General features: G+C 43.8%; 2 protein-coding genes across 11 annotated transcripts in view; both read left to right on the forward strand.

The window, feature by feature from the left end:
* The window catches only part of LOC117748848 (zinc finger protein 609-like), a 67,607-nt gene extending 59,497 nt beyond the window's left edge, over nucleotides 1-8,110 (forward strand). For 4 of the 8 annotated variants that reach the window (XM_034558970.1, XM_034558961.1, XM_034559003.1 and 1 more), the window contains 5 exons: nucleotides 1-1,141; nucleotides 1,273-1,642; nucleotides 2,776-3,156; nucleotides 3,399-3,477; nucleotides 4,611-5,128. The exon at nucleotides 1-1,141 is cut by the window's left edge and continues 1,335 nt beyond it. In XM_034558970.1, coding sequence (XP_034414861.1) covers nucleotides 1-1,141; nucleotides 1,273-1,642; nucleotides 2,776-3,156; nucleotides 3,399-3,472 — 1,966 coding nt within the window. In that variant the 3' untranslated portion in view covers nucleotides 3,473-3,477; nucleotides 4,611-5,128. Of the gene's footprint in view, nucleotides 1,142-1,272; nucleotides 1,643-2,775; nucleotides 3,157-3,398; nucleotides 3,478-4,610 lie in introns of all 8 variants that reach the window. The other 4 variants (XM_034558953.1, XM_034558980.1, XM_034558988.1 and 1 more) reach the window with 4 other exon arrangements.
* Nucleotides 8,111-12,839: 4,729 nt separating this feature from the next.
* Nucleotides 12,840-35,472, forward strand: gramd2aa (GRAM domain containing 2Aa). 3 transcript variants are annotated; one of them, XM_034526380.1, is made up of 12 exons: nucleotides 12,840-13,067; nucleotides 17,976-18,080; nucleotides 23,559-23,616; nucleotides 25,232-25,304; nucleotides 26,283-26,386; nucleotides 26,924-27,022; nucleotides 29,763-29,834; nucleotides 29,964-30,020; nucleotides 31,175-31,352; nucleotides 32,892-32,985; nucleotides 33,934-34,038; nucleotides 34,413-35,472. In XM_034526380.1, exons 2-12 carry the CDS (start codon nucleotides 17,986-17,988, stop codon nucleotides 34,414-34,416), a joined length of 939 nt encoding a protein of 312 aa, XP_034382271.1. In that variant the 5' UTR covers nucleotides 12,840-13,067; nucleotides 17,976-17,985; the 3' UTR covers nucleotides 34,417-35,472. The 3 variants fall into 3 exon arrangements, with proteins under 3 accessions (XP_034382271.1, XP_034382279.1, XP_034382289.1); XM_034526388.1 differs by lacking the exon at nucleotides 29,763-29,834 and having other exon boundaries at nucleotides 12,860-13,067; XM_034526398.1 differs by lacking the exons at nucleotides 29,763-29,834; nucleotides 29,964-30,020 and having other exon boundaries at nucleotides 12,860-13,067.
* The last annotated feature ends 36,617 nt before the right edge of the window (nucleotides 35,473-72,089 follow it).

Raw genomic sequence — 72,089 nt, forward strand, 5'->3', positions numbered from 1 at the left:
TCGGATAGATGGCAGTGGGATGCCACAGCCTCTCACGCCACTTCACGCAGTGAACCAGAATGGTGGAGACAACTCGTCAGTCAAAACCAATAGCCCAGCATATTCAGACATTTCAGATGCTGGTGAGGATGGTGAAGGAAGAGCTGATGGTGCCAAAGTCAGGACAGAGGACCAAGCTGTCAGGGAAAGTGTCAAAAAAGCGCTCTTTCCAACCCCGACACCCAGCAAAGAATCCCCATACTATCCCAGCTATGACACTTATTACTCACCCAATTACGTAAACCCCAGTCCTAGTGGGCCCAATCCAGGCACGCCAGGGGCTGAAGGTCAGATTAAGATCAAAAGGGAAGAGGACCAGGACCAAGGTGAGGAGAAAGTCAAAGTTGAGGTTCATGAAGACCGCAAACCTGACACCATTGCTCTTGGCCAGCAGCAACAGCAGCAGCAACAACAACAGCAGCAGCAGCAGCAGCAGCAGCAACAGCAACAACAACAACAACAGCAGCAACAGCAGCAGCAGCAACAACAACAGCAGCAGCAGCAGCAGCAGCAACAACAGCAGCAGCAACAGCAGCAGCAGCAACAACAGCAGCAACAGCAGCAGCAACAACAACAGCAGCAACCCTCAGTCATCCAACAGCGATCCAACATGTACATGCAACCTCTTTACTACAACCAGTATGCTTATGTCCCTCCATATGCATACCATCCTGATCAAGCCTACCATAACCACTTGATTAACACCAACCCAGCCTACCGGCAACAGTGTGAAGAACGACAGCGACAGATGGCTGAACAGCATCGTGCTGAGAAGAAGTCAGACGTAGCTTTAAAAGAACGAGAAGCCTCCATGAAGGAGGAGTGGAAACAAAAGAGCCCAATGCCGCCAAGCCTCTCCAAAGCCCCAAGTCAGTCGGACCTCGGAAAGACATCGCAGCCCCCAAGCAAATCCAGGGACTCGCCCTCTGAGCCCTCTTCAAAATCCCTAGGAAGCATAAAGGGGGAGGACTCAAAGTCCCAGCAAGCAGAGGGGCTAAAGATGAAGCTGACTGAAGCGGGCCACCATGGAAAGGAAGACGCCAAGCAAGCACTGGAGTCCAGAAGTCAGGCAGGGATGGAGCAAGCCATGTGGTACAGACAGGTAAACACCAGTCTACTATAACAGTGTTAGAATGTATGCTTGTGAACCTGTTGTGTGAGAATGTTTTAGAATTATTTGTCAATATGTGTATGCTGTTTTGTGCTGACTCTGACCTTCTTTACCGCCTTCAGCAGTATCCAGAGAGCCAGAAGCCCCAAGCAGAAGACGAACACCAGCAACAACAACCTCGATGGAAAGATGAAAGGGACAGAGAGCGGGAACGCGATCGTAAATTAAAGGACGACAGGCCCAGGCCCAAGGACAGTCCAAGTGGGCTTAAGGAGGACGGCAAAGAGGGTAGTGATCCCAGAATCACTTCAGAGGACCACCGGGTCATGAGCAAAGACTCTCGTTCTAATCCCCACATGCAGTTCTCATCACCACTTGCACAGCACCAAGGCTACATGCCCTACATGCATGGTTACCCCTATGGACAAGGCTATGACCCCAACCACCCTGGATACAGGGGCATGCCCTCGGTCATGATGCAGAATTACCCAGGTATGACGTTAGATTAACAATATACACTCATCTACAAGTCATCTTTCATCCTTTTTGTATTACTTTGAGCTGGTAACATTAGCAAGCTAACGTCATCAAGTTTGTAATATCTTTTGGCTAATGATCTTAGGCATTAATTTGGTGCCAAGTCATCAGTGGTTTCTTGGTCAAATACATGTCAGACTAACATGAGCATTGAGTAGAATGGTAATAAAGCTGTTGACCCGATTAAAGGGAATATGAAGGCACGGTCACAAAGCTTAAAGATGTAAATGTATCTTGCGTTTTGCAAGCGTTGCTTTTTGAGAATGCAATGGCTCTAAGGATTTGTCATTGCAGACTTGTCTATCATATCTGTATGTGCTGGTCTCAGCAGGATCTCTGGGGTTTTCTTCTTTTTTGCTGATTTCATAGCGAACAAACTGGATTTTCTGCATAAAACGCAGATTTAATTTGCAGCAATCTCTGTGTTGTTTTGCTTGAAATTGCAGTTGTGTTTTGAAAATGTTAAAGTAGCATGAAATAATTGATGATGATGACGATAATTTGGTGGAGCTTGATGGGGGCAAAACACAGCATGGGAGTAATCTGCAAGGAAGTAAGATAGGTCAAGTCAATCAAAGATTGATTTTGTGGTTCTGTGTAGTTCTAAACACAGGATTATTATATATGGAAAATTACATCCTTACAGAAAATATTGAGGGGGTTAGCCCAAATAATATAGTACACATGTATTCACAACCAGACCAGGTATGACAGGCATACTTCTGATAAAGTGCATCGAGAAAAATGCTTCTCCACTTTCCCCTTTAAATTAAATGGAAATGCCAAATTCTGCAGTTGCCATTTACCGTTTAAAAAAAAAAATTATTTTCATTTTCAAGATAGAAATAATCCCATCTAGAGAATATATGCTGGTACAAGGCTTTTTAACTGTCAGTACCTGGATATTTGGCAGATGTGACTTTGCGTCCAGAAGTCAAAATTGACTGATCGGGGACCTGAAATCAATTTTGTTGACAATTCAGCTTGATTAATGTGAGCATTAATGATTCATCGTCAATTATAAACTGGAACATTAGTATTCCACATAAACCTAATTTTGAACCATCAATATTCTTCATCACTCTTAGGTTCGTACCTTCCTGGAGGCTATCCGTTTTCTCCATATGGCACTAAAATAGCCGGGGGTGACGAGGGCGGAGACAAATCTCGCGCCAGCCCCACCGTCACCAAAACGGCGGCGGACTCCAAAGCCCTGGATATCCTGCATCAGCACGCCAGCCAATACAAGAGCAAATCCCCCACAGTAGGTGACAAGCCACCCCACGAGAGGGAGAGGGAGCAGGACAGGGGAGCTGGGGGAGACAGAGATCGGGAAAGGGAGCGAGAGAGGGAACGAGAAAGAGACGTGGACCGACCGCGCTCCTCGCCCTCGCAGCGCATCATGCCCTCGCACCACCACCTGGGGTACCCCTTGCTCTCAGGGCAATATGACCTGTCCTACGCCACAGGTCAGTCAGTCCTCAGCCGTCCCACCTCTGCTGCTTGGCAATTGATTCTCTGCACTAAATGTTATAAACATGCTTAATAAGGCACTATATATGCTAAGTAGATTAATGCCAGTTAGGTTAATACAAAGAGAAAAGGCCCACAGTCAGAATATTTACTGTAAGTAGATGCAGACTGTTTTGGCAGATGACCAATCAGCAATCTAAATTCAGAACCTAAATAGGAATTTTCCGACTCGCCATAGGTCTCTCCTCGTCAGCTATTGTTGCCAGCCAACAAGCAGCAACCCCCTCCCTCTACCCACCACCGCGGAGGTGAGAACGGTAAGACCCCCTTAGCTGGAGAGACAAAAAACACAAGCCTACTGAGACACAAACTCAAAGCAGTGTTTGCAGGTGGCAGACATCGTCACGCATCTCTAGATAGAAATATTAAGGTTACGAGTGCCCGCACAGATTATTGTTCCCTTTTTCCGGGGTTGATTTGATCTGAAGTGAAAGGAACACCCTGCTCCCTGCAACGTTTCAGTTGCAGACTCGGAGGCAGCAACCTGCAAAGAAAACAAATCCTGGCCAAACAAAGCCCTCGCTACTCTGCTGCAATCCAGTATAATATGCAGTGCAGCATTTAGCCCCTCAGCTCATCCATCCTAAGTAGGTCCTCTGAGGACAAGTGGATCATAGTGTTGATAATAGAGATGTGGAATGAGCCCGCCAAGACTCTGAACCAGAGCAGGCTGCGCTGACATCTAGTGGCAGCTTTTTGAAATGACAACTGTGTCCTTTGATGAATACATGTGTGGTGGGGAATCCACTTTATAGATTAATTACTGCCCCCAAAATAATCCCAAAGTTGAATCGACACCTCTCTAAAGCACTTTCAAGAAAACCTGAACATTACAACCTTCATGAAGGGGCAATATATTGCAGGACTATTGTATTAGAATACATCAAGTTTTAGCTCGGCTTACCCAATAAACAGTGTAAGGCTGCAGGTCTAGAAACTTACAATTAACAACCTACAGTTAGTCTTCAATTCATTTACTTAAAAATACCACAAAGATATACTGCATGACAAGTAAAAGTACAGTCGTATTATCAGGAAAATTTCCTTTTAAGAATCACAAATAAAAATATAATAAAAATTAATTTAATGTTTGGTCAATATCGTATTAAAAAAAGAACGGTAGTTCGGCTGAACCTCTATTTTGTAAGTACAATCTTAATCATTAAAAGTAGCTAAGTAAACATAGTTCCTAAATAATTTAGAAGTATTAAGTAGCCTAAAATGTACCTCAGAATTTGTATTCACGGACAGCACTGCCTGATTTTTAGTTTTTTTTATATACACACAAGTATATAAAGCTTTCATTAAACATGACACTGTTGTTTCTGTATTTAATGTCAATGATTACGTGACCCGGTAGTAAATAAGTCTCCTTTTGTGTGTTCCACAGGGAAACCTGACCGTCACACCTCAACCCTGCAAAGATTCATGTGACTGGCTCACATGAGAAGCAAATCTCCCGGGTGTTACCTTTTAGACATCAGTTGAATGGTGTTTCTATCTATATTTTTAGTCCTTCTGCCCCGAGGCGAAGCAGATTGTCTTTTTTTTGTTTTGTTTTAGTTTTTTGTCCTACCCTCCTAAATGAGCCCAGATTTTCCAAAACCTTGGACTATATAACAGGACTGATAATAAACCCAGGTTCAAAGCCATCACTCTGCCTCACCACGCAGAGGAATCACCAACCCGCTGATTATCTAGTCTTTGCACTGTCAACAAATACAATGCAAAAAGAGACTATTGGACTGCCAGAACAGCTTTTTTTGTTGTTGTTTTTTTGTTTTCTTTATTTCTTTGACTGCATTGTTTTTTTGTTTTTTTTGTCACACGCAGAAGGAAATTGGCAGGGGACTTTGATGAGTTGGGTGGCTGTCGGGGAAAAGGGGAGTCAAACTAAATAAAAGACTGAAAAGAAAAAAAGAGAATCATATTGAAATGATTTCAACTCTGTCTTTGGCTTATTGTATGCCGTGAAATAACAGTATATCCTTAACTTGACACATGTTTGGCTATATTTCGGGGGAGGGAAGGGGAGGGGAGGGAATATGGCGACCGCTGCTTTCTTCAGAGACTTGAGAGCCTGAGACTGAAGTTTTTTTTCCATTTTCCATCATCATCGTCAATTCCCATCCTCTTTGAACCCTCAGTTCTCGTTTCAGGGATGATGTGTTTTTTTTTTTTGCGAAGGGGACCGCACACACCTCAATGGAGAATAAACACTATTCATGTTTTCTTTTCCCGGTAACACTTCACCCCCTACTCCATATCATTGTGCTCATCCTTGAATGTGTCTGATGCTGGTATGAGTCCTGTTTTTTGTTGTTGTTTTCCCTCACAATGAAAAAGGGTCACATCCGTCGTTGCACTCGAAACGGTGAAGCCACATCAGCAAGCGACGAATTCACTGGGGCCCCCGAGGTCTTCTCCGCTTCATTCGGCTCGCCTCTTTTCAGTTGCTTTCTGTAAACAATGTGACATTTCGTTCAATTCGTGTATTTCTTCTGCTGTAATATAGACTTTTAGCCTACTTTTTCTGTGCATCAATGTTTTATATTTATCCCGGCACTGTTAAAATGGCTTCTCGGCCTTCGCGGTGTCTCACAATATGTGCTCCGGGAGCGTCGCTCCCCGGACGTCTGGCCGTGCGTCTTCTTTGCTTGTCCTAGCTGCACTTTTTCTTTCTTTTTTCTTTTATATTTTTTGCTCTCTACATCACAAGCTCACAATCTTTCTCAGCGTTTCAACGGCGTCTCAAACGGGGCTCAGATTTTCTCTCGGTGCTTCGCTTGCTCGTGTGGCTTCACCGTAACGCACATCCACCTCGGACGGGTTAGCGTGGGTTTCTTCTCGCTTTGGAGCCACTGGGCCAAAGAGTCTCGATACCTCAAGAGGAACATCCGTCTTTGTTCAGCTGCTGCCTGTGCTGTTAGATCATCGACGTGCTGGCACACCAAGCGTGCGCGAAACGACCCCGATGTTGGATGAAAATGAAAACGTTACACCGACCAATGCGATGCAGACTGTGAACTTTAAAGGACAAGTGTGTAGGATTTAGCGGCATCTCGCAACCAACTGAGTAAACCCCACCCCTCTCCAAAGCGTGCGGAAGAACCTACGGTGGCCTTCAGGTGCATTCGCGCCACCAAATTCAAAAAAACGTGAAAGGCCCTATTCTGGAGCCAGTGTTTGGTTTGTCCCCTCTGGGTTCCTGTAGAAACACGGCTCCCTAATGTAGATATGAAGGGCTCGTTCTAGGCTAACAGAAACACAATGGCTCTTAGTTTGCAGGTGTTTATACACTAATGAAAGCATACTCGTGAGTATTACATACCATTTCTGCGAAGATTGCCCCGAAATCATATGCACTGGTCCTTTTTTTAAATATGAAGAAGGGTGAGCTCACAGCTAAAGCAACACACAAGTGAAAGGTGACCTTGATCCCACAGGAGGCTCCACATTCAGCTGAGAAGAAGCACGTTGTTCCAGGCTTTTCTTTTTGGATCTCAAACCGGTGTTGCCACTTTGTAATTTCACTTTAAATCTATGGGGGGGGGGGAAGCGACAAGTCAACCCGGCCTGTTCCACCAGAGGACCCTCTTGGCTTTGAGTTACAGTCCTCTAGTCTCTCAGGGGTTGTAAGTGAAATTCTATCCAGATGCCATTTTGCATTGATTCGAGAGGGCTTCTGTTTATGGGTGAGAAGAAGTAAAGTTCTGCTCTTGAGCCGGGCGTGCTGCTGTTGCGGTTTCATTCATAAATGACAGATTGGCTCGGCACAGGGACTCGCTAAAGGTGTTAACGGTCTTCACGTTCCTCTGACGCATCGTAATGAGAGTAGAATATTGACCGCGTTGTCGTTAAATTTAATCCTTATTGATTTTTTTTCTTTTCTTTTCTTTTTTTTTCCACACTTGTAATGTTCCCATTGTTGTAGTTTTTTTTCCCCTCCTTGTTCTCATTAAATACTGTTTGTGCTCAAGTCCGTAAGCCACCAGTTCACCTCATGTTTAACGCCCTCTTGCTTTGGACGTTAGCCGTTTTGTGGATTATGAAGCTGCAGCAGTTCATTTCGAGGTTCTCGAACATTCCCGGTAAATAAGTTTCAGGGTTTTTTTACGTCTCACGGAAGTTTGCGAGGTGGTTTATCTTTTCTTTGCGCATTTTAAGGAAGAATGGTTGAATGTGGTGATGTTTGACTTGTACTTAATCTGTAAGGGTGATCTAGGCAGCTGTGATGTTGTCATTAAAGTCGGTGGGTTTTAGGACCAGCGGACTGCATACAGTACATATAGTTTTATCAGACAATGGTTGTGACAAGTGCATTTGTTCTCTCTCCGACTGAGAGTAGTAATGTTATCTCGGTAGTAAGCGAAGCCCAGCGGAAAATCATATATACTGAAGTGTATGAAAAGCCAGAAAAGTAATATTTGCTATCAACATATTGGAAAGTGCTTGGCTCTTGTATTTTGCAGGACTGTATTTGTTTCATGGTGAAGAGTATATTTATTGGCCAGCAGTTGTCTCAATTGGTGCCTAGTGGAACATTCTTCTGTGAGAACACAGAGACACTTGCTCGTTTGTCCTTTTTTTCAAACCCACCTACTCTCTCTCTCCTTTCCTCCCCCCCCCACTCCCCATATCCCCCCCTTCCCCCTATCACCACCACCACCACCCCAAAAAGTACCCGTTCTGGTGCTTGCAAGGATGTTTACAATGTTTACATTTTCTTTCTGTGCGAGCTATTCGGAACTCTTCACCCTCTCCTCCTTTCTTCTCCCTCCCTTCAGGAGTTTGTGTAAAGTGTACATTGCCATGGTTCTTTTTTATACAATTACTCTGTAACTTGCCTTTGTAAATTTGGGCTGGAAAAAAATAAATCTTTTTATGAGACAATCTGTCCTGGCAACTGCTCAATGGCTTCTGCTTCTGAGGATGCTGTGGGATTAAGGTCGTCGAACACTTAAATTATCCTAATTTCCTCCCGATTGTTCAGATGCTAATTTCGACCCAGCGTTGTGTGTTTTTTTTTTTTTTTTTCAAAGTAATATTTGTACGCTTGAAAGTCAAGAAAACAAAGTTACCATGGAACAATTATTTCACTGAAGAGACTATTTTATGTCAAATTGAGGGTTTTAATAAAGAATAAATAGTTTGCCGCGCAGGTTGATCTCCGAGTGAGTCGTTGACAATAAACTTCACCAGAACATAAGTTTACAACGTTGCTTATTAATAAATGTTCCTTTCCTTCGAGAAGTAGAATATGAAGAGGCTGTAAATGCACATTAGAAAATGGAAAGTGCACTGTTGCATTTGGCCACATGAGAGCAGTGTCTCTAAAGACGACCATACAGTCAATCTCAGCTGTGTCGAATGTCAGATTGAGTCTGTTTTTAGGGAGTTTTATTTCAACATGCAAGCCGTTTAGGCCTCTTCTTTTTGCATCTATGTGACAGTCAGATGTTTGTACGGTTTCCGTTTGAGTGTCTTGAAGCCAAAGAAAGAGACACTTCTGATCAATCAATCTGGTAAAGGTGCAAGATGCAAGTCTGGGAGCGATTCAATTGCCTCTCAACGGCTCTCAACATGGCGACGGGCGAGCCGGCGGCTCACTGCTGACTGTGCTAGCGGCTACCGGTGCTAATAGCGGTGCTAATAGCGGTGCTAATAGCGGTGCTAACGGCGGTGCACGTCCTGACGAAGCTAACGGTGTTGACCTTGGAGGACGGGTGCTACTCTTTATCAGCTGTAACAGCCACTGGAGAGCAGTGCGGAGCATTGACCGTTAGCTACCCAGTGAGGCGCGCTAACATACGCTAACATGCACTGAAAGCAGCGCGTAGCGACGATAACATTCAAGCGAGTTAATTCTCTCCTTGACATTACTCCACTTTCTCTTGAAATAAAAAGTTGTCTGCTATATGAATGCTCCCCTAAAGCATCAAATGTGCTTTTCTTATTGTTAACTGGTCTGTTTTCACAATCACCTGCGTGTTTTCTCACCAAAACTCATTGTTTTTGTATCCTCGAGCTCTAGCAAACGCGGCCGAGTCCGCTTTGAATCCTCATAAAACATTTGCGAAGTGTTTTTAATTCTGTATAGTTGACATGCTTCATCCCCAGCCTCTGTTGGTGCATTGCAGCATATCTCTGTGTGTTGCCGCCACCTGTTGATGAGTGAAAAACAATACCAACAATAGCACAACTGGAGGTCAGAAAACACAGCAGGAAACCAGTAAGTCCGGTTTAACACGTGTTCGTACCAGCAGGGTTCTGTGCCAGTTGTCGTTCATATTAGGGAGAAGCAATTGATGTGGTTTTAAGAGTTTGTAAGTAGTTTGAAGATAAAAATAATAATAATAATAATGTTTTATGAGTGTGTCAAAAGAGTATTTCTATATTGTCTATACAGGATCTTTTCGTCAATCATGCAGAAATGCTCAAATGTGAGGCTTTGTTTATAGTTTAAAGTTTAATATCTTTGTGTTTTGGATTGCTGATCAGACAAATTAAGCAATTTCTAGATTGCATTAAGATCTGGAAAACTGTGGAGAGCCTTTTCACAGATTAATGGCAATTTAAAGACCTGAACTAAATAAATAAAATGGTCATTAGTTGCATCAACCCGAGCAACTCTCTTCAGTGCATCACTTTAACTTCCATGCTGTTGCATTAAAACATTATTCTGCTACCAGTCAGTTTAGGATCATTTTAACTGCTCCTCACGCTCGTGAACTGAGAGCTCTCCGAGCATTAGCATAATGCAACATCGGTGACGGGGAGCGATTACGCTGGGGATGATTTTGTTGAGTGTAAATGTGAAATCTGATTATCCTCGATGCTCTCAGCTCGGCAGAGGGAGGAGGAGGAGGAGGGCCAGAGAGGGAGGGAGGGAGAGAGAGAGGCTGGCTGGATGGAGGAGAGATTCAGAGGGAAGGAGGGGTTAAGATAGCAAAGTGCTGAGCCAATGGCTTTTTGCACAGAGCAGCTGGCTGGCATCAGGGCAGGACAGGCCGCTCGGAGGAAGGATACCTTGAGGACAGCTCTTCTCTGCTCGCTGTAGGACACCGAGCGTGACGTCCAGGAGGCGTTCATGGGATGCACTATCTACGCAGCCAGCCCTAAGGCCCTGCCTGCCGACGAGGCCCCAGGCCAGGACAGATACTACCAGCTCCCCCACTACCGCCACCCTCATGGTAACTGCAGTCAGAGGATAGCAGCCGGCAGAGCCAGGTCAGTCAACACCACACAGGGAAGTGCACTAAGTGTCCGGCATGCTCGTCCTGAGTGACGCCGACGAGGGGGAATCCAGGTAAAAGCAATTTATTCAGTCGGCGGGCCCCCTCGTTCCATCTCGACCAATCACAGAGGAGATGTGGAGAATGAAAGGGACGCTTGAACTGAGGTACTGGATGGAGCCGTAACTCCCAACAGCAGGAAGACGTCCCTTGTGATTGGTTGTTCAGGGCATACGTTTAGAATAAAGACGTTCAAAAGAAGATGAAAAATATGTAAATTAAAATGTATAAATATGCTGAATTCAGCTAAATAGTTTCTCTGAAGGGAAATCTACAGATTTTTTAAATGTGTATTATTTTTTACATTAGGTTTGCAAGTTTTTGCTTCTGGGTATCGGATGGCTACGAGCATACGGGGAATACAAAATGAAAAACAAATGAAAAGCCTCTTCGCAGATTAAATCATAGCAACGGTGGGTCGTTTTGGTGTTCATGCCAGCCAGCTGAATCTGTGGGTGTTGGATCTTCTTTGTCAGCAATAACAAAAACAGACTAATACTATTTTTGTCTTACTAACATAATGTGGATCCTCTGGTTTTTCTTTTCTTCTGCTGTGTTCGAACAGTGTCTGCATTAGTTTTGTTGTTCACTAATTATCTTTATTTTACAGTTGTACTTTCTCGCAATAATAATGTTTTCACAAACCGATAAACAAACAATAAATACCACAAAGAATCAGAATCGGCTTTATTGGCCAGTTATGTGCACAAACACAAGCAATTGCAAGTGCTAAAAACAAGGACATCAAAGATGAAGAAGGTAATTATCAACATTTGATTATAATGTACAGATTTTCAATATATATATATATATATATATAAATATATTTTTAAAAATATATATATATATCAATATATATATATATATTGATATATATATAGAGAGAGAGAGAGAGAGAGATATGTATATATATATATTAGGATATAGGTGCATATGAACAGTATTTACAGTACATGCAGTAGAAGACCTACTTAAGATTTATATTTGACAGTGATTTCAATACAGAATTCAGAGCATATCTGGTGGCGACGGCGGTTTACCGCGCTAACGATGCTAACGGCGCTAACACCGGCAACAGTGCCGTCGGTCGGGATCCCGCTATTGGCTGTAACCGGTATGATGTGCTCAGAGAAGCTGGAATTACAACACATACTTCGTCACATAGACTCCATTCTCTGATCGAACATTACGCCACTCTATCTTTACGTAGCAGTCAGTAGTTCACTGCTCTATTAATGCTCCAAATATCATGTAGCGAACCTTTAAAAATCATAGTACTTAAATTGCCAATCCTTAAGATGTCAGTCCTTGTGTATTTAAACACAATATTGTGCTGAGTTTTGCATTACGCAGCTGTAAATCCATACTAACATGCTTTTTTTTTCAAAATATGTGTGCATAGTTCTATTTTGTGTGCGTATATAATGGAGAAAAACGTTCATAAAAATGTTTTTCTGTCACCACAAGCACCCAGTTGGTAATACTGCAAATGTGTAAATATTGCAATGCTTTCATCAGTGGGCCATTGACTTCAACCACCATTTACCTCTTTCTGTCCCAACAATAATAACAGATATATGCTGATAATTGACTTTGCAGCAGTGTTTCAATTGTAAATAAGTCTCCCGACAATTGATCCTCATTAAAGGGGATTCTTTTAACCCGAGAGCCTGAACTCTCTTTAACGTGACTGGTTGGAACGTGGCTCCACAGTTTGAAGGTCTGTAGCTGTTTTCCCGAGCAAAGCACCGGCTGTAAAGTAATTTAAACAAATCCAAACACTTATTCAATACTTATAATCCAATTAAATGATTTAAATTAGTCTTATATAGGCTACCTTTGAGACTTTAAGTATATTCTGATGTTATTACCCAGAAGTGGAACGTAAGTACATTTACTTTTGACATGAGTACTATGAGTATTTTAATTTTGTGCTACTTTATTCTTTTTATTTAGAGGGAAATGTACTTTTTACTCATTGCGCTTACTTTTGAGAAATACTATGCTGAGATAATATACTAGAGTAGTATATTAAGTATCTAACACTCAAATACAAGGACAATAACAACAATACTCTTTAAAAGGAGCCATTCTGCATAAGAATAAGTAGCTGTAGCTTCTACTTGAAAATGGGAGTAATTGTATGCTATAGTACTAAAAAAAAAAGAAAAAGCTGCATGACTTTACTTAAATAAATAAAATATATATATTTAAAAAAGCGAGCGTCTGCGGTCAGTGTGCAGCCACCGCCGTGTAATCCCCTGCAGTGTGTCAACAGCCCGCACTGGGCTGAAGGTAAGCTCAGCCCTCCTCACACAGGACACACTTCTGAGGAGGTCACGGCTCCGTCAACACCACGCGCTCCTCCTTCAGCGTCTCGCGTGGAGGGTTTTATTTGTGTATATATATATATATATATGTTGTTGTTCGTGGATTTAAAAACAACGTGAAAAATGACTTGAGCCGAGAAATGAAAGCGCTGACCGGGACGAGTTCCGCGGAGAGACGAGGCGACGACGACGAAAAAGTAGAGGTGACTTGTGGAGCTACAGGTAAGCGACAAGCGAGGTCGAAGGGAAAGCTGGCGAGCGGAAGAGCGAGGGGGTTGTTTTCAAAATAAAAGCACCAGCCTTCCGACTCGTCATAGGATAGCAGAATAGGCATGAAAATACCGTATTATTAACTATGTAGTGATGTTTTGTAGTATATTCAAACCAAAGTGTCGATTGGAGTTGAAACTGAAAGTCAGAATCGCAGCGGGTGCTGGCGAATATTTATTTAATAACACCTTGACAGCAGAGTTTACTCGTTTAATTCTGATAGGTGAATGAACATTATTAATTCATCATGATGTATTGTTGCTAAGTATGTAGATTTAATGCAAAAGTTAATAATTTGTTATGCTTTTATTGTGAAGAATTCTTTTTTTTCTCCACGCATCTTAACCTGGCTTCTCCTGATAAACTTTAGAGGCTTTTTTTGTGCTTGATAATAACAGTGGTCTAGATGCATATACACGTCAGGAACAACATGTATCTTTAGTAATAAAGTATTTATTTTTGTTAGTTGACCATAGCCTACAAGACCTATGGCTTACTTCAGTCTGCAATTAAACAGGGGTTCCTGCCACTTCCCAATAGAAGTGTTGTTATATTTAAACATCCCACAGATTACTTTTTGTTTGGTCTCTTAATGAGACGACACAAACACTTCACAACCAATTGTGTTTTTTGCAAAAAAACTATTCCTCCATGAAATCCCTTTTGAATTTCACATCTTTGGAGCCTTGTGCCGTCTTAAAAACACAAGTGTGTCATCAAAGGCTGTTTTGAGGTGCTTGCACAATGGGGAGGTTATTTCAGGAGGTCTCAAGCAGTGCAGAGTCCAAAGGCTGAGCCTCTGTTGCAGCTTCATAGGCCGTCTGTGAAATACCAGAAGACCAAATTAATTTAGTGTACAACAATAAGACATCTGGCACTAAAGGGGGGGAAGAAAATCATAATCGTGACAAATGATGTCACGAAGCTCTGTGAAAAAAAGCTTTTTTAAAAAGTGTCATTGTCATGTTTTCCCTTATTTGTTTTATTTATCAGCACACGCTTGTTTGTGTAAGTCTGAACTCGCACACATGAGAGAAACCAAGACGGCAGACGACTTTAATTTTCTCTAACAATAAGGCAAACGCCCTTTTCAGACTATCAGACTCTTTGTGACGGCACACCCACAACGAACAAAGAATAGCACATTGCTCAGCCGTGTGTCTGCTGTTAATGCCGATGACTTAACAATAATAATAATAATAATAATAATACACTTTATTTATAGCATTGTTTCAACACAAGGTGCTTTTAAAGCGCAAAAACAAAGTATTCAAGCATACAGCCAAAAAACATAGTAAAGACATGAGAATTACAATTTAAAGGATTATAACGAGTGGTGTGTGAAGGTGAAATATAAATATCCCAGGTATGCGAGGCTATAAGTGTGTTTTCAAGAAGACTTTCGATAGCTTTAGCCCTCCTGATATCCTCTGTAAGATTGTTTGGCCCTGATGTCTAACGCTCTGTCGCCTTAACGTGCAGAGAGGCGTTACAATCCTGTACATAATATTGATTCGTGGTTGTTGTTGTTTGTTTTTTTTAAACTAATTTATCCGCCGTGTTACTTTGCAAATCTTGGGGAAACCTCTTCGATTGCTCGGGGCAACGGGGACACGACGAGCGACCGGAGGCAGCAGTGATCCCTAAGCAACAATCCCAGTGGCAAGAAACCTTAACGAGATTACACTTTATTGGATTGGAGGACGTCTTGTGACGGGACAAAATGAGTGTCTCGTGAGACAAAAAAAGGAAAGGGTGGAGAAGTTAAGGCCTTTCAGTTAAGTCATGAAGAAGAAAAAAAAAACAGGTCATTCGGACTGTTTAGCTGATGGGCTGGTACTGCTGCTGGAAAACAGATTAACTATACATACTTCTTACTTTAGATAGACAAAGACTCTTACACTACACTGGCTCCCTGTTTGTGTCCCAGTCCACCTAATGGTGGTGAAAGGAATGCTCCTTTTAATCCTCCCAGTTCAAGGTTTAACCAGCATAACCATCGGCCCGTTGGCAGAGTCACCAACCCCAGGTTCATTATGTGGCAATTGGGCTTGTTGTATTGTTGTAATTGTAACTGTCTAGAAGTATGAAACAAAAATAAATATCGATTGACATGGTGAGGGCCTTAAGGTGGGCCCTGCGTTATTACCTATAATGCCTTATTATAGGTAATTAACCGTATGTTAAAAAATTATTGGCACTGAATGCGAGGTCTGATGATGGGGTTTGGATCCACGCCCACATGTGTAACTTTTGGGTTAGAAGCAGCGTCTTGTGCTGCACAATCAAGTAATTGTTCTATCTTTTCATTCTATCTTTTTGATCATTAGTTTATTTCCACTTCCCGGAAACCCACACAGACTAACTCGGAGCAAAAGCCTGAAACATCTTCATGGCTAAAAAAAAAAAAAAAAAAAAAATGTTTCCCCTCACAGAGAATGTTTATCCCAAAGCTGTTTGTGCCAAGAACTGCGTGACCAGGGCCGTTATGTGTTTCATAAGGTTTTTTAGACTGTAAGCAAACAATTTTGTGACTGAGGTCACCAGAGAGCCATCCAAAGTCTGCTCCCTGTGCCGCCAGACGCGGTGGACACGGTGTGGTGTCAAAGCCTTCAGGTAAAGGCTCGTAAAGCTGTCCGACTGTTTGTATGCTTGTTTGTTCTCATAAAAATATACCATGAGCTGTCTGGAGGGCAGGACGTTAAGCTCAAAACAGTTATATACAAATATTTGGGTTTCAGTTTTTATATATATACAGTATATTTTTGAAACACGCAATGCTCGTCGAGGTTATTAAAGGCAGAACTCGATTACATTGCACAAAACAATAATTTCATTACATTTAGGAAATTACTCATTTAAAAGAGAACATTTGACTGAGTAAATCCAACCCAGCTTTTAATAACAGACATTTCTATGTTGTTAGGGATGCTTTCATTTGCAGACCACGTTTAGAGCATTTATTCAAAATATGTAAGAATGCATCTCAATGATTTTTGTGAAAATTGGTTTCTGAGAGAAATCTTTGCTTGAATACTCTCCATGCCCTCAGATACTGATCATGGTCATCTGATTAAAAAATACTGCTCGCAGAGCAAAGCTGAGTGCAACCACAAGCAGCCCCTTTGAACATTGTTCCTAAATGACGTGAAAAGGCTCTGCTTTGCCCTGAGGCTCTCATCTGGGATCAGATACCTCTCCTAAATCCCATAACCTCAGGCTTGAGGTGAAAGGACCCCACAAACCTTTCCCTCATGGAACAATGGGCCCTTCGGCTTGCGATCCACCCCTCTGTGATCGCAGCTGACCAGTCGGATGTAAAACCTCCAGGAAGCCCTTGTTTGTTTGAACAGGTCAGTGGCTGACGTGGAGGCTTCTGGCCAATTAGAGATAATACGCTGGAAACTGCATGCAAGAGCCTATTTCCATCAACACCTGTAATTATACCAAGGGCAGGTGGCAGCGGCTTCCCCTCTCCCAGTGGGAAATATGGCGCAGGGCAGGTGGCTGTTGATGTGCAGATGAGAGGAAGAAACATAGATTGGTTAAAAGGCTGCCAGTGTTTTATGACAACCAGCTTTTATCTTCCCAAATGGGTGCGTTAGCAGGTCTACTGCAGGGGGGAGATTGGGTACAATCCACATAAAGAGTCAATTAGGATTTTTATTGAAAAAACATATATCCATTTGTATTCAGGGAGGAAATAAATAGCCAAATAGGATTACACATGGCTGAGTCTTGGTTTTATTTGCAATGACTGGGCTAACTGCACGGTGCACGCACCAACCAGAGGCCGTAACACGTCAACACCACGTGTGATGGAGAGTGCACAATAAAATAAAATACAGGTTGGTAACAGTTTGCTAAATAATACATGTTGAATGTATTGGATACATATATTATACAAATAATACAAAGTTGACATGGTTGGCTAAACAATGTCTGAACTGCAAATACTAAAGGGTGGACATAATTAGATTGGACAAACAATTACAATATAGGGAGTTAAAAGTAATGGATGAACAGATAAAATTGTTTGCTCAGGAGAAATGGATTAATAGTTGAAAGAAAAATAGTAAACAAGGGAAATAGTCAGATGATAAGGAGTTGAAATAATTAGAATTAAATAGGGATAAAAGTTGTGTTGAAATGGCAGTAGTGAACAGCTACTTGGCCTCAGACTGCAATGGTCTCTTTGCACACGGTGACCGGAAGGCTTGCTTTCAAAATATTAGCTGCCATCCATTTTGAAATATGCAAATCAACTTAAACGAGCCATGAAAATGACCTGAGCCACACAATCCATCAAAGTAAACAGGAAGCCGGGGATTTGGTTCCCTCGGTGGGAGGGTCACATTAATACAATATATGGATCGCGTTGGCATCCGTAAAAAGTTTCTTTTTTTTCAGGAGACATCTGGTGCCGAAAAGTTCCAGAGCGTATTTCTAGAAAATGTTTGAGTCGGCCATCTGCACAACCTCCGAGGTGCTCTCTGTCTCTGCAGGCATCTGTGAGAGGAGACACTGGACCCCATTGTCACCATCACAAGAACACAGCTTCATTCTGCCGAGTGGAGGTTATTAATGTCAACAGCGCCAACCGGGCCCAATCAGACCCAATCAGACCCCGACACCACAGCTGCGTTGGTTCTGAAGACAGAGTCCACTCGGTCGCCCCATAAACTGTTCTCTTTGAAGCCAAACCCGGAGACGAAAAAAACAAACACCAATTTGTTTTTTGGGACGGGGAGGGGGGGGGGGGGGTCTTTTTTTTGTGCACAGTACAGTACATGACGGTCCAGCGAAGAGGTGCCTGATGTTCACATCAAGCTGTGTGTGTGTGTGTGTTTGTGTGTTCAGGGCCAGGAGCATGACCGAGCAGCAGGAGCAGAGCGAGGAAACGGGCCTGCTCCCAACACAGGACCTGAACCACTGCAAGGACGACGACGCACACGGCCACTTCAGGCAAAGCTCACGCACACACACACGCACACACACACACACGCACACCATCTGTATCCTGTGCATGGTCACGGGTTACAGCCACAGGAGACTTATTATTTTGTGCTTTTATTTCAGCTGTATTTGATGTCAGACAATGGTGAAAACATGCACATGCACGTACACAAAGAGACAGCGAACAAAGTATTCATATGCACAATGTGTGTGTGTGTGTGTGTGTGTGTGTGTGTGTGTGTGTGTGTGTGTGTGTGTGTGTGTGTTTATATAAGAAGGATTCGAGGCCAGTGTAGTGTAATCCCGGGCAATCTGTTCTGGGATGAGATTTAGCGCTGAAGCATCTTGGTGGATTCAGAGAATGGGAGGGGCTTAATGCACCTGTCAGTCTGGAACTGGCATCCTTCAGTAAGCCATGTGTGTGTCTTCAGGTTTAGCCCCTCCCATTGCGTGGCTCACCTCGACACTCCTCTGTAGCTGCCTGCAATACTTAAGGTTGTAGATATTGGTATTTACAGTTGCTTTAATGGATCCAAACAACAAATACACAACCACCACATATCACAGGTGTATCAAATTGTTATAAAAAACATCCAGGACACACAAAGCAGCATAAATATTAGTTTTGAAACTTTAATTTTGACCTCTGTTTTGGTCTCGACCAACTTTTAAAATCAAAACAATGAGCTAAAAGAGGCTAAAGACTGTGATGAGAATTCCACTTTGACATTACACAGAATCAATTGATTCAATGTTTATTATAATAATAATAATACTTTGACTTTATACAGCGCTTTTTTAGACACTCAAAGACGCTTAAAACCACCTTATATAAAACTTATAACAAACTTATATAAACAACCTTAGTGAATGCTATTTATAGACTCACAGGTCACACAGGAAAGTATTGTTGTACTTGAAACAATGTTTTGTATGTTGTATTCATAAAGCATTGTCTTGTATTAATTATCCAGTGTGATGTTTGCAGGATATTTGTTAATGTTGTTTATTTAAATGCCTTTCCAATAGTCAAAAGAATCTAAGTTATTGCTTATTTAAGCGTCTTACATTGATTTTCTGTGATTTAAAAAAAAAGAAAATAAAGTCCTTTACTTGTTCCATCTCCTAAATAATTGCAATAAACAGAACTATGCTTTTTACAGCTCAAAGAAAAGCCCTAAAATATCCATAAAGTTTCCATAATTTCCTCACTGACGATGTTTTTCTCACTCTTTATCACCAATAATAATAATATTTGACCATAAAAACACTTGCGATAACGCTTTGATAAGATACCAAGATAAACATGTTATTCTTTCATTAGATATGAAGCTGATTGTGAGCTCATGATTTCCTCAGAGATTAAGCTACAGGTGCTCACTCGGCGTGCGTCTGGTACCAGCTGACGTGGTGAAGATGTGCTTGATTTCCACATCCGCAGGACCTGTTTTTTCATCTTTCAAATGATAACTCTGATCTATGAATCTGATACTTTGATTTTTAAACTCAGGAGACGTTTTTTTGAAAAGTTCCTCCACTTCTCTCGCCGTGCCTTTCTCTTTTTTCTTTCCCAGAGTGAGACTCGCTTCTCTCGGTGCCAGATTCGTCTCTTCCGAGCTAAATTATTGACTGGGACTCCACTCCTCCACGGCCACCGATGGGAGGTGTTCGCTTTCTAATTTAGAATTCAATTTAGGATTCTTTGAGCTTGTAATTAGTTTCACTACTCAGCCTCACTGCCAAGGGCACTGAGATACACACTCACAGGCGCATGCGTAGACACACACACACACGCGCACACACACACACACACACACACACACACACACAAGCATGCAGAAACTGGTACACGGGTTTAGTTTCATTCCCAAAACCACAGCTTTTGAAATGGTGGTCAGCTTTTGGTTTATTACACCTCGTTATATCTTCTGGACTCAGAAAGGTTCACTACGTGCACACGGTGTGATTCACTGTCCACCGAGGAGCCTCCGGGCAGCTGGAAAAATACCGAGTTGTGTTTCTGCTGCTGCTGTTGTTGTTGTGTGGAAACCCGACACGCTTCTGATTTAGAGATTTTTATGTTTTTATTTTTACTCCAGCGGGAAGAACTCGACGGTTCCTCCTGGGTCGGGGGAATTCATTTCAAACCCTCTGAATAACGTCCGAAATAAACCTTAAGTGACATTTATGGCAAAGCTTTTTTATCTTTAACTGTCCATCATTTTCGCACATGTCATATCCCAACATGACCTTGTTTATGAAACGAAATCCCCAAGCTTCACCTCGCCACGTTCACACAGCTCTGCTGCACATCGCCCGAGATTGGGAATTGCCCGTGGCGGTTTACTTCTGACACTCACCGAGCATCTTGATGTACCAGCAGTATTGATTAAGACCTGCATCTTGTGCGGGAGCTGGAGACAGATGGAGAGCGAGGGCGAAGGACTGGAGAGCCGGTTGGTCCCCACAGAGCTGCCTGTGTTTTTAATAATCACTCTCTTCTCTGCACCTGGGTGTGCAGAGCCACTGTGGAGCCTATTTATAGGCTGCACACATGCACTATTGTTCATAACATGGTCACAAGATAATGGGCCGCTGTTTCCAAGGAGGGGAGGGGGGGGGGATCATGAATTTGCACATCTAGGACAAGCTGCATTAAATAATTAAATGTTGGAAAGAAGGAATATTTTGGTTTTTCGCTAAGTAACTTATTAGATATCCTGTTTGGGATGTCTGACTTGTACATTTATTCCTCACAATTATGTTCCAGTAGATAAACAAAAGGCACTAAATATGACAGTAACTTAAAGAATATCTTCCAGCAGGAGGGAGACTACTTTGTCTTGTTGTATTTTCTTGGAGCTGTTTTGAAGTTAATAATTAAGTGATGTAAAGCGACTGATGCGTCACATTAAGTGTCCGTAGAGGGCCAGCAGATCCAACTGGAGAGCAGCGCAGGGCTGTCACAGCTGTACTGCTCTGCTGTAAACAACAGCCTCATCCTGCTCTTACACAAGCATGCACGCTCACATGCACGCTCACGTGCATGTGAGCGTGCATGTGAGCGTGCACACGCAGCAGGCAGCTTAGCATCTGTCAACCCCCTCAGCTCTCTGACACTTTAACCCTACTTGGGCCTTTTTCCAGCCTAAGCTGTGGATCATTCGTTTCACTTCAATCTTTCACTGAAAAAGTCTTTAGTGGCATGAAAGTAAAAAAAAAAAATAAAGATTATAGAAACAATGTTGCCAAAGCATCACATTGCCTTTCTGATTCTCGTAATGAAGGAGAAGATGATGGCAGAGCATCAATAGAGACATAAAGAATAATGGCCTAACACTTGAAGACGCATAGAGTCAAGTAGCCTCTATATTCTGTCGGGGCTTTCAATCCTGTCTAACACGACAACAGATGTATCACCATGACAACAGAGCAAACTCACTGCTGATGTAGTTTAATCTTTGAATGTGTAATATTACGCCTTCATTTTTTTTAAAAACTGTGTGAATATAAAGTCCTTGAATTGGATTATAAATGTGATTATATGTGGCCGGAGAAGACAATCCACGCATATTAATGATCTTGTCTCTCCACTCCACACGGTGCTGGTGTTGTTGTTGTTGTTTTGCATTCTTCAGGCGGGCATATTTCGGTCCTTGATACGCCCACACCATTTCTCCCAACTGCTGCTCTCACCCTCATCTCACCACTTTTAAAATAAATATCACTCTCTCCCATTTGACTGTATATGAGAAGCTCTCGCCCTCTTTTTAAATTAGAAACGGTTGCCAGCTTGAATACCACTCATTGGGCTATTTTTATTATTACTGAAGGTTGTCTTTCAATAAAGCAATCCAATTGGATTTATATAATTATAAAAAATGTGTCAGTTGATGCCCAAAGAGACATATCTTCATGAGACATTAACCTGGAGGCCCAAGTGAGGATGAAATAAGGGATTATAATGTGTTTATCTTTTAGATGCACACTGCATTAACATTAGCACAAACCAGTGTCATTTAGCATTTTAAGCAGCGGTGGTGGAAGAAGTAGCTGACTAATAAGTAAATTCAAAGGTAAACGTATGCACAAAGGCACTTTTCTTCATTGTTATACAGCGTAAGCAGGGTTTTAATGTCAGGGTAGAGCTGACTTTACAGCTAAATATATATATATATATATATACTGCAAAGTGTGTAAACTGATAGTATGGTGTTTTATGTATACATGTTGATCTGAAAGGTAATTATAACTGTCAGATTAACGTAGTGGAGTAAAAAGTCCAATATTACCTCAGAATTCGAGTGCAGTACCTCAGTGAAAGTAATATTTCATAGCTCCAGTGGTGGTGATGGGCGCGATATGAACATTACAAGTCAAAAGGCCGTGAGTGTGAGGACCGACCAAATGTAACCTTTGTCCGTCACAGTGTTCCCGTGGGACTCTGGAGGGTTGAAGATATAAAAGCTCCTCTTTTCCCTCCCTTCATTGGATGCCTTTTTTTTTTCTCCGTCGCACCGTATGGAAAAATTGCTTCCATCAAAAAGTGAGATAATCACGGTCAACAATGAAGCTGCAATTTGGGGGTTTTGTTTGGGGCCCGAGCGTCTGCTTTTATCAGTAGCTCCTCGAGCCGGAGTGTTTTTCATACCAGCACTGCGTTACGTCGCGCTCGCTCGCTGTCAATCACCTCGCACTCACAGGGAGATACGGGAAGAAAGGGAAGTCTCTGTCGAAAAAAAAAAAATATAATAATCCCTCAAAGAGATCTGCCCTTTCAGAATGCATTGTTGCATAAACGTGTCTTCTTCTTTTCAAAGCGCCTTAACTGGGACAGCGGATCCTTTTAACGACGTTTTCCTTAGAGGGCTGATTATATTATATTTTATCTGCCGGGTGGTTCTGTCCGCATTAGTAATAGATACGAGTATCACGCTGTGACATCTGCTGCACTGTTCTGAGTGCTCCTCCTGAGGCGAGCTTGATGTGTGTGTGTGTGTGTTCGTGTTCATGCATTCTGACTATAAAAAGAACAACACGTGGATAATCTCCTGGCATGGTCACTATTTGTGCTTAAACAAATCAATATTTATCTTTGATTATGTGGTTTTTGTGACAGCCTTCGTCTCCCTGCAGTTATGCACACACTGATGATTAACTCATCACGTGGAAGCTCCGACCCAGCTGGGATTTTCACGCAATGTACACACAAATACACACACACAAATACACGCACACAAATGCACACATACTGTCACACACACACACACACGACAAGCTAACAACCGTTTGTCACGCTGCCTTGAAGGCATCAATCTGCCTTCGAATGTGTGATATATGTGTATACGTATATATTTTGTACCCATAGTGGCACATTTGGGGAGAAGGGTTGTTGATGTGTGTGGTACATTTCACATGTAGGAGAGTTATTATTGGAATGTAAACGTGATCCATTTTAATTCTAAGTGTATTCTTCTTGCATTCCAGGTTTCAGTTGATTGAAGACCTTTCCTATGAAGATGTGAAGAAGTGTTACCGTGGCTCGGTGAGTCAGGTCTCTCTTCGCCGTGTCTGTGATTGAAGTCCAACTAGACGTGTTCATGTTCACCTAAAATGTTTAGACTATAACGAAAGCGATTCTCTGACTCAGTTTGTAATCCCTGGACTCGAAGGCTTTTCTCTCAGTTTCATACGGCGGCGTTGAGATATATTTGTCGCATGTGCGTGTTGTGAAAATCGGCCACAAAAGCTGAAACGGATATGAAGCAATTACAATCTGATGCATATTATATTTATTCATGTATCTGAATCCTATATGATGACAAAGAATAACATGCTGCCATTATACACTTGTGAGAAATGACTGCACGTTTCCCGATACTCCCCAACTAATGTGAGATTTCTCAAACTCATTTATTATTAAACGATTGTTCGACTCGACGTCTAAAACTGAACGGCCAACAAAGAAAGAAAGGATCGTATGTTCATTGACAGGCTCAGCGGTGCTGTATAATCCTAAATTACCATCACGTAGACCCGCCGCAGTCCTGGCCAGTGTCCTCCAGACAAACGTTGGCCTTGATATGAGTCACATAAGGTAACGGCGTCATCATCAAGTGGAAGTAACACATCCCAAATAACGCACGAATCATCTACGACTATTTGACCAATGAATGTAGTCGGCGTACTGTAAGCGCCATATTCCTGAGGACAGGAGCTGCTCTCCCCGCGAGCTATTAATAGAAAGACAAAAAACAGGAGCAAGCGTGACGACCGAGATAAACTGAGCTGATACGAGGCGAAGGAGAGAAAAAAATAGACGAGATGCAGGACAGGGCAGGAAAATAGGTGGCAGATATCTGGAGCCTGGAGGGGAGGAGAGCGGGGAATGAATGAGACCTCTTGTGTGTTCAGACGGGGAGGAAACTGTATGATTTTTGAAGTGTGGACTCTTAGGTGTCACAGACTGACACTGCAGACAAGCTGACACGGCGAAGAAGGTGGCTTCAACTAACAGAAGGGAGGAGTACCGGTGTGTGTGTTTTCTTTTTCTTTTTTCTTCTTCTCCAGCTCAGAATGATGAAGGGCAGAGTGTGTGTATGTGAGGGAAGCAGGCAGAAGGAGAGGGAGGGTGTCAGCCGGGCGCTTTTTAGTGGAGAGTCACTGGAGGTGTATTTGAGACAGAGAAAGGGAGCCTTTCAGTTTCAGAGAAAGAGCTCGGTGGCTGTAAACCGAGGCGTTGCTGCTGTAACTCTGTCGTAGTGTGTGTGTGTGTGTGTCTGTAGGTGTACACACTAGAGCCTTGTCTGTGCACGTAGATTAGAGGTAGACAGTCCGCCATTCTCGTGGGGGGCCCCCCGTACTGACCGGCGACAGGGGGTGGGTGGGTGGGGGGGGCACAGTGTGTGTCTTGCAGCGGCTTGCTCCAGGCCCTGGATGTGCGCGAGTGCGTGTGCGTGTACGGCGCCAACGTGCTGAGCCTGGTGCAGAGCTCGCGTCCTTTGAGGGAGAGAGTGGTGTCTGCGGCGAGCGGAGCCAAAGTGGCCGGTGGTGGTGGTGGTGGTGGTGGTGGTGGTGGTGGTGGAGTGGCCGGTGGTGCTGTGCAGGCAGGCCGGTCCGCCAAGGAGCTGCTCATGACTCTGCCCTGTCCCTCTGCACAGACTGTCAGCAAGTACAACTCGCAGTACCACAAACTGTTCCAGTGTGTGCCCAAGGATGAGATCCTTATGAAAGGTAACGTGCTTTTTTTTTTTTTTTTACCACCAGGAAAACTTTCAGGACTCTGTTTTGTGCTGCAACTTGTTCATGTTCTTGGACATTTGCTTCAGCTTCACTATGATTTTGCCTGTTATGACATTTGCGCTTGTATTCGTACTCTGTTTAGCTTTTCTATGCAAAATAACCAATATGAGCCGTTTATCAATTACCAGATATTGGCTAGAGATTGATAATTGATAAATCATTAAGTAAATTATTGGGCAATAACCATAACAAATGGTGAACTTCCCATGTTGCAGCTTTTCCATTCTGGGGATGTCGTGCTTTTCTTATCCGTGTTATGTATTCATATGTTTGGGTTTTGGGCACATTTTACGACGTCCTCTTTGGCTCTAGAAATAGGCCTATTGTAACTTTTTAGTCAGAAATATGATCGATAACGAGTCATTCGTCGACATGATGGAAAAGTAATATAAAACATGATGTTTTTAGTAACATGAAAACTGCTTCAAGTGTCCTGTGCTGCTCTAAATTCTGTTTGCTTAAGCTTTTACACCCAAACTAGTTGTGGTGAAGACACGCTAGGTGGTGCATGAAATTATTTTAAGATCATGTACCAAATAATAGCATCTTCAGTAGCCGCATTTGTAATTGCATACCAAAAAGCTTAATAGAACAAACACTGGTAATAATGTAACTGTAAAATCACTATTTATTTGCATTCGTCTTTTATTGGCACTCTTGGGTTGCTCCAGTGTTTCTGCTCTGTGTTGGATCTCAGAAACACTTCCAGGGTGACCGACTTCTCAAGCCCAGTATGAACTGGTTCACCGTTAACTCAATTTGCAATCTTTTTTCTTTCTTTAAAAAATCAAAATGCTGATGAGACAGGAGTCGGGCTCCAAGATGTAATGTCTCAATAAGCCCGTGTGTGTTTTTCTTTACCCCCTTTAACAATATAATGATACAATAATCTTTCTCTTCTGTTCTCAGTGTACTCCTGTGCTCTCCTCAGAGATATTCTTCTGCAAGGCCGGCTCTACATTTCCAGAAACTGGCTGTGTTTCTATGCCAACCTGTTCGGCAAGGACATCAAGGTAAGAAAGGCCGACGGACGGCTTAATAAACTCAAACTGACGGACAAACACAACCCCCGTATCTCCCCGTCACGATCTGACAAGCTGCATATATGACTTGACAAATTACTTGACTGAAAGTCATTCAGGATTACGGGCTGACTTTCAGTGTCACATGGCTCAGTTCTCCCACATAGAAGAACTCTCTCTCTCTCTCTCTTTATGTCTGCACTGTGGAATTATGTATCAGGACAGGTAGACTTACTGAACCTTTCACCTTCACCAGATATGCAATTTTCTCTCTGATGTTGTGCACTGTTCCCCTTTTTCTTCATTTCCTCGAAACCAAACCTCTCCCGACATCTGAGTGACAATAAGCTACTTATTCAGGCTGCATTCCTCACATTCTGACTGAAATAAGACACGTTTCATGTCCACTTTTTCCTGAAATGTATTTCAGTGTCTGATTTCTTTTTTCTTTAATCTACCCTATCATTTTCAAGTTTGCCCCCCTCAAATCCGCGCGTCTCCTTTCTCAATGTTCTTAACCGTCTTCAGGTGGCGATCCCTGTCGTTTCCGTGAGGCTGGTGAAGAAGCACAAAACAGCGGGCCTCGTGCCCAATGGCTTGGCCATCACCACAGACACCGGCCAGAAGGTGAACACTTCCTTCCCAGTCGCCGCAAATTAAAACACTTGCTGGTTAGCGCAGCGTGGCGGTGTGTTCCAGGTCGAAGGTGTGAGGGAAAGAAAACAACACCATGCTATAGATAGAAGCCGTGCGGAGTCCCAGCATGCTAGTAACAGGAGAGTCCAGGGTTTGTTTTCCACCATTAACGTTCATGGGGGGCTTCTTAACATTCACACGTCAGAGTCCTGTCACCGAGTGGGGCTTTCAAAGGCAGAATGCACTCTTCACGTTCGGTTCAGGCCCCCCGACACCTCATCGATAACGATAGCCAGCAAGCTAATTTTAGCAGTGATTAACAGGATCTGTCATTATTAAAAAAACATCAAAGAAACAACAAATACATGTATTTCTTGGTCAGCAAATTAGAAAATGTTAGGGCACAAATGACCAGACTTAGCAAAGACAATAAGTTAATTTAAGCCAGTGATTTATCCAAAACCCGTTTCCCACCATGTTTGTAGCACATTAGGCTATTTTGAACTAAATGCTAATGTCGGGATGCCAACATGCAGCTTCGCCATCTTAGTTTGGTGTTATGCTAGCATTAGCACTAAATACAACCCACAGCTGAGGTTGATGGGAGGTTTTGCAAGTATTTCATTTCCTGTGAAAGAGCTTATTCAACTTATCTTTAATCAATGCAACTCGCATTTCGGTTACAGCTGATAAAGACTGAGTTCAGCGCTGCTATGTGCCAGATTTACCGTCCCTCTGCTCCCACGGCCTTTCTCTTTATACATTTATGGCGTTATGCTCCCTGTTGCTGAATGGCTGGAGTCGTGTCATGGCCATTTCGTTTGTTTCCCATTTACAGAGCCAGGTGTTTTTTTCCAGTGCGTAACATATTCACCAAAATTTGACCAAAACGTGCATTAGATTAAAATCGCTCTCTTGTCTCTATGTGCAACCCTGTTTTTAAACAAAGTAGGTCCTGGATATAGCTTCATAAAGGACACACAGCTCTTTGGATTTCTCTCAAATATCAAACTGAAACTCTTCTTTTTTTAACTTGATTTAATGTCGGACAGGAGCTGCTACAATTCGATGCTAGTCGGGAACCTTGGTAAAGTCGTTTTTTTTGCTTCCCCCGTTGATCTTGAAATAGATCACAGAATATGCTGCATGTTTCTCGTATCATGCAGGATGTTGCCAAAGTACACACACACACATACACAGGAGCGCCGGCTACTCGAGAGATATGGCGGTCGTCACAAAGTTCAGAAATAGCACACAAGTGCTCCGCAGACATTCATATACTCCACTACGCACTCATCCATACATACACCAGCGTACATGTGTACTGTACCTGTTCCATCATTTATTCATAACACAAAATCATGAATTATTAATAAAGACAGTGACTGGGCAGATTTCTTTTGCCAGATGAATGCAGAAGTGTGAGCATAGGATCAGCCCTGAGGTCCATTAGGGGTCCATTAGCTAACACTCTCCAGATTAATGCAAACTGTCTCACGCGTTGTCTTCAGGTCTGTTTTCACCTTCAAATGGTCACTAGCTTCCCATCTCTTCCTCTATTTAAAGCAACAGTAAGCCCAAGCACAAGGCAGCCGTGTAAAATAGCTGTTTACATTTCCATTTGTGCAACACACTATTATCAAATTGGGTATATAGCTGAAAATGAGCAAGCAGAAGTGAAATATTACACAAATGCTGTTTATTCCAACCAGAACTACGAGGGAGTCTGATTCAGCAGCTCAGATTAAAGCAACAGCCTTTCTCGGACCATATGTGTGTATTCATATGTATGCGGCATATGTAGCATAGTATACCATATATGTCTGCGTGATTGCGTAATATGGGTTGCATAACCGCGTGAACATACATGGCTCTGTACAGTACGGGACCCGCACTGCAGAAGGAGGACTGAGGTTGGCTCGTGTGTTTATGAGGTAAAAAGTTCACAGCTCGCGTCTGTAGCAACAAAGTCCAGGCTTGTTTGTAATTTTTCACCCCGTTCACCAACACGACCGTGGCAGGGAGAGATCCAGCAGGACGCACAATAACACAATGTTTCAAATGCTTCGGGAATGCACTCAGAAGCGCTTTCTACACGGCGGTGAGGTTTTATCCAGGTCAGAGGGATATTTGGGTAAGCCGTCACTAACCTGTCATTCTTCGGGGGGGGGGGGGGGGGTTTCATGAACGAATAGACCGGAGCAGAAAATGTGATGAGAGAAATATCCTCTTTGTGCCCCAGATTATGAATCACCCCCGAAGGGCTGCCCCAAATTAGTTCCAGAAAAACATGGACTCTTTCCCAGTGATGTTACTGGATTATTATGGGCTGCAAACACCTTTCTACACACCCTCGTGCACTGATTGTACACTTAAAACAGGAGCTGGAGCGTTTGATTACGTGCATAAATAAAAGTGACCAAAGGCAGGCGGAGATGTGAAACAGAAAATCTTCTTCATCTATTTCTTTATTTAGTTTCCCCCCTCGGGGCTCGTCAAAGTTTAATATCATGTCCTAATTTTACTATATAGCTTATTCATGTTGTTCAGTAGACTTTTTTTCTTTTCTTCCCCAACCGTATCAATATACACTCTGTTTAAATGATCTCAAATTGTAATAATCATACTAATTTCTTTGTGTATGGATTGATTCAGAATATTTTCAAGGGAATATTTTATTTTTAAGCGGCCCTATTTTGACATCACTGTTTCCCTTTTGTTATTCCCTCAGTATGTATTTGTGTCTCTGCTGTCAAGAGACAGTGTATATGACGTCCTGCGCAGGATCTGCACACACCTTCAGGTCAGAGGACCTAGATTCTGCTGCATGCACATTGTTCATTTAGTCTGTGTGTGTGTGTTGTGCGTTGTGTGTGTCTTGTGTGGTGTGTGTGTGTCCGTTAATTAGGTTATTTCCTCTTTCCCTCTTCAGGTCAATGGGAAGAGTCTGAGCTTGAAGCAGTTCTTGGAGGAGCCGACCTTATCGCTGGTCAGTCTTGTCTATCGTAAAACCGTCATAAAATTATAGATTGTGATCCTAGAGGGTGAGACGTCAACATGTCGTAATCCACAGGCATCGAAATAACCTAAATGAAATAACCCCCCCCCCCCGACTTACATTCTTACTCAGAGAGCATCAATAGATCATTCTGTTGCAGCTGCATTCTTGCAGTGTGTGTGTGTATGTGTGTGTCACAGAACAGCTTTTGTATTAAGTTATAATTAAGTTCTGTTAACATGCTTGTCCTCGATCACGCTGTAATCTAAACGGAAAGTATTAAAAGAAAAGGAAAAAGAGGTGCCAGCAGAGTCCAGGGAAGCTTTTCCTGGAGCTTTTCTCTCCAACACAGAACATGTCAGGATGCCAGTTGGTCATCAGAAGTATTATATGATATATTATATGATATATAAGGAGCTAGAGATATTCCAATGTCAAGTGTATTTGTTGACCTCGCCGACTCTCTTGTCATTGTTGCTCCTCTAGGGTGTGATAGATTGACCTTCAACCTTTTAAAAATGAAGAGATAGCAAAAACACTATTTATTAACGGTTATTCAATAATTTACTATCACTTGTAAGCCATTAACTAAAGCAACATTTTGGCCTGCAAAGTTGCGTAAAAGCCCGACGATGTGTTTAGTAGCAACTTATTAACATTCATAACTGCAGTTATTCAGGGTTTACCATTTACATTTGCTTCTTTTTTTTTTACCAAATAGCAAGGATAGACACCAATCAGAGCTCACTAGTTGTTCTCATTAATGCTTTTAACTGATTTATGGCATTACTTTCAGTTTCAGTCTCATGTTGTGGGGTCACAATATATGAATATGATTTTTAAGTCTCAAAAGCAAAAAAACATGTTCTCGCTTTCATGATTTCTGGCTTCTAAATCGTTCAAATAAAGCAACACGAGAAGGCACTAAGGCAGCGACATGTACTCTGAGGTCGCTGAGGGTTTGTAATCAGTTCATTCGTCTGGTTTCTCTAACCAAGCAAGACTTTTAAACACGTGTTAAGAATAAATAGTGAATAATGAGGTGATCTCAGGTTTCGATGACGAGCCGCTGTTTTTTTCTGACAGACTCCTTCGGTTATGATCTCCATCTGTTGCAGTTCGCTGACCATCTACATTCTCCACAGGACGAGTTCCCAGTCCCAGACGAGTTCCCAGTGGTCAACGAGTTCCCATCAGTGTTAAAGTGGAGAAGGAAACCCTCCGTGGTGTCGGCGTCGTCCTCCCTGCCGGACCTCCTGGGAAACTCCACCAGCAGCCTGAGCGCCGCAGACACACCCTTCAAATCAGAGCAGCCGCTGGAAGGTGATGCAACCGTCCACGGTGGCACTGTAGGGAAACATCAACAGCACTGGTCTCAGGCCAGTGAGGCCAGTCACACACCGCTTGATAAGAAAACCTTACTGGGAAATATTTTAGCGTTAAATCCCTTATTTGTTGATACTTTCAGTTTTCAACTCGTCCTGCGGGACTTTGATTAATAGCCAATTTAGAGGGAAATCCAGCTGTGCCTGTGGCCATTTTATGAATGTTATTACGATTATTTTGAGTGTGAAATTATACACTGTAGTGTTTTTTTATTAAATACACAGTTACCAAAGATAATTACAATGTAGAATGCATACATTTCTATTTCTTGAAGGCTGAATATAATTCAACTTTAGAGTAGGGGTACAATAATTAATAAATAATGATTGGTTCAAGGTAAAGTATAAAGTAGTGGAGCCGGATGAGAAAATGCTTCGACAGCAACAGATGAAGAGTTTCATCTGTAATCAGTAGCGAGTCAGTGGACAAAATGTGTATTACATCTTCAAAATGTCACTTCCTCTAGACGGTAACTGGGTAATCTGTGTGTGTGTGTCTTTATATATATTTTTTATTTTTATTTCTTGCGTCTGTGTGTGAGGGAGTGATAGAAAGAGTAATTGCTTTTGGATGGCAGCATCTCTCTTATGCAACGACACATCGAGCTCCAAGTGGAGATTAAAAACCGTGCAGGGGTTTGTATTAAAAAGCTTTGGGGCGGTTCAGATTATGGAGAGATTATCACAAACAATGTCTGCTGTCGACGTTGTTTGAGGACAGTTTACCGGCCGTATGCTGACGGATCATTTCTCCATACCGCCCGATATTAATGTGGTTCTCTATTACACGTCAGACATTTGATCAACGTGAACTTCTGTGTACATTTTCATCACAGCTCACATGCACAGTGGAAAGCTGTAAAATAATGTAACTAAAAGATGGAGAAGCTAAATAACACCTGTATTTAAAATGAACAATGAATGAAAATTATTATTATTATTATTATTTACCTCCTTTAAAAGAAAATGTGTAAAAACTGTTTTCAGGTTTTGTCGTTTCTTATTTTCTTACATTTGTTTTTCTGGGTTTTAGTACAAAATGCACAAAATCTAATCCGTACAATCAAAGTGTATTACTTCTTTTTTTTATTTTTTAACTTGCAGCCCACTGCTCCTTAATAACTATGGATGGGTCAAATATATATACATATATACACAGTATATGTGTGTGTGTGTGTGTGTGTATATATATATATATATATATATATATATATATATACACACACACAAATATAAATGCATATATAATTGGTTGGTCTAACATTCTTCAAACTCTTGGTTGATATTTTTTGTCTTGACAAAATAAATAAATAACAGCTCACAGTGTTAATTAATAGAATTTTTTGAGCTCTAAAGTGCATTATTGTCACATCATTACTGTAACAAGTGGGTCCAAGTGAAACATGTAGTACAGTCAAGCCAAGTACTGTTAATGGTTTTATGTGACTGTGTGTGTGTGTGATTTTTTTTTTTACAGAGCGAGCTCTGCAAACAGACAGGGGTCTTTTATCAGAGCCACTGGCAGAACTGGGCCAGATGGAGTACCAGCTGCTCAAGTTCTTCACCCTGCTGTGAGTATACAGAGCGACACAGCAACACCACCTTCACCTCCTCCAACAGCTGACTCACAGCCACACACACACACACTGCGAGCATTAACATGGAGATATAAATAGTGGGCGATTGACTCCGTCAAACTGAACACACGGGGATCAGACCTCCTATGAGACGAAATTTAATTATTGAGATGCAGTGCATCAAATCATGTGTCTAAGTGAACGTCATGCTCTGCGTGCTCCACCTGCCCTCGAGCCTTTGAGTCCTTCACCCAGAGGTCACGAAGCCTCGGTGACCTTGAGAGAGCAGCGATTCCCCTTCTGCTCCTGAAGGGTTGTCATATTGCTGACGGTGACCTCTGACCCCGCCCTGTCGAGGGCAGATTTGCCCGTTATATCACAGATTATAATCCATATAAATTACAATGAAAACTCCATCTATATTTAGGCTTACAATTTAAACACTTAACCCATGCATATTTAGTCACTCTTGAGCGACTTAAAAGATATATAACTGTCACTCTTGCATTATTTATTTTCATTGTTATGTTATTATTATGTGGTAACACAGTGCAGGTTTATTTCAGATAACCTACACTTATAACTGTAACAACATGCAACGATAATATAAAATAAATACTAATAACTTTAGGCTTTATTGTCTCATCTGTGTTTTTTTCACTGCAGAAATGACTTGAAACCACATTTTAAAACATTACATTGTATAAATGTTCAGCAGTAACATGAAATGGAACATGATTTGCAAAACGTGTCCAAAAAAACCCCCCACTTTAAGTTTTTTAAGATTTAAACTGTTGTGCAAGGACAAGTGAAGCTTCTGGGTTATGTTGACAGGAAAGTCAAACGTCGCCTCCCGGTGTTCATGAGAAGACATTACAGCTTATTCCTCCACACAGCTCGTCGTCCTCAAACTAATCGGTGTGTCTCGTGTTCCTTCGTCAGTATTATTCTCCTCATCCTGTCGTCCTGCTACCTGGCCTTTCGCGTGTGCAGTCTGGAGCAGCAGCTGTCCTTCCTGAGTAACCCAAATCTGCCCCTGAAAGAGAGGTGAAGCTGCAACACATCTTTCTTTTTTTTATTTAAAGACAAAAACACTTTTAATTTATCAGACACAAAAGGACATTCAGTGTGCATGAAAGTTGAGATTCAGTTATTGGAGACAAAATAACCCAGATGTGTTCGACTATAAGAGTTGTGTTTATTAATGTGGCACTATTTACATGTTATATTGTATTTTTATGACCTTGTTATTTAACACGAACAATACTGGTAAATACTACGACATCAAAATAAATAAATGTATTTAAATAAGTTTGAGGGAAACAAATGAGGATTTGGGTCGAGGTAGTCAGATGTTCTCTGTGTGTGTGCGTGTGCGTGCGTGCGTGTGTGTCTAACCCGGCTGCTTTATTCTCTTCCAGGTAACCGCTGCTCTTGTCGGATTGGTGGCTGTTTTTCTCTCCCCGTGCTTTGAGCTGATGATGCCCTCCTGCACAGATCCAGGACCAGCATCAGAGCCCAGAAAAGATCAACCAACACGTAGCAACATGAAAGAAACAACCCGAGCCCAGGCATCTTGACCGACCTTTCCCCCCCTCTAGTGAAATGACTTCCCTATTTAGTGATCACTTCCAGACTATGCAAACAGACTGTCTATTTATTTCTGAATTCAGAGTAGGTTTTTAACTGTAGATTATGATTTTTTCCACCATCGCCTTTCCCCCCTCACGGACATTTCATCTTTCGCCCCGTGACTCCGGCAGCTGTTTGTGACAGGAGTGGTGGTTGAGGCTCGAGGCGAGGATGGAGAGGTAAGAGGTAAGGGATAATTCAACGCGGGAATCACTTGAAAAGATATTTCGGGGGAGTTGATGTTAATATCAAACATTTTCTGACTGACGAGTTGACTAAACCAAACGTGTGTTTGTCTTTCTGGTGAAATCTTGCCATTTAGCCCTCGGTAGACGGATAAAACAAACTACAACAAAATGCACTTTTAAAAAAATATATGTGTCTACGTTATTTTAAATGTATGTAACTGTTTTAAGAGTTCTATTTTATTCTTGATAATAGGTACTCAGTTGTCTTTTTTTTTTTTTATGGAAGAAAGTTATGTTATGACCACAGATACTTGACTGATTGAAGTTACCTGTCATTTGACTGTGATATGCTGAAGCGATAACGCCCCTTGTTGGTGTGATCTATAATGTGAAGGAGATGGTTCAATGCATCATTTCTGTTTTTGCTGTAATAACCTGCTGTATGAAAGGAGTTCCCAGGATGTTTGTTTTTATTTTATACATTTCAATTGAAGTCACCAAAGACTTAAAAAAAATAAAAAAAAGACAGTGAGGTTCATGTGATTATATTTTTGTCTCACTGTATATTCTATGATCTTGCAGACATGGGTGGAATGTGGTCCTAGACTAGTTTGTGAAATCCGTATGTATTAAATTGGCAAGAAAAATGTAGACAAACAGAAAAAAGGGGTTTTGTGACTTTTATTTGTTCAGTCCTTTGAGCGTCAAGAAACGCACCGACCAATTACACGCGTTGTAAATCCTCTCACCTGATCCTACTCGGCCAATCACATGTTTGTATTCCGTTAAGCCCCGCCTTCGTCTCGAGTGCCAACGAGAAATGTGGACAGCTTAACCAGGAATGTACAGACTCTTATAAGTCAACAATAACGCTAAGAGAAATGAGCTTAAACAAGTGGTTTAATAACCACAGATAAAGTCCCTGCACACACATTTCTCTTTTTAGATGACAATAAAATAATATTTTTGCTCTTTTGATTGACACACACGAATAAAACTGAATTTAAAGCTGCAGGACAATTCAGTAAAATTATTTTTTTTCTAAAATTAAGTGCTTTATTTTAAGTCAAATTTTTTCAAAAGCTTTCTGCTTTAAATCCAGCCTTTTTACTTTAAAATAAGAGAAGATAATGTATTTATTATTAAGAGTATGTATTATTTTTATTTAATCCAGTTACATTTGAAATCTGTAATAATAAATATTGTTTAGATGTTATTCAATTGAACTTTCTTTATTTAATTTGACTTTATTTAAGTTGTTGACTATATATACGGAGCCACTGCTGGATATTTTCTTCTAATCCCACGTTGAAGTGTTTTTAATAATTCATAACCTGCAAGTAACCACGAAGATATGCTTAATATTTGTTTCATTTAATTATCATAAAATAAACTCAGATAACAGGGAGGACTGGATGTAACAGAGTGGAAATCATATCAGTGAACAATACATTTCATTAATGAAAGCAATTCATTTCACATCATAAATGTAAAAAATACGGTCCCGTCGCAGCCCCGGCAGACTCCGGCTCCCCAGGTCCCGTCGCAGTCTGACTCCGACAGTCAGACTGTCTGATCAGAGAAATCTAATTCATGCTAGACCGAAAATAGTAGAAGAAACAATTGTTTAAAAAATATTTGTGTAGTCATATTAAAGCAGATAGATCCCATGATATATTTTAAATGGGTGAGCAAGTCACTGTAATCTTAACTTTAAAAAGGATTTGTAGAGGTCTGCTGTTGCTGTTGCTGTTGTTGTTGTTGTGGGCCAAAAAACTTCAACAAAGCACCTTGAGAAAGAAAAAAGAAAAGAGCACAATGTATTTGGTTGCCTTGCGTAATAATTCATAACCTGCAAGTAACCACAAAGATATGCTTAATATTTGTTTCATTTAATTATCATAAAATAAACTCAGATAACAGGGTGGACTGGATGTAACAGAGTGGAAATCATATCAGTGAACAATACATTTCATTAATGAAAGCAATTCATTTCACATCATAAATGTAAAAAAATACGGGTCCCGTCGCTGCCTCAGCAGACTCCGACTCCCTGGGTCCCGTCGCCGCCCCGGCAGACTCCGACTCCCCGGGTCCCGTCGCCGCCCCGGCAGACTCCGACAGTCAGACTGTCTGATCAGAGAAATCTAATTCATATCCCCTGCAAGAACACAGCGTCCAGTTCAACTTTAGCTAATCTCAAACATGCAGTACTCAATGTCAGATCTTTAAGTAACACATCTTTTTTAATTAATAGTTTTATTTCCTCTTACAATCTTGATTTTATGTTTTTAACTGAGACATGGCTCGACAAAAACACAGCTAATGCAGTCCTGATTGAGTCTAGTCCACCTCACTTCAATTGTGGGTCTGAAACTTGACAAAACCAGAGGGGTGGGGGGGTTTGTGCCATATTGAGGGACAATATACTCACCCACAAATTGTCATTTGGGGTTTTTTCATCATTTGAGTATGTGTGATTCAAAATGGAGATAAAACAATCTTCCATACTTTATATCACTATTTACAAACCACCACAGAATTTTTTATTGATGATTTTACTGAATTACTTTCAGTTGCGTACACTGATTTTGACTGTTTTGTCATTACAGGGGACTTGAATGTGGATGTGGATGTAGCCAATGACAGGCAAGCGAAAGAAGTCACTGCTGTCCTTGATATGTTTGGTCTAACTCAGCATGTGTCTGAGCCCACCCACAACAGAGGGCACACTCTAGATGAGCTCATTACCAAGGGTGTTATTATTTCAAATGTGAATGTCGTTGATGCTGCTTTATCTGACCATTTTTGTGTTTTCTTTGACTTGTCTGTTACACCCAAACCAGCAGTTAGGTCTGCAGTTGTTCGAAAAATGATTTTATTTACCTTTTTGTACTTTTATGTAACTGTAAAGCACTTTGAATCGCCTTGTGCTCTATAAATAAACTTGCCTTGCCTTGTTTATTTTAATCATCACGATTAATTATGATTATTTAGATGGGTTGGGGGGGGGTTAAGGGTTCGATGTCTATATATAGTGACTATATTTTTTCTATGACATGTTGGTTTACAGTGGTCATTTTTAGAAAACATCTGTGAAAATCTGTCAGATGTTTTAATGAAATGAAAATAAATAAATCTTCAAATCCGCTTAAACTTGTTCAACTTTAAAAGCTTACAATGTCAACGTACTTTCAGTTAAAGACACCATGCCCCTCACAGCAAAGAGGTTCCTGACCTTGATGTTACTGCGAGACCACATACTTGTGTGGTCCTTTGAGACCTGTCCTGAGGACCAGGGACTAGTCCTGGCGGGCGGATCTGCAGCAGCAGGTAAACGGCTTGACCACAGCTCTAAAGAACCTTTTGAGGCCGCTGCTCTTTGCTTTCACCAGGCGTGTCTTGAGGGTCTGAATCGCAACCGGGTGAAATGAATCCTCCTCCCACAGCAGAAACCTCTGCACCCTCTCTGCCTTCCCCATCAACTTGCACAGGTCCTTATGCACGGCCCTGGCAATCTTATCGATGTGGTGACATTTAGGTTGGACAGCAATGTTAATATTTTGCATGTCCCCCCAGAGCTTCTGGGACAAGGTCCTGATCAAGGCTTCCATGTCCTCCGGGGACATTTTCACTGGTGAGCCTTTCACAAGACCCAACACCAGCTGATTCACCAGAAGATGACAGCTCAGTTCATCCCATTTATGAGCTGGTGGTGGAGGTGCATCAACGATCTGAGCTGCATCAACGATCTGAGCTGCATCGTCAACGATCTGAGTTGAGGGATCAAACTCATTGGCCAAATCGCTTGGCACACTCTTGGTCCCTCTAAGCACTCTTTTGGGCTTCAACAAAACATTGAGGGCAGACTCAGCTGTGACCCAAAGTCTTTTTGCCTCTCTCCAGTGCTCTCCAGCTTAGAGGCACCACCGTCTTGACAACCCAAATTACTGGGTGCGCTGCTGGGTCTTGTGATTAGCGTCTTTGCTGTCAGGACTCAGCCAGCCGGACTCCCTCCTCAGCCCGTTCACACAGTGACACCCGGTACCTCAGAGCGCGCTGCCAGGGAGCTACGGGCTTGGAGGCGGGGACAAGCCAGGGGCGCTCCAACTCACACCTGAAGCCACTCAGCTCGTCCCACGGCTGCAGCTCGTCAGCTCGTTGTATTCGGGGGGATAAAGATCACGACTGTCTGTGTTGACGTTGCGAGTTCGTGCCATGATGTCCGTGGACTTTCCTCCTTGTGTCGTCACTGAACTTTCCCTCGTGCCTTTGCTAACTTTTTTTGTGTGGAGTATTTTCTTGGATTTTTTGGGGTTTGATGTTCGATCACCCGTGGACTAAGGGGACACTTTGAGTTTTTTGTGTTTCTTTTCTAAGCGACTTGTTGTGCTCAATAAACTACGGCGTGTGTTCGGCTAGAACTAAACCTTGCTGTTGTCGTGCGCTTGGGGTCAGAGACAAACCATAACAGTACGAACTCGCCATGACGACCCCAGCCGACACAGAGAGTGGATTGTCCAGCTCTGTTCAGGTTGCCCTTAGTAGGCAGCTGCATCTGACCAACACCCACTCTCACCAGCTGGAGGCGGCCTCCATTGCCGTGCAGAACCTCCAAGCCCAGGTCCAGCCGCTCCACGCTTCTGTGGAGATCCTGACTCGTCAGCAGGCGGCATCGGCAGACCAACAAGCCGAGATCCTGCTACAGCTGCGGGCGTTGACGATGGCCCTCACCACCCAGCCGCTGAACCAGCCTGTGAACCCGCCCCCTGTGTATCCCTCTCCGGTTAACCCTGCGGTTTCCAACCCAGTACCACGGGAGCCTCTCCAGCCCCCGACCGTTCAAGGGTGATTTTGAGACTTGTGCCACCTTCATCATGCAGTGTGAGTTGGTTTTCGCTCACCAGCCTAGCAGGTTCACCTCTGACACCGCTCGAGTCGCGTATGTGATTAACCTGCTCGCCGGCCGGGCAGCCCAGTGGGCTACCGCTTCCTGGGCCATGGGTGCCAGCTTCTGTCTCTCCTATAGGGAGTTTGTGGCAGAGCTACGTAAGGTGTTCCATCATCCAGCCAGTGGTCAGGACCCCGGTGCCCAGTTGAGCAGTATCCAACAGGGTGGTGGCAGAGTGGCGGACTACTCGGTGGAGTTCAGGTTGGCCGCTGCGGAGAGTGGGTGGAACGATACTGCGCTTTGGGTCACCTTCCGGAGGGGGCTCAGCGAGGCGGTGAGAGACCAGCTAGCCACACGGGAGGAGTCCTCTTCCCTTGATGACCTCATCAACCTCGCCATCCGCATCGATGGACGCCTCTGTGAGAGGAGGCGGGAGCGAGTCCTCCGGGGATCCCTTCCCACCCCCCACAGACCCAGCACACAGGAGAGGACCCTCGCCGTAGCTCAACCTACTCCCCCTACTCCCGTTCTGCCCTCATCACAGACGACGACTGGCGAGGAACCCATGCAGCTGGGACGCATGCGCCTTAGCCCAACCGAACGGGAGGCCCGATTCAGGGCAGGCCTGTGTCTCTACTGTGGCCAGAAGGGACATCGCATCAGCGGCTGCCCCACCCGGCCAAAAGATTAGGCTCACCAGGACCTCGGGAGATCCTAGTGAGTCACCTTTCCTGTTCCCGTAGTCCTGCACCACCGAGCCGGCGGATTAGCGTCACCCTGGCCTGGGCGGATCAGCGGATTACAGTGGGGGCCCTCCTCGATTCTGGGGCGGATGAGTGTTTCCTGGACTCGGAGTTCGCTGCTGTAAGAGTTCCGAGAGTCTCGAGCTACCTTGTGCCTGGAAGAAGAAGCTCCGAAGCCAGAGATATATAATAATCATTATTTAATCATAACAAACAAGAGTCATCAGTATACATACATGGTCCAGGCCCGGACGCGCTCACATGGCTTCGCTTCCACAGTCTCCTGACTTAGCCAACAGTTTCTGTCTGGCGTCACCACGTAAGAGCCCAAATTCACGTCTCACAATTAGTTTTATTCGCAGTCCATTCGCTGAGCTAAGCTCCCATTGGTTAGTGAAGGTATTCATGCAAATACCTTTCAGAGACACAGCATGCTACGCTGACCAGCGAATAAGACATAAGGTTCACACCTGAAGGTTAGTTCCATTGGCCACTTCAAAGAATGCCTCAAATCGATAAACTAGCGGGGGTCAAAGCTCACACTTCCGGTCAAGGACAGGAAGTTCCCCTTCAGAATAAAACCCTATTATCCTGCCTACAGAATAAAAGCAACATCTCAGGTTTCAATCGGCATCCCTTTAACTACTGTCTAAACAATAAAACATCCATTCATTCCCATGCATCATACAATGAATCATTACATTTGTCATTAACAAACAGAATAATAAAACAGTGATCCTCTTATGCTTCATAATACATTCCTCAGAATATTCCTCAAATTAATGATCATATCTTTCTTTATGTATTAATTTAAAACATAACCTCTCTTCTACATGTGCAAGTGTATATAAAATCCACTACAACCTAACAGTCCCTCCTTTTATACTATTCCATAGTATAAACAACTTGTATTGGATTTTATTTCACCGCACTGTAATACAATCTCTATTATCAATACCTGTGGAAGAAAAAACAATATCACTCCCTCCTTTTGACCCTGCTCTGCAAAGTAACTAAAGTCTAGGAGTGTTGTGATCAGATATGTGTCTATCTGTGCATATGTCTATGTGCATCTTCTTTCTCTGCACTCTCATCTTCTTGATGGTCTCCTTTCTCTGCATGCTCATCTCCTCCATGGTCTCCTCTCTCTGCATTCCTCGATTTCCTCGGGTAAAAGGAAAACAGCAAGTTCGAACACTATATTTATTTTATTATGATGATCATCAAACAGACTTCTGTGTTTTGTTATTTGAATCAATGTGTTAAAGGTGCACGATACTCCTCTGTGGGTAGCTCATCTGTTGGTGAGGTCCATCACAGCAGGCAGTCAGGTACACGATGAAGGTCGACGATGGAGACAAGTGTAGCTGTGGAAGAGAATTAAAAACACACAGAGCGGCTTTCTGCGCCGGCTCTAACTAAAGTTGGATATCTGAAATATATTTGGAAATAATTTTCATATTTCCCGAACCAATTCTCCAACATGTCTGAGAAGTAGTCATTCTATGTTTTCTTTTAATCTTCTCAAAATCTCAAAAAATATTTCTTAAGGAACTAAATTATCCAGGTTCAGACTAGCAATCTCAAACTATATGATCAAGGATCAGCTTCTCACCCGTGGGAGGAATCAACTATTAAATGCGCTTCTGTTGTCCAACGGAGTCTTAATTACTCGTCCAATCCCATCTCTCTTAAATTTATTTCTCTCTTAATTTATTCATCTATTTCAAATCCTGCTAGGATCTGATTGCGAGCTGGTATTCGTTCGGCTCTCCTCTCTTGCTCGAACACCTAGATCTATTTCTGGGGGGAACAAAACTCTTGCCCCTGGGGGTGCAGTTAATGGCAAGTCTAGTGTAGTGAGCAGTGCGATTCAGTGTCGTTTGTGAACATCTTTCTGTGTTGCGGTCCTAACTCTTGTGCCAATGTTTCACTGCTGCACCTACCACAAAAATAAAAAGTAATACCAATATAATTTCCAAAACTATTGTGCCTAGGCAGAAATGTGGAAGTAACCTCACATCTTCTCCTAGTTCTACTTCTCTCTGGGTCTTCCATTCTACTCAGAATTACCCTCCTGATTCTGCAACTCTTCAGCAGCTCGTTGTGATTCTTTGGCCTGCGGATCTGCAAATACACAATATGTTATAATGGTGCCATTTTGTTTTCATGAGGCCTCTTACCTGGAGGGCGTGTGAAGTTTTATCAACGACTTCAAACAGCCCTGTCCACCTTCTTTCGTGAAGCTAGGACTTTCTCCTAGCTCTCTGTAGAGTCCACATGGGTCTCCTTGTCAACTCTCATGGGGAGAGAAATGTTCTCCCTCCTTTTGGAAGATATTTAGCCATTTTAGAATTAATTGTTTAACTAGCTCTCTTGACTAGGTGATAGACTGCTCTATGTGAATGTGTTCCATCTATATATATTTCTTAACTTCTTGTCGGTGTTTGTTTGCACAAAAATGTGTGTGTGTGTCATTGTCAGACCTAATTCTCCTTAGAACACCATATCTCAGTATCAATTCTCCTTCCTCCCTCCTTTTCTGAATCAAATCCAATTGATTCAGAAATCTGAAGGAAGGGATCGGTGTCGTCGTCATTGGCTGGTGCCACATTTCTCCATGGCTCCTGCAGGCATGTGATGCTAGTTGGGGACATCCTCTCCACGTCGTCTTGTTCCATAAGGTCGACTGTGGCAGTCCCTAACCCAGTGTCCAAGCTTCCCACAATTATGTCAGGTTAGCCGATCTGTGCTAACTCTGTTGTTTCCTCGTCCGTCTTGACAAGGCTGGTCTCTGTGATTTTGTTCCCTTTTCTTCTCTTGCTCCAGAGCATTGGCCACTGCTTCTTGGATCTGGGTGGCTATGTCACTCACAAGTCATCTGGTTCTGTGTTCTCAGTCCTCTCCTAGTAGCTTCCGCATCTTCTTTTGCTATCTGTAGCTTCAGCAGTCTTAGCGACAACCTCTCCTTGTTCACTCTGTCTTCTTCCTCATCCTCATGGTGCAGAGCGATGTGGTGTGTGATGTGTTCCTTCTACACCTCATAGGTGGCAGCATTTGTTTACGTGGACCTGTAGTCCTGTAATTGATGTTGGATCTTACTTGGCTCCTGAGTCTACTTGGCGTGAGGTCAAGGCGGGGGAAGGGTTCCGCTACGGGTAAAGCGGGAGGTGACACAGGATGCTGGGTCTGTGGTGTGACTCCACCACATGGTGACGGAGGTGGGGGTGAGGGGCTGCTATGGCTCTGTCTATATGCACCCATCCCCCGTTCTTCGGTTGGTGTTTCTTCCTCCAGCAGGGTCTTCACCTCTATGCATTTCCGGGCATCGATGGCTTTACTCTGTGAAATTCCATATAGCAGCAGTCTTGCCGACACAATGGCTTTACCAGTTCTGGTGATGTCCGCTGAGCGGGACGTGAACCATCCTTTCCCCTTCTGTTTCTCCCTTGCCACGTCATGCCTCAGCTTGAGCACTGTCATCAGCTGCAACTTCTGGTCTTCTGTGGGCCCCTCCGGGGTTGTTACATCCAGTAAACCCTCGGCATTCCATTTCTGGATATTTCCCATCAGCTTCATGTGTGTCTTCTCCCTCCTTTCTGGATTCATCATGTCCATGGCGGCATGGCATGCTGCTTCAACCCATGTGAGTGGGGTCGTGGTTGGAGAAGGCTCTGACATTGTTAAAGGAATCAGGTCCTGACTCTGGCGCTATATAAGAAAATGTAAATGTAGGAAAAAAAATCCTAAAAGTAAAATAAGTGTCTAGACGTGCAAGTGTGGTGCAATTGGAATAAATTGTTAGTTAGGGGAAAACAGAAAAAGTTACACACTTCACAGACAGTAACTGCACTGCAGTTCCATTGGCATTTATCATACAAATCAATATATTGACAATAAAACTGGAAAAAAAAAGGTTATGTCATTACTATCATCAACATACTAATGAATACATCAACAACAGTAATGCTCTGGCCAAATGTTCCAGCAGGTCAATGAGTTAGTTGGTTAAAGGCTGCAGCACTCTGGCTGGAGGATTTTCACACCTGGTGGCTATTCAGCACTCCCCACCCCTATTCAAATGAGTGAGTTTTAATGGCTGCAGCACCCTTTGTCTGAAAACTCATTTTCCTCTATTTTAACAAACATTTCTAACGTAGTATTTACAAGACATTAGCACACTGTACTCTATTTACAACGCGTTTGCAGTAATACAGAATGGCAGTTCAGCGACTCCATCTGGCTCTTACTGTGTTATATCAACTGGTTATCCAATATTTAATTGTCCGCAAATTTCGTTGTCTAGCCCGGAGCTTTGGGCCCTCAACCGCAGGCGTCGTCGTAAGCAATTTAAATTTCGGTTTCTAGCCATGAATTCCTTGCCTAGTAATTCATGCGTCGTCTTTTCCAGACCATAATTTATCCGTGCATCCAAACAGAACCTGAGAATTAGTATATAGACACAACAGAGCACCCGTCGGTATAACTCAGCGAACTTCCAACCGTTTCCCACTGCAGACCGCTAACATCTTAGCTCCTACAGGCATATCAGACTTCAGTTCTGTTGGAACTCAAAACGCACAAGTGTATGGAAAACCAGTATCTAACATATGGAATATGTTCGCTTCCCAGCGAGGACAACCGGCATGCACAAAACTTCCAGTCAACATATATTCATTCATTCAACAAACAAATATACTGATGACCCCTTCACCTCTTAGGTAATAGTTTAGAATCTATGTCGTGTTTCATGCTAAATTTAAAACCTCGCACAACCAGCTCTGACCTCCCCACACCTAAATGTTTCCTGCATAATCTACACAGACTTCGGTCAAACGGGCTCTGCAGACCGTGATTAATCAGCGCTGTGTGTGGGAAAGTTCAGAGAGGCTGTCCGAGAGGCCCAAACAAAGTTCAGCCTTCTCTAAATCATGCTACTCTGTAGCCTCGAGCCACTCCTCAAAACACAAGGCTCACTCAGAGGCCCCACGTTGGGCTCCAAATTGTAAGAGTTCCGAGAGTCTCGAGCTACCTTGTGCCTGGAAGAAGAAGCTCCGAAGCCAGAGATATATAATAATCATTATTTAATCATAACAAACAAGAGTCATCAGTATACATACATGGTCCAGGCCCGGACACGCTCACATGGCTTCGCTTCCACAGTCTCCTGACTTAGCCAACAGTTTCTGTCTGGCGTCACCACGTAAGAGCCCAAATTCACGTCTCACAATTAGTTTTATTCGCAGTCCATTCGCTGAGCTAAGCTCCCATTGGTTAGTGGAGGTATTCATGCAAATACCTTTCAGAGACACAGCATGCTACGCTGACCAGCGAATAAGACATAAGGTTCACACCTGAAGGTTAGTTCCATTGGCCACTTCAAAGAATGCCTCAAATCGATAAATTAGCGGGGGTCAAAGCTCACACTTCCGGTCAAGGACAGGAAGTTCCCCTTCAGAATAAAACCCTATTATCCTGCCTACAGAATAAAAGCAACATCTCAGGTTTCAATCGGCATCCCTTTAACTACTGTCTAAACAATAAAACATCCATTCATTCCCATGCATCATACAATGAATCATTACATTTGTCATTAACAAACAGAATAATAAAACAGTGATCCTCTTATGCTTCATAATACATTCCTCAGAATATTCCTCAAATTAATGATCATATCTTTCTTTATGTATTAATTTAAAACATAACCTCTCTTATCTACATGTGCAAGTGTATATAAAATCCACTACAACCTAACACTGCCCAGGCTAACATCCCGCTAGAAGCACTGGAGGAGCCCGTAGAGGCCTTTGCACTGGACAACCGCCATCTGGCCCGCATCACCCAGAGCACCCGTCCCATCTCCCTCACTGTGGCGGGAAACCATGTGAAGAACCGCAAGTTCTACCTGATCCAGTCCCCACTGGCCCCTGTGATCCTAGGGCACCCCTGGTTTGTACAGCATGAGCCACACATTGCCTGGTCCTCTGGGATGATACTGGAATGGAGTTCCTCCTGCCACGCCCAGTGTCTACAGGCAGCCCCCAGCCCGTTACCCCGACCAATCCCCAGTGTCCCTCCCCCGGACGTTTCCTCTATTCCTCCGGAGTACCACGATCTGGGAGAGGTTTTCAGCAAGACCCGGGCTCAGTCGCTCCCTCCACATAGGCCGTACGACTGTGCAATTGACCTCCGCCCTGGGGCTTCCCTTCCCAGCAGTCGGCTGTACAGCCTGTCTATTCCGGAGAAGGCTTCGATGGACGAGTACATATCGGAGTCAGTGGCAGCAGGGCTCATTCGGCCGTCGTCCTCCCCGGTGGCAGCGGGCTTCTTCTTCGTGAAGAAGGATGGGGGCCTCCGACCCTGTATTGACTATCGCCAACTGAACGACATATCGAGAACAAGTACCCCCTCCCCCTCATGAGTTCCACCCTTGAGCCCCTCACCCAGGCTACTGTTAGGTTGTAGTGGATTTTATATATACTTGCACATGTAGATAAGAGAAGTTTATGTTTTAAATTAATACATAAAGAAAGATATGATAATTAATTTGGGATATTATGAGGAATATTCTGGACGAATGTATTGTGAAACATAAGAGAGGATCACTGTTTTATTATTCTGTTTTAATGACAAATGTAATTATTAACTGTATGATGCATGAGAATGAATGAATGTTTTATTGTTTAGACAATAGTTAAAATGGATGCCGATTGAAACCTAATGTGTTGCTTTTATTCGGAAGGCAGGATAATAGGGTTTTATTGTGAAGGGGAACTTCCTGTCCTTGACCGGAAGAGTGAGCTTTGACCCCGCTGTTTACTAATTGGCGTAGCGAACAGAATGGTGGCATCCTTTGAACTGACCAATAGAACTAACCTTTAGGTGTGAATTCATTTGCATGACCATACTAATAGCCGAGCATTTGTTCTGGGGACATGGTTCTACTGGTCTGGAGACTCGAGACAGCCCCGGTCTGTGGCTCCTTGGGAGCTGCACTCCGTCTGTGGAGAGTTCCTCCTTTCTGGCCCCACGATCGTGAACGCTACATGAGTATTATCTTTGCCATTAAATATTGTTAAACTTTAACTCGAATCCTGAATTTCCTGCGGCCACGGGACCCGGAGCTTTGAACACGAATCTTACACTACCATCTTCACCAAGCTGGATCTCCGGAGTGCCTACCACCTGGTTCGAATCAGGAAGGGGGACGAGTGGAAGACCGCCTTCAAGACACCCCGAGGTCACTACGAGTACCGGGTAATGCCGTTCGGCCTTACCAACGCCCCGGCGGTATTCCAGGCGCTCATGAACGACGTGCTCCGCGACATGCTGGACGAGTTTGTGGTCGTTTACCTCGACGACATCCTGGTCTTCTCCATGACCCTCGAGGATCATGTCCAGCACGTCCGCCGGGTGCTCAAGCGTCTCCTCCTTAACCGGCTCTTCGTCAAGGCTGAGAAGTGCCGATTCCACTCAACCTCTGTCGACTACTTGGGCTTCGTTGTGGAGAAGGGTCAGACTCGGGCCGACCCCCGCAAGATCCAGGCTGTGGTGGACTGGCCGAACCCCACGTCGCGAAAGGAGTTGCAGAGCTTCCTCGGGTTTGCCAACTTCTACCGGAGGTTCATCCGGAACTACAGTGTCGTGGCGGAACCTCTCACCAGGCTGACCTCTCCCTCCCAGCCGTTCATCTGGTCCCCAGCTACCGATGCCGCGTTTCTGGCTCTCGAGGAGGTTCACCAGCGCCCCAGTTTTACTCCATCCCGACCCTAAGAGGCAGTTCATTGTGGAGGTGGATGCCTCGGACACCGGCTTGGGGGCGGTTCTTTCCCAACGAGCCGTGGCGGATCAGAAGGTTCATCCCTGTGCGTTCTTCTCTCGCCGGTTCCTTCCTGCTGAGGAGAACTACGACATCGGGAACCGGGAGTTGCTGGCAGTGGTAGCTGCTCTGGGGGAGTGGCGCCATTGGCTGGAGGGGGCTGTGCAGCCGTTCACCATCTGGACGGATCATAAGAACTTGACTTTCATCCGGGCGACCAAGCGTCTCAATGGTCGACAGGCTCGGTGGGCCGGCTTCCTCAGTCGGTTCGATTTTTCTCTGACCTATCGTCCCGGTTCCCGCAACATTAAGGCGGATGCCCTGTCCGGACTACACCAAGGGAGGAGCCTGACTGCTGAGGAGTCAGTTCCCATCATCCCCAAGGGCAAGGTGGTTGGCATGGTGGCCTGGGGCATCGAGACAGTCGTGAGACAGGCGTTGCGCTCCCATCCTGCTCCGAGTGGCGTGCCCCCACGCCGTCTGTTCGTTCCGGAGTCGGTCAGGTCCCGAGTGCTTCAGTGGGGACATGCTAGCCAGTTTGCCTGCCATCCTGGCGTCCACCGCACCTTCACCTTTCTGGCTCGCCGTTTCTGGTGGCCTACTATGAGGAACGAGGTAAAGGACTTTGTACTGGCCTGCCCCGTTTGTGCCCGCAGCAAGGCCTCTCACCGGGCTCCCGCAGGGCTACTGCAGCCCCTTCCAGTTCCTAGCCGTCCCTGGTCCCACGTGGCATTGGACTTTGTGTCTGGACTTCCGCCCTCCCAGGGGAAGACGGTGATACTAACGGTAGTGGACCGTTTCAGTAAAGGGGTGCACCTGGTGGCCCTCCCTAAACTCCCTTCGGCGTTGGAGACGGCGGACCTCCTGACGAGCCACGTGTTCCGGCTTCATGGTCTCCCCCAGGACGTCGTCTCGGACAGAGGACCCCAGTTCATCTCCCAGGTATGGCGAGCATTTTACAAGGGGTTGGGCGCCTCTGTCAGTCTTTCCTCTGGTTATCACCCACAGACAAACGGACAGACTGAGAGGATGAACCAGAGCGTGGAGTCTGCGCTCCGTTGTGTGGCAGCCAGGAGACCATCCTCCTGGAGTCGGTTCCTCCCCTGGGTCAAGTACGCCATCAACTCCCTGGTCAGCTCCGCCACCGGCCTCTCCCCCTTCGAGGCGTCTCTGGGTTACCAGCCGCCGCTCTTTCCTGCTCAGCAGTCGGAAGTGGCAGTTCCCTCCGTGCAGACCCATCTGAACAGGTGTCGTCGTATCTGGGAGGTCACCAGAGCCGCCTTACTCCGAGCGGCTGAACGTGGCAGCCGAGGAGCCAACCGTCGCCGGAACCCAGCGCCCGCATACCAACTGGGGCAGAAGGTTTGGCTGTCCTCCAAGGATCTTCCCCTGCAGTCAACCGCTAAGAAGCTGGATCCCCGGTTCGTTGGACCCTTTGAGATCACAAGGGTGCTCAGTCCTGCAGCGGTGAGGCTGAGACTTCCAACCTCCATGAGGATCCATCCAGTGTTCCATGTGTCGCGAATTAAACCTGTCTCCCACAGTCCCCTGATGCCTCCTGCCCCAGTTCCACCTCCCCCTAAGATCGTAGATGGGCACCCTCAGTGGAAGGTTCGCCGACTGATGGATGTTCGCCGACGAGGACGTGGGTACCAGTTTCTGGTGGACTGGGTGGGCTATGGTCCGGAGGAACGAAGCTGGGTGTCCCGCCAGCTCATCATGGACCCAGGACTGTTGACTGACTTTTATCAGGCCCATCCCGAGAAGCCTGGCAAGTCGCCAGGTGGCTCCCGTAGAGGGGGGGGTATTGTCAGGACTCAGCCAGCCGGACTCCCTCCTCAGCCCGTTCACACAGTGACACCCGGTACCTCAGAGCGCGCTGCCAGGGAGCTACGGGCTTGGAGGCGGGGACAAGCCAGGGGCGCTCCAACTCACACCTGAAGCCACTCAGCTCGTCCCACGGCTGCAGCTCGTCAGCTCGTTGTATTCGGGGGGATAAAGATCAGGACTGTCTGTGTTGACGTTGCGAGTTCGTGCCATGATGTCCGTGGACTTTCCTCCTTGTGTCGTCACTGAACTTTCCCTCGTGCCTTTGCTAACTATTTTTGTGTGGAGTATTTTCTTGGATTTTTTGGGGTTTGATGTTCGATCACCCGTGGACTAAGGGGACACTTTGAGTTTTTTGTGTTTCTTTTCTAAGCGACTTGTTGTGCTCAATAAACTACGCCGTGTGTTCGGCTAGAACTAAACCTTGCTGTTGTCGTGCGCTTGGGGTCAGAGACAAACCATAACATTTGCACTCAAGAGCATCGAGGACAAACTCAGCTGTGACCCAAAGTCTTTTTGCCTCTCTCCAGTGCTCTCCAGTTTAGAGGCACCACCGTCTTGACAACCCAAATTACTGGGTGCGCTGCTGGGTCTTGTGCTTAGCGTCTTTGCACTCAAGAGCATCGAGGGCAAACTCAGCTGTGACCCAGTCTTTTTGCCTCTCTCCAGTGCTCTCAAAGTTCAAAGTTAGCTTTATTGTCACTTCTTCCATTTGTGCAAACATACAGAAGAACTGAAAGTACGTTTCTCTCTTGTCCAACATAAAGTGATTGTAGTAATAATAATAATAATAAAAGTAATAAAGTGCAAACAGCTAACAACAACAACAACAAAGAACATGTAAACAATATATAAAGCAGCATTTGACATATGAGTCTACTTTAGGAGTGGGAGAGTGGGGAGAGAGTTCAGCTTCCTGACAGCCTGGTGGATGAAGCTGTTTGACAGTCTGGTGGTGCGAGCCCGGAGGCTCCGGTATCTCCTCCCAGAGGGCAGGAGGCTAAAGAGACCGTGTGAGGGGTGGCAGGAGTCGCTCACAATCATGGTCACTTTGAGGGTGAGGCGGGTGTTATATATGTCCTGCAGGGAGGGGAGGGGGGGGAGTGAGGCAGGGCTTTCCTGTTGTAGTCAGTGCAGCTTCCGCCCCACACAGTGATGCAGTTGGTCAGGATGCTCTCAATGGTGCCACGGTAAAAGGTGCACATGATGGGTGGGGGGGTTCTTGCCTTCCTCAGCTTCCGGAGGAAGTAGAGGCGCCTCTGTGCTTTCTTTGCCAGGGATGTTGTGTTGGCTGTCTAGGAGAGGTCTTCACTGATGTCCACCCCCAGGAATTTGGTGCTGCTCACTCTCTCTATGACAGCACCATTGATGGTCAGTGGTGGGTATTCAGTGTGGCCTCTCCGGAAGTCAACAACAATCTCCTTGGTCTTGCTGTTGTTTAGAAGGAGGTTGTTGTCTCCGCACCACGTGGTCAGAAGACTGACCTCCTTCCTGTAGTGAGTCTCATCATCCTTGGTGATGAGACCAACCAGAGTTGTGTCGTCTGCAAACTTGACCATGTGGTTGGTGCTGTAGGTGGTGTAGAGTTTAGAGGCACCACCGTCTTGACATCCCAAATTACTGGGTGCGCTGCTGGGTCTTGTGATTAGCGTCTTTGCACTCAAGAGCATCGAGGGCAAACTCAGCTGTGACCCAAAGTCTCTGTGGCTCGGACCAAGGCTTTCAAATATGTGCTCAGACCTAACGCTTTCAAAGCTGATCTCAGGCAAATTAGAGCCTGTTCTCTGGATCAAACTCATTGGCCAAATCGCTTGGCACACTCCTGCTCCCTCTAAGCACCCTTTTGGGCTTCAACAAAACGGCGGGCAGACTCAGCTGTGACCCAAAGTCTTTTTGCCTCTCTCCAGGGCTCTCCAGTTTAGAGGCACCACCGTCTTGACAACCCAAATTACTGGGTGCGCTGCTGGGTCTTGTGATTAGCGTCTTTGCACTCAAGAGCATCGAGGGCAAACTCAGCTGTGACCCAAAGTCTTTGTGGCTCGGACCAAAGGTTTCAAATATGAACTCAGACCTAACGCTTTCAAAGCTTTAGGCAAATTACACAGCTTTAGGCAAACTTTTCAGGCAAATTAGAGCCTGTTCTCTGGGACAACGCGATACCCACTATGTCTTCCATTTTTAAGGACCTCCGAACATCTCTTTCTATGGAAATCAGTGCCAGTCCTGTGAGCCTCTCCTGGCACATGGTTGACCTCAAATAGGTTTTGATCAACTTTAATGAAGAAAAGCTCCTCTCACCAGAGGCAACAGACAAGAAGAGTCAAGAGGAGACGCAATGCAATGCTTAAATTACTATACAGATCCATATTTAAAAAGCATGTTTGACAAAACATGTCATTTGGGCAGTTGGAGGCATGGTCTGGAAACGTGGAGACAGCGGAATTGATCTCCAATTCTAAATCATCTGCCTCAATGTCATGCATTGTTTTCTCCAAGTTCTTGCAACTTTCACAAAGCTTGCCACTCTTTAGCACCTGTTGCATGCTTTTCTTTGAAAACAGTAAACTGTAGAGAACATAGACATCTTCCATTTTTGAGAATCTGTCATTCAGGCTTCTAAGGGCTGTGTCTACTAAAGGGAGAAATAACTCCCTTTTGAAGGACTCTTCTGGACTGGACTGGGTTTTGGACTGGACCGGGTTTTGGACTGGACCTTTGTTTCTTTGTTTTGAATTCTTCTAATTTGCTCACTCAGGACTGGATCGTAATGTGCCATCAGTTCCACTAAGGAGAGGAAATTCCCATTGTGATGGTCATAGAGCACATTTGAAGGCCCTCTCAAAGCTTGATTGCGCTCAGCCAGATGGCAGATGATAGAAATCACTCTTCTGATGACACTTTTCCAATGCTCAATCTCAATCTGCAACAAATTCTGATGGGTTTGGTCTATGGTTGTCCTAGTCTGCAATCTCTTCTGCAGGTCATGCCAGCTTCTCATATTCTCACAATGCATTTTTAAATATTCATGTTGTTTGAGGTGATGAGCTAGGTTCTTCCATGCACAGTAGCCACTACTGCTTAAAGCGCTGTCATGCTTTCCAAAAAGAGTGCAAGAGAAACAAAATACTGTGTCTGTGCTGACAGAGTAAATTACCCATGAACGTTGGATCTTCTCACCATTTCTCATTGTCATTTTGTAATTTTCTTTGGTGAATCTCCGAGGTGGGTTTTCTGAATTTTGGGGGAAGTCCATGTCTGTTATTTGGAGTGGTCCTTTTCTCACAATTTGGCACCGAGCATTGTCGTCGATGGCTTTTGGCCACAGCGCAGGATCATCTGATATTATTTGAGTACCTTCTGGTGATGTGGTATCACGGGGCTGTGAAGAGGTGGTGAAGGAAAGATATGGTGTGGTCTGAAATTGTAAAGGTGCTGCCATGCTGCTGCTACATGAAGCTGCCATCATATCCTGCTCATCTTCCTCAAGCTCCCCCTCATGATCTGAGGTTGATATTGCTAGACCGAAAATAGTAGAAGAAACAATTGTTTAAAAAATATTTGTGTAGTCATATTAAAGCAGATAGATCCCATGATATATTTTAAATGGGTGAGCAAGTCACTGTAATCTTAACTTTAAAAAGGATTTGTAGAGGTCTGCTGTTGCTGTTGTTGTGGGCCAAAAAACTTCAACAAAGCACCTTGAGTAAGAAAAAAGAAAAGAGCACAATGTATTTGGTTGCCTTGCGTAATAATTCATAACCTGCAAGTAACCACAAAGATATGCTTAATATTTGTTTCATTTAATTATCATAAAATAAACTCAGATAACAGGGTGGACTGGATGTAACAGAGTGGAAATCATATCAGTGAACAATACATTTCATTAATGAAAGCAATTCATTTCACATCATAAATGTAAAAAAATACGGGTCCCGTCGCTGCCTCAGCAGACTCCGACTCCCTGGGTCCCGTCGCCGCCCCGGCAGACTCCGACTCCCCGGGTCCCGTCGCCGCCCCGGCAGACTCCGACAGTCAGACTGTCTGATCAGAGAAATCTAATTCATATCCCCTGCAAGAACACAGCGTCCAGTTCAACTTTAGCTAATCTCAAACATGCAGTACTCAATGTCAGATCTTTAAGTAACACATCTTTTTTAATTAATAGTTTTATTTCCTCTTACAATCTTGATTTTATGTTTTTAACTGAGACATGGCTCGACAAAAACACAGCTAATGCAGTCCTGATTGAGTCTAGTCCACCTCACTTCAATTTTGGGTCTGAAACTTGACAAAACCAGAGGGGTGGGGGGGTTTGTGCCATATTGAGGGACAATATACTCACCCACAAATTGTCATTTGGGTTTTTTTCATCATTTGAGTATGTGTGATTCAAAATGGAGCTAAAACAATCTTCCATACTTTATATCACTATTTACTAACCACCACAGAATTTTTTATTGATGATTTTACTGAATTACTTTCAGTTGCGTACACTGATTTTGACTGTTTTGTCATTACAGGGGACTTGAATGTGGATGTGGATGTAGCCAATGACAGGCAAGCGAAAGAAGTCACTGCTGTCCTTGATATGTTTGGTCTAACTCAGCATGTGTCTGAGCCCACCCACAACAGAGGGCACACTCTAGATGAGCTCATTACCAAGGGTGTTATTATTTCAAATGTGAATGTCGTTGATGCTGCTTTATCTGACCATTTTTGTGTTTTCTTTGACTTGTCTGTTACACCCAAACCAGCAGTTAGGTCTGCAGTTGTTCGAAAAATGATTTTATTTACCTTTTTGTACTTTTATGTAACTGTAAAGCACTTTGAATTGCCTTGTGCTCTATAAATAAACTTGCCTTGCCTTGTTTATTTTAATCATCACGATTAATTATGATTATTTAGATGGGTTGGGGGGGGGGTTAAGGGTTCGATGTCTATATATAGTGACTATATTTTTTCTATGACATGTTGGTTTACAGTGGTCATTTTTAGAAAACATCTGTGAAAATCTGTCAGATGTTTTAATGAAATGAAAATAAATAAATCTTCAAATCCGCTTAAACTTGTTCAACTTTAAAAGCTTACAATGTCAACGTACTTTCAGTTAAAGACACCATGCCCCTCACAGCAAAGAGGTTCCTGACCTTGATGTTACTGCGAGACCACATACTTGTGTGGTCCTTTGAGACCTGTCCTGAGGACCAGGGACTAGTCCTGGCGGGCGGATCTGCAGCAGCAGGTAAACGGCTTGACCACAGCTCTAAAGAACCTTTTGAGGCCGCTGCTCTTTGCTTTCACCAGGCGTGTCTTGAGGGTCTGAATCGCAACCGGGTGAAATGAATCCTCCTCCCACAGCAGAAACCTCTGCACCCTCTCTGCCTTCCCCATCAACTTGCACAGGTCCTTATGCACGGCCCTGGCAATCTTATCGATGTGGTGACATTTAGGTTGGACAGCAATGTTAATATTTTGCATGTCCCCCCAGAGCTTCTGGGACAAGGTCCTGATCAAGGCTTCCATGTCCTCCGGGGACATTTTCACTGGTGAGCCTTTCACAAGACCCAACACCAGCTGATTCACCAGAAGATGACAGCTCAGTTCATCCCATTTATGAGCTGGTGGTGGAGGTGCATCAACAATCTGAGCTGCATCGTCAACGATCTGAGGTGAGGGATCAAACTCATTGGCCAAATCGCTTGGCACACTCCTGCTCCCTCTAAGCACCCTTTTGGGCTTCAACAAAACATCGAGGGCAAACTCAGCTGTGACCCAAAGTCTCTGTGGCTCGGACCAAGGCGTTCAAATATGTGCTCAGACCTAACGCTTTCAAAGCTGATCTCAGGCAAATTAGAGCCTGCTCTCTGGATCAAACTCATTGGCCAAATCGCTTGGCACACTCCTGCTCCCTCTAAGCACCCTTTTGGGCTTCAACAAAACGGCGGGCAGACTCAGCTGTGACCCAAAGTCTTTTTGCCTCTCTCCAGGGCTCTCCAGCTTAGAGGCACCACCGTCTTGACAAACCAAATTACTGGGTGCGCTGCTGGGTCTTGTGATTAGCGTCTTTGCACTCAAGAGCATCGAGGACAAACTCAGCTGTGACCCAAAGTCTTTTTGCCTCTCTCCAGTGCTCTCCAGTTTAGAGGCACCACCATCTTGACAACCCAAATTACTGGGTGCGCTGCTGGGTCTTGTGATTAGCGTCTTTGCACTCAAGAGCATTGAGGGCAGACTCAGCTGTGACCCAAAGTCTTTTTGCCTCTCTCCAGTGCTCTCCAGTTTAGAGGCACCACCGTCTTGACAACCCAAATTACTGGGTGCGCTGCTGGGTCTTGTGATTAGCGTCTTTGCACTCAAGAGCATCGAGGGCAAACTCAGCTGTGACCCAAAGTCTCTGTGGTTCGGACCAAAGGTTTCAAATATGAACTCAGACCTAGCACTTTCAAAGCTTTAGGCAAATTACACAGCTTTAGGCAAACTTTTCAGGCAAATTAGAGCCTGTTCTCTGGGACCACGCGATACCCACTATGTCTTCCATATTTAAGGACCTCTGAACATCTCTTTCTATGGAAATCAGTGCCAGTCCTGTGAACCTCTCCTGGCACATGGTTGACCTTAAATAGGTTTTGATCAACTTTAATGAAGAAAAGCTGCTTTTTGCTTTCACCAGGCGTGTCTTGAGGGTCTGAATCGCAACCGGGTGAAATGAATCCTCCTCCCACAGCAGAAACCTCTGCACCCTCTCTGCCTTCCCCATCAACTTGCACAGGTCCTTATGCACGGCCCTGGCAATCTTATCGATGTGGTGACATTTAGGTTGGACAGCAATGTTAATATTTTGCATGTCCCCCCAGAGCTTCTGGGACAAGGTCCTGATCAAGGCTTCCATGTCCTCCGGGGACATTTTCACTGGTGAGCCTTTCACAAGACCCAACACCAGCTGATTCACCAGAAGATGACAGCTCAGTTCATCCCATTTATGAGCTGGTGGTGGAGGTGCATCAACGATCTGAGCTGCATCAACGATCTGAGCTGCATCGTCAACGATCTGAGTTGAGGGATCAAACTCATTGGCCAAATCGCTTGGCACACTCTTGGTCCCTCTAAGCACTCTTTTGGGCTTCAACAAAACATTGAGGGCAGACTCAGCTGTGACCCAAAGTCTTTTTGCCTCTCTCCAGTGCTCTCCAGCTTAGAGGCACCACCGTCTTGACAACCCAAATTACTGGGTGCGCTGCTGGGTCTTGTGATTAGCGTCTTTGCACTCAAGAGCATCGAGGACAAACTCAGCTGTGACCCAAAGTCTTTTTGCCTCTCTCCAGTGCTCTCCAGTTTAGAGGCACCACCGTCTTGACAACCCAAATTACTGGGTGCGCTGCTGGGTCTTGTGCTTAGCGTCTTTGCACTCAAGAGCATCGAGGGCAAACTCAGCTGTGACCCAGTCTTTTTGCCTCTCTCCAGTGCTCTCAAAGTTCAAAGTTAGCTTTATTGTCACTTCTTCCATTTGTGCAAACATACAGAAGAACTGAAAGTACGTTTCTCTCTTGTCCAACATAAAGTGATTGTAGTAATAATAATAATAATAAAAGTAATAAAGTGCAAACAGCTAACAACAACAACAACAAAGAACATGTAAACAATATATAAAGCAGCATTTGACATATGAGTCTACTTTAGGAGTGGGAGAGTGGGGAGAGAGTTCAGCTTCCTGACAGCCTGGTGGATGAAGCTGTTTGACAGTCTGGTGGTGCGAGCCCGGAGGCTCCGGTATCTCCTCCCAGAGGGCAGGAGGCTAAAGAGACCGTGTGAGGGGTGGCAGGAGTCGCTCACAATCATGGTCACTTTGAGGGTGAGGCGGGTGTTATATATGTCCTGCAGGGAGGGGCGGGGGGGGAGTGAGGCAGGGCTTTCCTGTTGTAGTCAGTGCAGCTTCCGCCCCACACAGTGATGCAGTTGGTCAGGATGCTCTCAATGGTGCCACGGTAAAAGGTGCACATGATGGGTGGGGGGGTTCTTGCCTTCCTCAGCTTCCGGAGGAAGTAGAGGCGCCTCTGTGCTTTCTTTGCCAGGGATGTTGTGTTGGCTGTCTAGGAGAGGTCTTCACTGATGTCCACCCCCAGGAATTTGGTGCTGCTCACTCTCTCTATGACAGCACCATTGATGGTCAGTGGTGGGTATTCAGTGTGGCCTCTCCGGAAGTCAACAACAATCTCCTTGGTCTTGCTGTTGTTTAGAAGGAGGTTGTTGTCTCCGCACCACGTGGTCAGAAGACTGACCTCCTTCCTGTAGTGAGTCTCATCATCCTTGGTGATGAGACCAACCAGAGTTGTGTCGTCTGCAAACTTGACCATGTGGTTGGTGCTGTAGGTGGTGTAGAGTTTAGAGGCACCACCGTCTTGACATCCCAAATTACTGGGTGCGCTGCTGGGTCTTGTGATTAGCGTCTTTGCACTCAAGAGCATCGAGGGCAAACTCAGCTGTGACCCAAAGTCTCTGTGGCTCGGACCAAGGCTTTCAAATATGTGCTCAGACCTAACGCTTTCAAAGCTGATCTCAGGCAAATTAGAGCCTGCTCTCTGGATCAAACTCATTGGCCAAATCGCTTGGCACACTCCTGCTCCCTCTAAGCACCCTTTTGGGCTTCAACAAAATGGCGGGCAGACTCAGCTGTGACCCAAAGTCTTTTTGCCTCTCTCCAGGGCTCTCCAGTTTAGAGGCACCACCGTCTTGACAACCCAAATTACTGTGTGCGCTGCTGGGTCTTGTGATTAGCGTCTTTGCACTCAAGAGCATCGAGGGCAAACTCAGCTGTGACCCAAAGTCTCTGTGGCTCGGACCAAAGGTTTCAAATATGAACTCAGACCTAACGCTTTCAAAGCTTTAGGCAAATTACACAGCTTTAGGCAAACTTTTCAGGCAAATTAGAGCCTGTTCTCTGGGACAACGCGATACCCACTATGTCTTCCATTTTTAAGGACCTCCGAACATCTCTTTCTATGGAAATCAGTGCCAGTCCTGTGAGCCTCTCCTGGCACATGGTTGACCTCAAATAGGTTTTGATCAACTTTAATGAAGAAAAGCTCCTCTCACCAGAGGCAACAGACAAGAAGAGTCAAGAGGAGACGCAATGCAATGCTTAAATTACTATACAGATCCATATTTAAAAAGCATGTTTGACAAAACATGTCATTTGGGCAGTTGGAGGCATGGTCTGGAAACGTGGAGACAGCGGAATTGATCTCCAATTCTAAATCATCTGCCTCAATGTCATGCATTGTTTTCTCCAAGTTCTTGCAACTTTCACGAAGCTTGCCACTCTTTAGCACCTGTTGCATGCTTTTCTTTGAAAACAGGAAACTGTAGAGAACATAGACATCTTCCATTTTTGAGAATCTGTCATTCAGGCTTCTAAGGGCTGTGTCTACTAAAGGGAGAAATAACTCCCTTTTGAAGGACTCTTCTGGACTGGACTGGGTTTTGGACTGGACCTTTGTTTCTTTGTTTTGAATTCTTCTAATTTGCTCACTCAGGACTGGATCGTAATGTGCCATCAGTTCCACTAAGGAGAGGAAATTCCCATTGTGATGGTCATAGAGCACATTTGAAGGCCCTCTCAAAGCTTGATTGCGCTCAGCCAGATGGCAGATGATAGAAATCACTCTTCTGATGACACTTTTCCAATGCTCAATCTCAATCTGCAACAAATTCTGATGGGTTTGGTCTATGGTTGTCCTAGTCTGCAATCTCTTCTGCAGGTCATGCCAGCTTCTCATATTCTCACAATGCATTTTTAAATATTCATGTTGTTTGAGGTGATGAGCTAATGTTATATAAAATGTTATATCACTCCCCAAGCGCGTCAGTCATGACAAACTTTGTAACCTTCCAACCCTTCAAACTACAACGAGGGACCAGACAGGGGTGCCCCCTTTCGCCCCTTCTGTTTGCATTAGCAATCGAGCCACTTGCAATGGCAATTAGACAAAACAGCAGTATAACAGGTATCAGAATAGGGAATGTGGAGAATAAAATAGGACTATTCGCTGACGACATAGTTTTATTCCTGACTCAACTAGAGAGCTCTATTCCAAATCTCCTTAGATTAATAAATACTTTTGGATCAATTTCAGGATATAAACTGAATGAATCTAAGTCAAACATCCTCTTTCTTAAACAATCAGAGAGAAGTTGCCCCCCAATACAAACCACATTTAAGAATACATCCAGTTTTACTTATTTGGGGATCAAAATTACTCATTCAACAGAAGACCTTGTATCCACTAACTATAGCCCAGTGATATCAGGAGTGACTAATCTTATTAACAGATGGACAACAATGCCAATGTCAATGATTGGCAGGATTAATATCCTCAAAATTAAGATTACGCCTCTCTCTACTATATCTGCCATATGACAGGGGAGGGTTGAAACTCCACAACCTCAAATGGTACTACTGGGCATGTCAGCTTTGGACAACCTCCTTCTGGTTCAGATCCAGTTCATCCCTCTCATGGGTGGCCATGGAAAGAGAGACTTCATCCAACATACCTCTTCATATGTATCTATACTCAGATAAACCGGATAAACTAAAGAAATTCGCAGGTAACCCATTTGTTTCCAACTCCATTCGTGTTTGGAATGAAGCTCATAACTACTTAAAGGTTCCCCTTAAGCTATCACAGTTCACACCCATTTGGGGAAACAACAATTTTCATCCAGGGGCTAAGGACAAGGGATTTAAACTATGGGCAGACAAAGGTATTGGCCAAATAGCTGATCTCTTTCAGGAGGGTGTTCTCATGCCATTTGAAGATATTAGAAAACGATTTGACATACCTGCTAAACATTTCTTCAAATACCTACAAGTCAGAGACTTCATCTATAAGACCCAAAAAAAGATCTCAATACCGGTCCTCTCACCAGTAAAAAACATTATGGTAAGCACTCATCAGAAAAGACTTATTTCCATCTTTTATAAGATTTTGTCTGCTGGGTCACCAGAGACATCAGAGGACAAGAGACTTGCTTGGTGCGCAGACATAGTTAAATTCAATTCAGTTTATTTTGTATAGCCCAATTTCACAAATTACAAATTTGCCTCAGAGGGCTTTACAATCTGTACACATACGACATCCCTGTCCCAGGACCTCACATAGAATCAGGAAAAACTCCCCAAAAATAACCTTTCACAGGGAAAAAAGGGAATAAACCTTCAGGAGAGCAACAGAGGAGGATCCCTCTCCCCGGATGGACAGAAGCAATAGATGTCATGTGTACAGAATGAACAGCATTTACAAAGTTACATAAACACATTACATGAATATGACAATGTATGAATGGAACTCCAATCCATGAAACAGAAGGAGGTAGAGAGGAGGGGGGGCGGGGCGCATCAGCAGGGCCAACGCGGGAGGCCGGTTCACCATGCATCAGACACCTCCAGGTCCAATGGACCCTATGAGACGTGAAGTCACAACGACTCCGGGGAGGAAGCAGAGTTAATAAGGTGCAATGGAGAGATGTAAATTCATCCATAAGGAGAGAGAGAAGAGGAGATAAGTGCTCAGTGTATCCTAAAACATCCCCCAGCAGCCTATAAGCCTATAGCAGCATATCAAGGGGCTGGACCAGGGCAAACCTGATTCAGCCCAAACTATAAGCACTATTAAATAGGAAAGTCTTAAGTCTATTCTTGAATGAGGTGACTGTGTCTGCCTCCCGGACTGAAAGTGGAAGCTGGTTCCATAAAAGAGGAGCTTGATAACTGAAGGCTCTTGCTCCCATCCTACTTTTTAGGACTCTAGGAACCACAAGTAGCCCCGCATTTAGTGAGCGCAGCTCTCTAGTGGGGCAATATGGTACTACAAGCTCCTTAAGATATGATGGTGTATCACCAATCAAGGCTTTGTAGGTGAGGAGAAGAATTTTAAATGTGATTCTTGATTTCAAGTCTAACTGGTAGGAGGCCCCGGGGAAGACCGAGGACACGCTGGAGGGATTATATCTCCCGGCTGGCCTTGGAACGCCTCGGGATCCCCCAGAATGAGCTGGAAAGTGTTGCGGGTGAGAGGGAAGCCTGGGTCGGCCTGCTGAACCTGCTGCCACCGCGACCCGACCCCGGATAAGCGGGTGATAATGGATGGATGGATGGATTCTTGATTTTACAGGGAGCCAGTGCAGAGCAGCTAATACAGGAGTAATGTGATCCCTTTTCTTAGTTTTTGTGAGTACACGAGCTGCAGCATTCTGGATCAACTGGAGGGATTTAGGAGACTTATTAGAGGACTTTTGTACCAGAAAGAGCCTATTACTTAAAATGAATGATGTGAAGGTATGGGTTGAAAGCTCTAAGCCTGAGGTTTTGGTAGTAACAGAGACCTGGTTATAATTTGTTTGGACAGGACAGGTCATATAAGGGTGGAGGTGTGGCGATTTACACCAAAGAACACCTCAAATGCACAATTGCCCTAGCCAAATCAATTTCAAAGCAATTTGATTTACTCATCATTAATATTAAGCTTTCAAATAGTTTCACTTTATCAGTGGCCGGTTGCTATCGTCCTCCTGCAGCTCTGGCCGGTTGCTATCGTCCTCCTGCAGCTCCGGCCTGCACCTTAACGGCCTTGAGCAGTGCAATAGCCCCCTTTACTAGAGCTGAATTTGTACTTCTTGGTGATCTAAACTGGGACATATTCAAACCACCTGTCAATGTTTTAGAGCAATATGATGCACTTAATCTACATCAAATTATTTGCTCTCCCACCCGATATGACAAAAAAACCCTGAAAAGGCAACTCTAAATTGATGTTGTACTCACAAACGCACCTCATAAGTACCAATCTGGGGTGTTTTGTGCAGATATCAGTGACCACTGTTTTATTGCCTGTGTCCGAAAGAGCTGCTCTATCAAGCAGCCAGCTCAGATTTGTTGCAAACGTGTTTTTAAAAATTTCGATCCACAAGCCTTTTTACATGACCTGGCAGACGTGAACTGGTCCAGAGTCAGCCTGATCCCCACCGTTGATAATGCTTTAAATCTTTTTTATGAGTTGTTCAAGGATGTTGTCAATAGACATGCCCCAGAGAACAGGCTCTAATTTGCCTGAGATCAGCTTTTAAAGCATTAGGTCTGAGCTCATATTTGAAAGCGTTAGGTCTGAGCTCATATTTGAAAGCGTTAGGTCTGAGTTCATATTTGAAAGCTTTGGTCACAGCCACAGAGACTTTGGGTCACAGCTGAGTTTGCCCTCAATGCTCTTGAGTGCAAAGACGCTAATCACAAGACCCAGCAGCGCACCCAGTAATTTGGGTTGTCAAGACGGTGGTGCCTCTAAACTGGAGAGCCCTGGAGAGAGGCAAAAAGACTTTGGGTCACAGCTGAGTCTGCCCGCCGTTTTGTTGAAGCCCAAGAAGGTGCTTAGAGGAAGCAGGAGTGTGCCAAGCGATTTGGCCAATGAGTTTCATCCCTCACCTCAGATCGTTGACGATGCAGCTCAGATCGTTGATGCACCTCCACCACCAGCTCATAAATGGGATGAACTGAGCTGTCATCTTCTGGTGAATCAGCTGGTGTTGGGTCTTGTGAAAGGCTCACCAGTGAAAATGTCCCCGGAGGACATGGAAGCCTTGATCAGGACCTTGTTCCAGAAGCTCTGGGGGGACATGCAAAATATTAACATTGCTGTCCAACCTAAATGTCACCACATCGATAAGATTGCCAGGGCCGTGCACAAGGACGTTCATGGGTAATTTACTCTGTCAGCACAGACACAGTATTTTGTTTCTCTTGCACTCTTTTTGGAAAGCATGACAGCGCTTTAAGCAGTAGTGGCTACTGTGCATGGAAGAACCTAGCTCATCACCTCAAACAACATGAATATTCAAAAATGCATTGTGAGAATATGAGAAGCTGGCATGACCTGCAGAAGAGATTGCAGACTAGGACAACCATAGACCAAACCTATCAGAATTGGTTGCAGATTGAGATTGAGCATTGGAAAGGTGTCATCAGAAGAATTCAAAACAAAGAAACAAAGGTCCAGTCCAAAACCCAGTCCAGTCCAGAAGAGTCCTTCAAAAGGGAGTTATTTCTCCCTTTAGTAGACAGCCCTTAGAAGCCTGAATGACAGATTCTCAAAAATGGAAGATGTCTATGTTCTCTACAGTTTCCTGTTTTCAAAGAAAAGCATGCAACGGGTGCTAAAGAGTGGCAAGCTTCGTGAAAGTTGCAAGAACTTGGAGAAAACAATGCATGACATTGAGGCAGATGATTTAGAATTGGAGATCAATTCCGCTGTCTCCACGTTTCCAGACCATGCCTCCAACTGCCCAAATGACATGTTTTGTCAAACATGCTTTTTAAATATGGATCTGTATAGTAATTTAAGCATTGCATTGCGTCTCCTCTTGACTCTTCTTGTCTGTTGCCTCTGGTGAGAGGAGCTTTTCTTCATTAAAGTTGATCAAAACCTATTTGAGGTCAACCATGTGCCAGGAGAGGCTCACAGGACTGGCACTGATTTCCATAGAAAGAGATGTTCGGAGGTCCTTAAATATGGAAGACATAGTGGGTGTTGGAGCTATTTAATTGATATTAGTATTTAGTTGTTTTATTGACAAGTAGTATTGTTTAATCATTCAGGTTGTTTGCTTATTTACGTTAGATGTTTTGATATATTAGAATAGCTTTTTTTCTTGTGATAGTTTTTAGTTTAGATTAATTCTTTATTGTTGTTGTCTAGATATATTTAGTCTTTTGGTTGTTCATTGGTTCGTTAATTGGGTAACACTGTGGGCACCTGTGGTTATATGTAGGAGTAGGCAGGTACAGGACCAGCATGCACCTGGGTATGCCTATGGTTTTTTACCAGCGCAGGAGAGGCAGCGTTAGGAGTTCCTTTGTTCTTTTGTTTGTTTGCTTGTTTTGTTTAGTTAAATAAATTATCAGAAAAACAGAATCCTGAATGGACAATGCTTTGTTTTGGCTGCGTAAACCACAAACCCATGGTGCGTCAGTGGCAATTTGATTTATGTTTGTTTTTGATTCATTGGACAAATGGCCACTACAGTGGGTATATCGCGTGGTCCCAGAGAACAGGCTCTAATTTGCCTGAAAAGTGTGCCTAAAGCTAGCTGGAGAGCCCTGGAGAGAGGCAAAAAGACTTTGGGTCACAGCTGAGTTTGTCCTCGATGCTCTTGAGTGCAAAGACGCTAATCACAAGACCCAGCAGCGCACCCAGTAATTTGGGTTGTCAAGATGGTGGTGCCTCTAAACTGGAGAGCACTGGAGAGAGGCAAAAAGACTTTGGGTCACAGCTGAGTTTGTCCTCGATGCTCTTGAGTGCAAAGACGCTAATCACAAGACCCAGCAGCGCACCCAGTAATTTGGGTTGTCAAGACGGTGGTGCCTCTAAGCTGGAGAGCCCTGGAGAGAGGCAAAAAGACTTTGGGTCACAGCTGAGTCTGCCCGCTGTTTTGTTGAAGCCCAAAAGGGTGCTTAGAGGGAGCAGGAGTGTGCCAAGCGATTTGGCCAATGAGTTTGATCCAGAGAACAGGCTCTAATTTGCCTGAGATCAGCTTTGAAAGCGTTAGGTCTGAGCTCATATTTGAAAGCCTTGGTCCGAGCCACAGAGACTTTGGGTCACAGCTGAGTTTGCCCTCGATGTTTTGTTGAAGCCCAAAAGGGTGCTTAGAGGGAGCAGGAGTGTGCCAAGCGATTTGGCCAATGAGTTTGATCCCTCACCTCAGATCGTTGACGATGCAGCTCAGATCGTTGATGCACCTCCACCACCAGCTCATAAATGGGATAAACTGAGCTGTCATCTTCTGGTGAATCAGCTGGTGTTGGGTCTTGTGAAAGGCTCACCAGTGAAAATGTCCCCGGAGGACATGGAAGCCTTGATCAGGACATTGTCCCAGAAGCTCTGGGGGGACATGCAAAATATTAACATTGCTGTCCAACCTAAATGTCACCACATCGATAAGATTGCCAGGGCCGTGCACAAGGACCTGTGTAAGTTGATGGGGAAGGCAGAGAGGGTGCAGAGGTTTCTGCTGTGGGAGGAGGATTCATTTCACCCGGTTGCGATTCAGACCCTCAAGACACGCCTGGTGAACGAAAAGAGCAGCGGACTCAAAGGGTTTACCCGTTCCTGCAGATCCGCCTGCCAGGACTAGTCCCTGGTTCTCAGGACAGGTCTCAAAGGACCACACGGGTATGTGGCATCGCAGTAACATCAAGGTCAGGAACCTCTTTGCTGTGAGGGGCATGGTGTCTTTAGCTGAAAGTACGCCGACATTGTAAGCTTTTAAAGTTGAACAAGTTTAAGCGGATTTGAACATTTTCACTATAGAATCCCATTAAAAATATTAATCCTAATTATCATAAATAATTAAGGTAAAAGGAGCTTTAGACTCCGCAGGGGCTTGAGGTCTCAAAGGACCACACAGATATGTGGTCTCGCAGTAAGATCAAGGTCAGGCACCTCTTTGCTGTGAGGGGTATGGTGTCTTTAGCTGAAAGTACGCCGACATTGTAAGCTTTTAAAGTTGAACAAGTTTAAGCGGATTTGAAGATTTTCTCCATAGAATCCCATTCAAAATATTAATCCTAATTATCATAAAAAATTAAGGTAAAAGGAGCTTTAGACTCTGCAGGGACTTGAGGTCTCAAAGGACCACAAAGGTATGTGGTCTCGCAGTAACATCAAGGTCAGGCACACAGTGTACACGCTCTGAACACAGCAAAGAAGCAGCGGTAACCGTCTGTTCATCAGCTGTTTAAACTTCAACATATCTCAACAGTTTTTAAAAACACAAAAAAATAAAAATTCCTGGAAGAAAAGCAACAAAAAATATTTGGGTTTAATTTAGAAGCTCAGTATTTTTTTATTTTTTTTTATGATCAATTAAAAAAACAACACACAATATTAAATGTGGCTGTTTGTCGCCTGGCGCTCTAAATCAAACCCACCTGAGGTATTTCACATTCTGTACATATTCTTCAACTTTGTAGCGTCAAGTTTCTCAATTATGACGGTCTTTGTGTACATATTTATGATTTTTAAATCCCCGATGTGTAGATAGTCTTCAGCTTTTTTCGAGACACCCGCTGTTTAAGGAACTTTCCTTTTTGATTTGAAACAAGATTTACAGAAGACGGACGTTTTGTTTTTATTCTGAAGTCATCGTGACTTCCTTTTAGTTCTTTTGATTCTGGATGCACCAATTATGAAATTCTGGGCCAATTCAATGTTTAAAGAAAACAATTTGACGATATGTTTGTTGCTGTTGTTGTTTACTTCCCTTTTTGTGCCTGGGATACATTTTCATCATAAAAGAAAACTTTTAAAGTCAATCAGCCGTCTAATATTTTGTGAAAAAACCTTTTTAAAAGAACCTAAAAGCCTTTCGACATAACATTACTTCTACTTCACAAATTACAGCATCTTAGCCTACATTCTCTCTCCTGACCACCAGGGGGCGACTCCTCTGGTTGTATAGAAGTGTATGATAAACCGACCATAGAGCAGGGTATGCTTTAGGGGCGGGGCTACAAGGTGATCAGTCTGTGGCCGGTACTAATGTCCGCTAACGCTCGAGTATTTATGTTTAATAAAAATGAACGGCTAGTAATTTTTAAGGCTAAATTCGAACATTTCATTTGAACACATTTTCCAGTTATTATTTCCTAAACGAGAAGAAAAACTGATTAAGACGTTGAATAAACTCACCTTTATTTAAACTCAATGAGCATAATCGTGTTCATCTCTCGTCTTCTCAAACTCACGATCATGTCGGTGGTCTTTGAACGTTTCTCTGTTGCCCTTTTTAAATGTTTTTAAAAGAGTCTTTTCTTCAGCTGGAGGATGCAGCTCGTGGTGCGGTGGAACCCTCATTTGCGTGTGTTATCAACGGGGTCGGTACACCTGGTGACACCGGGGTCACCTCGGCACTATGAAAGTGTTCAATGGCCGCCGTCCCGGTCTGCAGCAGCTAGAGGAACCGTCTGGTACAAATAAACAAACACCACTAAAGGTTGTTAAAGTCAAAGAGATTTTTTTCAACTATTATTTATTTTGTACAATTCCAACAATAAAAAATCACAAAAGAGATAAATGAATATCACAGTGCAGGAAGAGACAAAAAGCCAACTGGGCTTATTTGAAGCCTCCACCTATATAATATTTAAAATCTTACAAAATTACAAACATAAAAGTCAAAGAGATTCAACTCGTTTAGAGAGGAAGTCGGATGGGGAGACACAATTACTTTATTTTTGATGTTTGCAGGTAAAGTCTGTCAATTATTTTATTTATTATTTCTTAATTATTGAATTCGGTCCATTTATTTTTATTTCTAATGTGATGCAATTTTCCCCGTAGTTTATAGATAGACTATACAATACTTACCACTTATTTTAAGTTAACTTGTATAATCTTTATGCATATTGTTACATGTCATACGGCTGTTCTGCGCTCTTGTGCTTTGGACTAAGTTAGTTGTGACCACGACTCAATAATTTATCTGCCAACGATGACAATTTAACACAAAATGCCTTAAATGGTCAAATGATGACGTGGATGTCTAGTTTTACTCTGAGATGATGACTCAAAAATACTAAGAAAATAAAAGACTTGAGATAAATTACAGTAGAGTAACAGCTGTCATTAGATTGAGATTACGTGTTATTACACAACCCGGGTCTCCTCGTATCTGTTATTAAAATATTAGGTTACAGGTTTTAATAATAATAGTGTGAGCAATATTTAACATGTTAATTTTGTTTCCTTTTTTGGGGCCAAAATACATTTTTTAACTATAAGGAAAGCTCTTATTGTGTATTTATTTTATACGTGAATATTTTCCCTTTTGTTGACCGAACATTCTCTCTTTGATTCACTAGTATTGTAACAGCTGTTCAAGTTGTTGTTATTGTTTTCTTGGTGGCTTACAAACAGTTGGAAAGTTCAGCCAATGTTTCCACCAAAATGACTTCAGTTCAATGTTGTTCTTTCATATTTGCCCCAGAGTTTGTGAACAAGCTGCAGCAGCCGGTTTTTCTTTTTAAACTAAATATGTGTGTTCACAATTAATTATTTAATGGAAGTTACATTTATATTTTTTACATTTATGATGTGAAATGAATTGCTTTTATTAATGAAATGTATTGTTCACTGATATGATTTCCACTCTGTTACATCCAGTCCACCCTGTTATCTGAGTTTATTTTCTGATAATTAAATGAAACAAATATTAAGCATATCTTTGTGGTTACTACTCAAGGCCGTTAAGGTGCAGGCCAGAGCTGCAGGAGGACGATACCAACCGGCCACTGATAAAGTGAAACTATTTGAAAGTTTAATATTAATGATGAGTAAATCAAATTGCTTTGAAATTGATTTGGCTAAGGCAATTGTGCATTTGAGGTGCTCTTTGGTGTAAATCGCCACACCTCCACCCTTAGATGACCTGTCCTGTCTAAACAAATTATAACCAGGAATGTGTGACTCAGGGTAGGGGGTGGAGTTTCTAAACCAGGTCTCTGTTACTACCAAAACCTCAGGCTTAGAGCTTTCAACCCATACCTTCACATCATTCATTTTAAGTAATAGGCTTCTTGCATTGATGTGCAGGAAACCCAGGCTCTTTCTGGTACAAAAGTCCTCTAATAAGTCTCTTAAATCCCTCCAGTTGATCCAGAATGCTGCAGCTCGTGTACTCACAAAAACTAAGAAAAGAGATCACATTACTCCTGTATTAGCTGCTCTGCACTGGCTCCCTGTAAAATCAAGAATCCATCCATCCATCCATTATCACCCGCTTATCCGGGGTCGGGTCGCGGTGGCAGCAGGTTCAGCAGGCCGACCCAGGCTTCCCTCTCACCCGCAACACTTTCCAGCTCATTCTGGGGGATCCCGAGGTGTTCCAAGGCCAGCCGGGAGATATAATCCCTCCAGCGTGTCCTCGGTCTTCCCCGGGGCCTCCTACCAGTTGGACTTGATATCAAGAATCACATTTAAAATTCTTCTCCTCACCTACAAAGCCTTGATTGGTGATGCACCATCATATCTTAAGGAGCTTGTAGTACCATATTGCCCCACTAGAGAGCTGCGCTCACTAAATGCGGGGCTACTTGTGGTTCCTAGAGTCCTAAAAAGTAGGATGGGAGCAAGAGCCTTCAGTTATCAAGCTCCTCTTTTATGGAACCAGCTTCCACTTTCAGTCCGGGAGGCAGACACAGTCACCTCATTCAAGAATAGACTTAAGACTTTCCTCTTTAATAGAGCTTATAGTTAGGGCTGAATCAGGTTTGTCCTGGTCCAGCCCCTTGATATGCTGCTATTGGCTTATAGGCTGCTGGGGGATGTTTTAGGATACACTGAGCACCTATCTCCTCTTCTCTCTCTCCTTATGGATGAATTTACATCTCTCCATTGCACCTTATTAACTCTGCTTCCTCCCCGGAGTCGTTGTGACTTCACGTCTCATAGGGTCCATTGGACCTGGAGGTGTCTGATGCCTGGTGAACCGGCCTCCCGCGTTGGCCCTGCTGATGCGCCCCGCCCCCCCTCCTCTCTACCTCCTTCTGTTTCATGGATTGGAGTTACATTCATACATTGTCATATTCATGTAATGTGTTTATGTAACTTTGTAAATGCTGTTCATTCTGTACACATGACATCTATTGCATCTGTCCATCCGGGGAGAGGGATCCTCCTCTGTTGCTCTCCTGAAGGTTTCTTCCCTTTTTTCCCTGTCAAAGGTTATTTTTGGGGAGTTTTTCCTGATCCGATGTGAGGTCCTGGGACAGGGATGTCGTATGTGTACAGATTGTAAAGCCCTCTGAGGCAAATTTGTAATTTGTGATATTGGGCTATACAAAATAAACTGAATTGAATTGAAATTAATCCATGCGTTTGTCTCCAGCAATATCCCACAGTGATGAAAATCGAATGGCTATTTGTCCAATGTTTTAAGAGTTTGTTTATATGGGGATTCCAGTGGTCTTATGGTTGTTTCAACAGCCTGCCCCCAATATGTAATGCAATATGACATATGGGAAAGGACCATGGCATGCATAAAAATCTTGGCAGCATCTAGAGAGACAGTTTCTGATATGTTTAAAATTAGCCAAATTGTACTTTATAGTTTTAACCATTCTCTTTACATGTTTCTTGCAGTTCCAATTTTTATCCATCTCACGCCAAGATATTTATGATCAGTAACAATTTCAACCCTTCCACCTTTGATAAGATTATCAGCATCAGGAGGTTGTGTCTTAGTTTTGGAGGAAAACATACCTTTTGTCTTGACATTGAGACTCAGACATGATTGATTAAGCCAGTGTGTCTTGCAGGCTTTTTTGAAGGTTTTACTGTAGACAAGTTCTGCCGGTTTTGCTTGATAAGTCGGGGCCAAATTGAAAACACTGAAGTTAATGATTTTGAATTAAGGGGTGTTGATCAACACAACACTTTTCTGGAAGAGCTTGGACAGGATAAAAACCTCCAACGCACTTATGGGGTAAAAAGGGAATGTGCACTGAGCAAACATCAACTGTTTTTTCATCCAATAACTGGATTTCCCTTAGATATTTTGTCCCTGTATAATTGTCCTTGTGTTACATATTACATATTTAGAGTAAACATTGTACTGGGAATAGAAAACACATGCAACTTAACTTAACTTTTCTGTTTACTTCCCCCGGCACGGTGGGCAAGAGTCAGTATGTTGGCGGGAATCGTACATACTGGAGGCACAGGTCTACACCCTCTCTAAAAAAAAAAGCGTCAGGTGATGATCTGCGGAGGAGAAAATAAATATATTAGTATATTATATTAATACATTGGAACCTAATCCTACATGTTTTTCGGTGGAGAACATGTAAACTCCGTCCCAGAGTCCCGCTGGCTGCATTGTCCAGTAGAGAGGGGTAGACGGCACGGTGGGCAAGCGGCTGTGTCAGTATGTTGGCGGGAATCGCAGCTGTGCAGAAT

The sequence above is a fragment of the Cyclopterus lumpus genome, chromosome 3 (assembly GCF_009769545.1).
Source record: "Cyclopterus lumpus isolate fCycLum1 chromosome 3, fCycLum1.pri, whole genome shotgun sequence".
NCBI classification, from domain to species: Eukaryota; Metazoa; Chordata; class Actinopteri; order Perciformes; family Cyclopteridae; genus Cyclopterus; species Cyclopterus lumpus.

Excerpts from the sequence above, each read along its gene's own strand:
- gramd2aa (XM_034526380.1), top strand. The coding sequence starts at position 17,986 with ATGACCGAGCAGCAGGAGCAGAGCGAGGAAACGGGCCTGCTCCCAACA. Across the intron at positions 23,617-25,231 it reads AGAAGTGTTACCGTGGCTCG|ACTGTCAGCAAGTACAACTC; the intron begins GTGAGTCAGGTC and ends CCCTCTGCACAG. Across the intron at positions 30,021-31,174 it reads AGGAGCCGACCTTATCGCTG|GACGAGTTCCCAGTCCCAGA; the intron begins GTCAGTCTTGTC and ends CATTCTCCACAG.